This window comes from Crotalus tigris, unplaced genomic scaffold (genome assembly GCF_016545835.1).
Source record: "Crotalus tigris isolate CLP2741 ecotype Arizona unplaced genomic scaffold, ASM1654583v1 scf7180000017564.2150845, whole genome shotgun sequence".
In the NCBI taxonomy this organism is placed as follows: Eukaryota; Metazoa; Chordata; class Lepidosauria; order Squamata; family Viperidae; genus Crotalus; species Crotalus tigris.
This window is the reverse complement of record NW_024096475.1, coordinates 2,054,905-2,114,761: the sequence shown is the minus strand read 5'-3', so window position 1 is coordinate 2,114,761 and position 59,857 is coordinate 2,054,905. Positions and strand designations below refer to the sequence as shown.

The window sequence follows — 59,857 nt, the reverse complement described above, 5'->3', positions numbered from 1 at the left end:
ACTCCACACATATACCAGCAAGCACCTTTAGGCCACCTCCATGTGTCTCACCAGTGAAAGGGAGATCCACCTCTACCATACTAGAGGACACTCACACACACACAGTTCTGCTTTCTGCGTGGGGCATAAATCCACAGTCCAGGTTGAAATTAGTCTATCTACCAACTGGCTCCTGTGTGGTTCCTTGGGCCAGTTACTCAGTGGTCTTTCAGACTGGCCCCACTGCCAGTTGCTTTTCTGATGAGCTGGTAGCTCAGCTAGTTCACAGATCAATTGCAGCACCATTAGTCAACTAGAAATAATATTTTGCAGACATTCTCAGTATTAAAACATTTAAAAGACATGTTATTTAGGTGGGGAAAGTGGAGGTAGAAGAAATAAGGGGAAAAGAAGAGGAAGCAAGAAACATTCAGTCTTTTAAAAGTCTCCCCAAAGAAAAAACAAAATGAAATTCTTCATAGATACCACACTGCAGATCAGGAGTATTTGGCACACTGCAGCCCTGCAAGAAGTTTTTGAGCCAAAGCATAGCACAAAACCTCACATACCCCTGGAAACCCCAGCCACCCCAGCCTAGCCCAGCCCAGCAGCATGGTGCAAAGGCACACTATCGCTCTGGGGCTGCAATGTGAAGCCCTTTGCATCATGAAGCCTAGCCCCACCCTGGCCCAGTAGTATGGCACAAAAGGGTTTCTTGGCACACCACAGCCCTGGAGCTGCAAGAAGTCGCTAGGCTGCATTGTAGCATGAAGCCCTTTGCCACAGCTCTGCTCAACAGCATGGCACAAAGTCACAGGTGCCTCAGGAAGCTGACCTTTGCCATCTTCTTGCTCCTGTTGCTGCTGAGGCATATCTGGCCTGACCCTTCATGAGGTAGCTGCTAGCCACATGAGCCATTTTACCAAAGTCCAATGAAGAAACTGCTCTGTGTCCCCTGAAAAGAAAGCATTTATTTATTTATTCATTTATTCATTCATTCATTCATTCAGGATAAGTGAATTAAATCTGATCTATTCTCAATTTACTAGATTCAGTGAGCTCAGAAGTAACGCATTTTAAAACAACAAAGGGCAAAATGCACATTATAAACAGTAAGGGTGAAGGTTTGTAGGATATAACTGAAGGGTAAATATGACTGAGCTTTGAGAAAATGAAATCGTTTCCCTCCCACATTTCACAAAAGCAGAACACACAGTTCTATATACTGAAATTGGAAACATCTGACCAGGTTTTTCCCGGTTGCAACAGTACATTTACAATACAAGTCAAAATGTCATCCTGTGGATCAGGTTAAACAAATATCATTCATTTCTTCCATTCAATTTAAATCAGTGTTTCTCAACCTTGACAATTTTAAGGCATGTGGACTTCAACTCCCAGAATTCCACAGCCAGCAATGCTGGCTGTGGAATTCTGGGAGTTGAAGTCCACATGCCTTAAAATGGTCAAGGTTGAGAAACACTGGTTTAAATGTATACTGACTTTCCCTTAGTCCCTTAGTCTCCCTCCCTCCTTCCCTCCCTCCCTCTCCCCCCTCTTTCTCACACACACACACCTCTCATAGCAAGCCTGGATAATTACTTAGGAAAGTAAACTTACTTCTGAGTAATCATGCCACTATTCATATTACATTTTCCATAATGATAATACCTATATAAGCACACTTGGAATTATGTTCCATTATGATATATTATATGAGACTTCTTTCTAGGATAAGCAAATAGAGAAATTAGTACCAAAAACTAAATCGTAGGGAAATTACTACAGAAGGTGCATGATAATAGCCCCTTCAGCATCAGGAAAAATATGCTTTTATTCTCTGAGGCTTTTCAGTGTAGCTTTATGCTGATTTTTTTTATTTATATCCATGCCCGCACAATATATGCACAATACTGTATATTTATCTATAAGTCTGTCTATCTGTCCATTCATCTGCATACCCACACATAACACGAACAGAAGTTTGAAGTGTTTGAGGTACTCATATTATTCAAAACATGTTTTCCTTTGATTTTAATGTATTATAACCTTCCCTAGGAAAATTGAAGATTTAAAAAGAAAACAAAGGAAACAATATATAAAATATAGATGCCCAGGCATACGAGCCGAGGTGGCGCAGCAGTTAGAGTGCAGTACTGCAGGCCACTTTAGCTGACTGTGTTCAGCAGGTCAGTGGTTCAAATCTCACCGGCTCAAGGTTGACTCAGCCTTCCATCCTTCCGAGGTAGGTAAAATGAGGACCCAGATTGTTGGGGGCAATGTAAATATATATATACATTGCTTACTGGTGTACACCGCTTAGAGAGTGCTTGCACTTAAAGCGGTATATAAGTCTCATAAATAAATAAATAAATAAATAAATAAATAAATAAATAAATAAAATTAAGGAGAATTTTAAAAGGAAAGTTTTCTGGAAGTTAGGTTTGAATAAAAATATGTAAATAGAGAAGCATCAAAAATTTAAGATTTGAAGGGGAACCTACTTCCATTTAGCTAAAGCTATGTGGTGCCTTCTGTACTGGAGACTAGGTAAACAAGTGTAAGAACCAAGATTTTAAAGCTGTGAGTAAAAAGCATGATTTTCTAAAATACCTAAACATATTGCAATTTCATATCTAGCGTACATTTGCTTTGAAGATTAAATTGACTAGGAATAAGTCAACTAATTGAAGAAAGCTTGTTTTGTGCAGTGATTAAGACTAGAAACCAGGAGATTGTGAGTTCTACTCTTGTCTTGGGCACAAAGCTATCTGAATAATCTTGGGCTGGTGACTCTCTCTTGGTCCAAGAAGTGGGCAATGATAAACCACTTCCAAAATCCTGCCAAAAAAAACCAACAGTAATTTGTCAGGAGTCAATGCCAACTCAAAAGGACATACACAAAACCCTAACTAAATAGTTCTATCCCACATGGAATTAGAAATTTGTATAACAATCTCCCTGAAGGATCTTTTGAAGAATTTTTATTTGTACAAAGATGTTTATATATTATGTCAAGTCTGTTCTGAAGAAACTACTGTGTAAATTATTTGGTACAGTAGACTATCCCATCCCTGCCCATAAACATGGTAGCAACAATATGTTATTATTATGAAGGTGATGCTGGAAGCAGGATAAGAAGAAAAATAAATTTTATATATTTTGTTGTTGTTGTTTAAAAAAAGAGAGATTATTAAGCCAGAAGTTAGAAGTGATTAAATAATTCCATTCTGAAGCAAGTACTAAATATTTCTGCTTTTCCTAATTTAAATAGGAATACTGCAACATCAAAAAAGGGTTGTAAAGGATCAATTAAAAGAACCACAATAGTGGAACACTTTCTCTCCATGGGAAAATATGAAGTGTTTGAGGAACAAAATTGACCTAAAATGGGGTGGGGATTGTTAATACATTGTGGTAAAAATTATGAATGGCATGAAGGAAATGGATTCCTTTTTTCCCCCCTCTTTTTTATAAGCATACAATGAACTGAATTCAGGACAAAGAAAGAACGTTTATCCAGTTGCAATAACTCTTGGCAGTTTACATAGAACTTAAAACAAATTCAAAGTTTTGCAATCTGATTAAAACCCCAAACACAGCCATCAAAAGTTATACATAAGAGATAACAATCAATGACAAAAATAAAGAATACATAATGGTGCTATATATAAGCTCCAGAGAATATATAAATAATAGGTGGTTGTCATAGGGATAAGAGTTTTCTGTTGCTTCTATATTCTTTGCACAGTGTCCCTTGAATGTCATTTTCATCCAAATGTCATTAGAAATGCAAATATCAAAGGCAGAGTCATGCAAAATAACTCACCAGAAAGCTAGCAAGTATAGCTTAGATAAGGTTTAAACAAGCATTTTATTAATCTAAAACTAGCAGATTATCATGAATCACTGGTCTCTTGTATCCAGGAGCACCAAGAACTAATATTATAATGCACTGCAGATCTTATATAGAAAATTTATCAAAGTCAGTTTAAGGGTAGATAAATACCAGTGGAAATACCAGTACATTATAGCTGATGAGGATACAAAGTAATGATACTTTGAGAGATGTGGATATTCTTTATATATTAAGAACAGTAGAGTGATATAATAGCAACATTGTACCTTAGATACGCAAGTGGCGTGGCCCCTGATGGATGTTTTGCATTTTAAAAAAAGATATGCAAGGCTCTTATTGCTCTAGTCTAGCAAGCTGTAAAATGCTTATCAAGAGTTAAGATGTACAGCAATGCACATACTTAAATCTTCTGCTTCTGTAGTTTAGAACCAATTAGTCATTGCAGGCACAGTCAAAAGCCCCATTTATAAAAGGAGATTTTGCATAAAAATATAATAAAGAAATTTGTATGATGTCAGTAATGGGACATATAATTCAACCTGGTTTTTATTTCAACTCTCCACAGCAGTGACGTTAACCCAAATGCCTTCAAAATACAGCAGTTGGTTAGTTCAGAAAGATAAAAGTCCAAGAATTGGCCAAAAGCATCCTAGTATTGATGAGGTTGCTCTCCGTCCAATCATGTCAGGTTCTCGGTGATTCTATGGACCAGCTCTCTCCCACATTCTCCAGTCTCATATGGCTGCTTTCAGTTGTTTTAATGCTCTGTCTGGTATTAGCTTTGATGGCGTCTAGCTACTATGTTCTTTGGTGGTCTTGTTTCCTTTTACGGCTGACCGTTCCAAGTGTAACTGCCTCTTCCATTGAGCTGGATCACATGACATGGCTGAAATGAATAAGGGAGAATTTTGTGATTTTGCCTTCCAGCAATATACCTTGTTTTATATGCTCAAGGACTCACTTTCTGTCACTTTTACTGTCCAAGGAATGTGCAGGAGCCTTTTGGATAGTTCAAATGAGTCAATTTTTTTAAGGGCCTAGCTTTCACAACTCTAGGTAACTGTGGGAACCACAACAGTGTGGACTAATTTGCATTTAGTTGCCAGGTTGATGTCCTTGCTTATCCATGCTTGACTGATAGTCATCATTGCTGTATGACCCAATGTGATTTGGTCCTAGCATTATCACCAGCCTGTTCCTAATTGTGTAATAGTAAAATAGTTGCAGGTGCTTATTATGGACTGGGAATGGAAGGGATTTAACTTGCCATCAATCTAATTCACTTGTTGCCAGTCAAAAGGTCTAACACATCCCTGTTCCATCTTATTGTTAACGCTTTGAGATAATCCAGAGAAGAAGTACTAACCCTGACTACTAACGCTATCTTTATTGTAAAGTTATAGTAACAGAATCTTACAAGTCTGAAAGTACCTCTCCTCTCCTTTTATTCTCCCAAAGACTAGGGAGGGCTCCCCTCTAAGATCCTTTTCCACCACCAACTCTCCTTTGGGCTTGGATGTCTGTTTATCAGACTTGTCTAGCCTGCAAGCTCTTCTTTTTCGATCATTCTCACATACCATTATATCACATGAGTCGGGCCAAAGATTTAGCCTGGTACAATTTAAGGGTAGCAGGGAAGCAGTCCCCAATCCAATAGAATTGCAAGATGGCCACTGAATTATTTCATCATGCCCTTCAACATATTTAAATTTTATAATAGTTAATCTGCAACTGGTGTTCTTTGCAGCTTTGAATAAAGAGTACAACACTCTTTTAAGGCCAACAATATTATCAGTACACAGGAAGGTAGAAATACATTTTCCAGCCAATTTAAGAGGATAGTGGTCCAGATTAGTGAACTAGTCAGCCAAGCTATTAATATAGAAGTTAAACAACAGAAGGGTTAAAAAAAACAGCTTTATTTGACTGTCTTCTCCAAGGGAATTGAGTTGGTAATTTGTCCCTGGAAGTTACATCTGATCCACATAATGCTTTGGTGGATGAGATATAGGAGTCTCCTGTTTACAAATAGGTTTCTTCAGAGGATATCACACAAGGTGGAGACAAAAGTTGATTTTAAATCAATACAGAATAAAAATCAATAGAAATTTTATAGACTGGGAAGAGTACTTCTCTACCAGATGTTGAAAAACTCTAATACTGATTAATATCAGATTGGCCCTCTCTAAAACCAGGCTGCTAATATGCTAGGCATTTTTCCTGCTTTAATCAATCACAAAGCTTCCGTTGCAAATGCCTGTCATAAAGCTTATTGATGGTACTAAGCTAGCTAATTGAGCTATAGTTTGAGGGATTTTTCTATTGCCATTCTTACAGATAGATACTATAACTGCAACTCCCCAATCCTTAAGTCATTCTCCCAGTCTCATCAACAGCTGTAAACACAGCTATTAATATGTGAGTCTACCAGTCTATGCTCCTTTTTCAAATGAGGTGGAATCAAGTTGCCTTCTGAGGTTTCCCCCGATTTCAGTAGCGCAGTCAAATCAACTTCAGCAGTGACAACTGGTGACCATACGTAGATCTGTCAGATCACTGTTTAGTTCAGTGGTTCTCAATCTGTGGGTCGGGACCCCATTTGGGGTCGAACGACCATTTCACGGGGGTCACCAAACAACGCAGTCCGCCATTTTTTTCCCTTTTTCCTTAGCTGTGCTACTCCCTTTTATTCTATTGGCTTTTGAAAGCCAATAGAATAGACTCTCTTGAATAGAGTCTAATTCTATTGGCTTTCAAAAGCCAATAGGAATTGTCCAGGCTGTCTCTGCCCTGCTGAGCCCGCCAAAAGTTCCATTCTGCAAATGGTGCTGCACCAGTTGAGTAGTCCTCGACTTACGACCGGTTGGGGGTCACGACATTAAAAAGGTTGAGAACCACTGGTCTAGTTGATTGGCAATATAAGTCCTGCAGTATAATTCTTTTAAAACATCTTTCCTTGGTTCCTGGAGAATGACATCATCTAGCAATGGCCCATGATCAGGCAAGTGAATGCTATAAATGGAAAGAGTCCTTAGATTTCACAGCCTGAAAAAAAGATGGTGCCACAGTGCTTTTGTATATACCTTCTTCTTTCACTGCTGAAATTGTTTATATTGTGCTTTTTGTCTCATTTGTTCTTGGACAGAAAAAGATTCCACATTAGACCTGTGTCCCCAATAAGTATCTTTGCTATTCTGCAGTCTTTACTAAACCATGGCTGTGAAAGCAAGGTCTGCCTTTTATGGTGTACAGAATACTGTATAGTCAAAAAATATTGTTGTTCAAAGAGAAGTCTATCATACTCCTGCATGAGTGAAGTCACTGAATCTGCCGAGTACCAAATGATGGGTTTTCTGCAAGAACTCAGACCTAAGATGTGCTGTGAGGCATCATTTAAACGTGCAAACCATTTAACCTGGCAAATTCTGTCACTGGAATGTCAGACAGTCTTTCATTCACCCAAAAGCAGACAGAGATGTAAGGTAGCCTGTTAATAGCAGATGATCACTATCGAAGTATGTGGAAACCTGAAATAGATCTATGATCTGAAGAAGGTTTCCTCCCATAGTTACATATTCAATAAGACTGATTTTATTTCCTGCTCAGTAAGTGACTTCTGCTGGAGGATCATTTGATAAAGAGTTGTTTAAATTGAGCAAGTCCTCTGTGATAAACTTTTACAAAGGTAGACTCCTGATCATTGGAATAATGTACAAAGGAAAGCACTTGTCCTTTGGGGAGGGGTAGAAATGATACAAGATATATACAATGTGTTGTCATCTGGTGCTACACCAGCATTGAAATCATCTCCAACTGTGGCATAAGGTGAAGGAGAGAGCTTCAAGAATATAAAATACTGAAAACCATTCATTACTAACCTCTGCTGGGCCTGTGTTTCTCAAACGACAAATATATCACACTTGGATAGAAAACAAACGGTTGTGCAGGAATGCCACCCTGCAACATTTCAGGGCAATAAGGATATTTCATGCTGGTCTTCTGCCTGTCAGTTCTAGCCAAAGCTTTCGAGAGGCCAGCTTCTCATGATGTTTGGCACACGGCTTTGATGTTAACAGAAGTCTATTTGGTGAGATGTAATCAGTTGTCAGTTGGGTTTCCCACTTCGTCTGTAACAGCCATTGACCCAGTGCAGATTGCACAAGGATTGTGTACACTTCAAGTCAGTGTTGACTACGAACGACTGCTGGATTAATCCCTGCAGTTTTCTTGGCAAGATTTCAGAAGTGGCTGGCCGCTGCCTCCTCCCTATGGCTGAAGAACCAGTACTTGCACTTTTGTCTATTGCACTGTCTCCAGTTATGTGATTGTGATTTAGGTGCTTGGCAACCATTGCACATTTACAGTGGTTGCAGCAACCTACAATCACATGATTGCCGTTTACTGTCTTTCCAGCTAGTTTTCAGTAACCTGTCAATGGGGAAAGCCAGCAGGGAAGGTGACAAACCACAGTCAGGTAAATATCTTACTTAACAGTGATTCACTTAACAACCGCGGCAAAAAAAAGTTGTACATTAAAATTGGGTGTGGTCATGTGATGTCTCATTTAACAATCACACCATTTAATGAAGAATGTTCTGATCCCTGTTATGCTCATAAGTCAAGGCTACCTGTAGCTTAACTGAACCTGACAAATCCCAAGAAGGATAAAATTAGCTAACACAGTGCCTCCTATTGGTCAGTAACTATCATAGCATCCAACAAAATGATTATTTTTGTCTAAACATAAACGGTTAATAGAGATAATGGTATGTGGGGAAGTTCTTGGGAGATGGGCCAAAAAGATGCTGCCTAGGGAACAGTCAGGTAAGAGGCTGGATAGTAGGTGGGACAAAAGGGACTCTCAGAAGGGACTCTCCCTAGTTTCTTAGGCTGCAAAGGAGACCATGGGAGAATGATATTTTCAAACTTGCAAGATTATGTCAATGTATCTTTACAGTAAAGCAGAGCTATCTTACAGCAGGGGTGTCAAACTGCCGGCCCGCAGACCAGATGCGTCATGCCAAAACCGCGCCCACCCCAGCTCCGGCAATAGGGAAAAAGTCATGATAAGTCGTGACACGTCACGTGACGTTGCGAGTTTGACACCCCTGTCTTACAGTATCTGGTTGTGTTTCCTTTCTGGCCTACCTAATAAGGCTGACAATGTCAAGTTATAAATACCTGGGAATGACCTTTCAGACAACCGAGGATCAACTTACTTATGGGACCACCTCTCCCCAGTTGTTTTTACCTATCTTATAAAATCTGGCAGGAGGGGCATCCCCTAGGTCAGAGGTAGGCAACCTTGGCTCTTTTATGACTCGTGGACTTCAACTCCCAGAATTCCTGAGCCAGCCATGCTGAGGGGAAAGGGAGAGGTTTCCAAGCTGAGCCATGCTGGCTCAGGAATTCTGGAAGTTGAAGTCCATGAGTCATAAAAGAGCCAAGGTTGCCTACTCCTGCCCTAGGTACTATCAGCTAGGGAGTGGCAGCTGGCAGGGTCCAGATGGAGATCTTTTTCTGCCAGGCACCTGACTTTTGGAATGTCATTTCCCCTGATATTATATTAGCTCTTTTCCTGTTGGCCCTCCGTAAGCCTAGAAAACCTGGCTTTGTGCTTGAGCCTTGTTTTAGAGACCATCTCCTGATCAAATTGATGATGGGTTAGCTGGCTTGTGATTGAGTTTGGTGTGAAAGCCCATCTCCTGGTTATATGGATGATGAATTAGAAGAGCGATGGGCTCAACATGTCAAAATGTTAGGAAAATGCCTAACTTGACTCTGCTGGCATAAATACACACACAGATACATGTACACACACGTGAACAGTTCTCCATCTCTCCCCATCTAGGCCACCTGGAATAGCAGCACTTGTTGGCAGCACTGTGGCTGGGCCTGACTTCACTGCTGCTACTTAAAAAAGGCCTGGCACCATTCCAGATGCTGTGTGAGCTTTGAGGAATGGTGGGACTGCCCCATAGCCCAGTGCTCCCCAGGAATTGTTGTACACTGCTTACCTTCAGGCAGTGTTCTCTTTCTGTTAACAGGCCCCTGGGCCTACCCAAGGCTGTTCTGGATCGCATGAGCATTCTTGAATCAGCTTCAGAGATTGCTCTTCATGGCCTTCACAGTCTCCAAAAGTTGCACTAATACCTGTCCCATTGTCCCACGATTTTCAGAGGCTCTGGATGCCACATGAGAGCTTGACCCTCGTGCAGGACTTCTGGAGGATCTTGAGGCCATGCAAGATCACGCCCTTTGCATCTTCCAAAAATCGCACGAGAACAGGAGTGCTTTCGAAAATAGCTGTCAGGTGTTCGTGAAGGCTGGTATAAACCCCAGTGCATCACCCAAAATGTGGCATGTCAGCTTTTACGCACCTTATAGGTTTGACGCCACTGGATTAGATCATGCCCAGTTGTTGTGTGTTTTTACTTTTGTTTTATATTATGTGTTTTGTGTTTCTTTTTTATTGCAAGCCACCTGGAGTCACATAAAAGTGAGATCTGTGGCTATATATATATATCAAGCAGATAAATAAATAAATGGGTCCTTGGGGCCTAAGAAGAGCTTGCATATAATCTGTACTAACTATACTTGTACTTTTCAAACTCAGGAGTGGACAAGTTCCTCCAAGACGCCTGAAAGACTTTGAGATTAAAATTAGCTTAACTACTGTATAGTTCTAAGATCTGAAGTGATCTCAGTTTACCAAACTGAAGGAACCCCCCCCCCCATCATCTTTGGCGATGCTGAAAAGAAAGCTAGGAGCAGTTTGGAGGGAATGACTCTAGGTCAGTGGTGGCGAACCTATGGCACGGGTGCCAGAGGTGGCACGCAGAGCCCTCTCTGTGGGCATGCACATCGTCACCCCAGTCCTAGGCCTTCAGCTGGGTTTTATAAAACCTTTTCGCTTTAGGCCTCCGCAGCCATGTGCACAAAAAAAAAAAAAAAAGGTTCAGTCAATTTCAACTTCTCACGGGGAAAAAAAGATCTTGCAAAGTTGGAATTGATTGATTGAACTTTTTAGTCCCACCCAGTCTGCCGTTATCACCGCAGCCACGCCCACCCAATGGGCCATGCCCACCTAATTGGCCACACCCAGCCAATGGGCCACACCCACCTGGCACCCAACAATGCATAAGTCGGTTTTGGGTTACAGTTTGGGCACTCGGGCTCTAAAAGGTTCGCCATCACTGCTCTAGGCCATAGGTCAGCAACCTGTGGCTTCGGAGCCGCATGTGGCTCTTTGAGCCTTCCCCTGCGGCTCCCAGCCTCTTCTGCCATTTGCAGAGAAAGACAGAGACACGGACAGGCACTTGCGCTCCCCGTGTGTGTGTGTGTGTGTGTGTGTGTGTAAAAAAGAGAGTGGACTTGCGGTGCTCTCCGAGGAGCTAAAAAGCTTACTGGGCAGGGCTCCTCCCTTTGCTGCATCTTTGCAGGAAGCAGGAAAAGCAGGAGAGAGCTAGCTAGCCCAGCTATGCTGACTCAGGAATTCTGGAAGTCCATGAGTCATAAAAGAACCGAGGTTGCCTACCCCTGAGCTTGTTGGAGAACAGCTTGAAGCCAGCTTGCCAGGTAAGCAGATCTCAATCTTACAGGGGAAAAGACCCGAATATGCCAAGAACTGCATATATATATATATATATAGCATATAGTGTGCTAATAACAAGCTCGCTTTATTGATTTTAATGTCCACACCTGGTGTGTGTGTGTGTGTGTGTGTGTGTGTGTATAAAATAAAGGTAAAAAAGGATATATGCAGTGTTATCTTCGTTTTAGATATCAAAAGGGTTTTGCGGCTCCCAGTGTTTTGTTTTCGGTGGGAAACGGGTCCAAGTGGCTCTTTGAGTGTTTTGGGTTGCCTACCCCTGCTCTAGGCATTGCCAAGTGCAGCATGCATGCATAAGCAGTAAACTATGCAGTTGTATTCAAGGCTAGACTTTTACCAATTATATTGGCTTGAATGAAACGTATTAACCAGTGGCTTAACATCTCAGGAGACTTCTAGTCTAATTGGCACAGGCCAGGGCACAGAACCCAGCTGGCTTCACTCTGATTTTCTTTCAATGACTCACTATCTATGGGGTTTGGGAAAAAATGCAACAAAGAATATTAGATGATGGGCTGGCAGGTCCTAGCACCAGAAAGCACTGACCCTGGAGGAGTTTTAAACACTTCCAAGCAGCTCCTTACTTATCTTACATGATCCTACTCATCTAATCCTCTTGAAGCAGCATGGAATATTTCTGCTGAGTCACCTTACTGTTTTAACCTTGCGAGGTCTCAGAAGATACATTTCATAATATCCCTAAAGGGAGGTCAGATCTGCCTTGTGGTTTGAAATGTAGAGAACCTGGCTGATACGTATTTCCCCTTGCGCTCTACAGCAGAGGTCTCCAACCTTTTGGGCACCAGGGACCGGTCAGGGGTAAGTCAACCTTGGCTCTTTTATGACTCCCATTCTGGGAGTTGAAGTCCACGAGTCATAAAAGAGTCAAGGTTGACTACCCCTCGGTTACATGGAGAGAGGTTTTTCCACGGATCGGAGGGGGCGTGCTTTTGTCTGCCGCCTGCATCCCGCGAATGGGGCTTTGCTTGTTTGTGCAGCCCGGCTGCTGGAAGTCCACAAGTCTTAAAAAGTTGTCAAGGTTGAGGACCCCTGTAATCTAGCGCTCTGCCCACTACTGCAGGGCGATTCTACTGCCTTAAGTCTTTCCGATCAGCCAAGGTCGGTTAAGTGCTGCCACCTATGGAGGCTCAATTCATATCGCACACATATTGCCTGTGCGATTCTCATGCAAACCTTTTCGCCAGATTACCATTCAGAGGTAGTTGTAATGTAACCTGTCCTTTTCCAAACAAACAAGGTTGGGCTGGGGGGGAGGACGGCGGGGGGGGGGGTAGACTCCTAGCGGTAGCAAAGATCACATCTCGTTGCATTCCAAACCGAAAGCTCCGAGCTCAGCTCCGTTTGCCTTTTTATTCTACAATTTTTACTCGGGGTTGGGGAAGGGCAGGGGCGTTGCTGCTCGCCCTGTTCTGAGCATGCCTGGACGCGACTTACCGCGAGAGGAGCCTGTGGGCGGGCACCGGAACGTTGGATTCTTTCGTCCCGGGATTGTTCTTTGCACGCGCGACCTTTGCGGAAGGTTAGTCCGGACGGCCCCTCGCATCGCTTCTGAGTTGCTTTTTTACCCCTTCCCCCCTTCAAGTTGCCCTTTAGCGGGAGGGAGACTGGAACTCATGAGCTTCGTCTAGCTAACGCATTTGCAGTAGCCCAGTGTTTCCCAAACTTGACAATTTTAAGGCATGTGGACTTCAACTCCCAGAATTCCACAGCCAGCATTGCTGGCTGTGGAATTCTGGGAGTTGAAGTCCACATGCCTTAAAATTGTCAAGTTTGGGAAACACTGCAGTAGCCCCATCGACCCCCGATTTGTTTTTAGGAGAAGCGGGGGGAGAATTCCAGGAGGAAAATCGGAATCGTTTTTTTTTTTTTTTAGTTGCACAAGTAGCGCGGGACGTAGCGATCTTTCCGATTTGCACACTTTAAACCGGCAGGGGCAAGTGTACAATTGGTCCGACGCAGGCACAGAAAAGTGGTAGTTTCTCTCTCTCTCCAACTTGGAAAACGCCCCGTACCGTATCTGTGGCGATGAATAGGCCACCTGTGGAGGTGGCGACGAATAGGCGAAGCCGTGGAGTTACGCAAACCCCGTTCTTGCGCCTTGATGGTGCCTTTTCTGTGTCTGAAATTGGAGTTAAAACGTCGCGATGAAGTATAAACCGGTATCAAAGATGGGTTTTGTACGACCCATTCGGCTAAAATGTGTGTCCGCTGCTCCGCGACCCAAGCCCTTATTAATTTGCAAGGTAGTTCTCAAGATACGCAAACCAGATTGGCATATAGCTTGTCCAGATGACTAAAGCAACGGAGAAAGCATTCTTGAGTGCAACACACCTGGACCTGGGTCAGCTGCTTTTGAAGAACTGCGTGTCTTCCCCTGGCTGGCTAAATTTTGTAGGACTTTGTCCCGAGATTCGGTTTCTTTTTTTTCCAACGGAAAGCGAACACCCTTTTTCCAGCATAGGTAAACATTGTTTCGTCTTTTTTTTAAGTCGGTGGTATGAAATTTTTACAATCGGTTCACCCGAAAAGAAAATTTGAATACTTTTTTAAAAATCTGGATCTGGATTTGGTATTTATTTGTATTTATGTTACAGCATGAGTGTGGATTGGATTGGCTATGGTTATGCTGCATTGGTTGCCTCCGGTGGAATAGCTGGCTATGTAAAAGCAGGTATAGTATCCCCTTGTGTTTCCTCTTCTGTCAATTTGTTAGCTCAATAAAAATGTATTTTGGAAAGTCCTACTTCATTACAGCTTAAGATAACAAAACCAATTACTAGATTTTTCATTTTGCCAAAAGCTCCTGGTGGATTTTAAAAGTAGAAACAGCGCATACTCCATTTTACCACAACACAAGCCATCAAGTTCTGGAAGTTATCTTTTTTTTTGTTTCTAAGAACGATGCAGCCCATAATTCCAATTTAAAATACTTTAATTCCCAACCTTTAATATAAACTGCCAGAATGCTAGGAACCAGGACAAAATTCTTGGGCGTGAATGCAAACAGACAGGCAAGATTTACTATTCAAAGCTTTGTCATCATAAAGAGAATTACGCTTGTTGCAGATTTCTCCTTGCAACAAGTTTTGCAAGCCCTATGTAGCATTTTCCCTTATTCCTCCTGTGTCCCTCCCCCAAGGATGGCTAACTTGTAGCTTTGATAAGAAAATTACCTCCTGCCAGAGCTTATTGCAAGGCTTGCTATAATTTGTGGGGGACAAAACACAAAGCAGCTCTCTGCAGTTAAGCCCTTTGATGATCTCTCCCACTAGGGTAGATAGAGCTGGAAGAACTACAGCTGCAGTTCATTGGGTTGACACATTTCATCTTCTAACCCAAGTTTTCTGTTATCTGCTTAAACTAGGTAGTGTCCCTTCCTTAGCTGCTGGTCTCCTCTGCGGTGGGTTAGCAGGATTGGGTGCTTATCAGCAGTCAACGGATCCAAAGAATATTTGGCTTTCTCTGTGTAAGTATTTTTATTGGATCACTATTCCACACACTGAGACATATTTATATCTTATGTATGTCTACGCACCCACTTTGAGATTACTTTCAATACATGTATTCCTTTTCCTTTTAGAGCAGTGGTTCTCAACCTGTGGGTCGGGACCCCATTTGGGGTCGAACAACCATTTCACGGGGGTCACCAAACAAGGCTGTCCGCCATTTTTCCCCCTTTGGCCACGCCCCTGGCACCCGGTGATGTATAAGTGGTTGGGGGTCACCACAACATGGGGAACTGTATTATGGGGTCGCGGCATTAGAAAGGTTGAGAACCACTGTTTTAGAGTGTACTTAATCCAAGATTAAATTAATGGTAAAAACATAGAACTATGACGTATTTAACTATCTCACTAGATATTCAAGTTTTCACCTGTGACTTGTCATCTTTTTTGTTCACCTTGTAATTTATGTGCATTATAAGCTATCGCTTTATAAAGGCATGCACTATTTCTACATTTATGCATACAGGTAATCCCTGAGTTATGAGCGTTCACTTAATGCTCGACGTTACGTGACAAGCGTATTGCAGCACCATGGCAGGTGTTCACCCTTACAAACAACTGCAGAGGCTCTGCAACATTCACCCTATTCCCCCGACTCCCCACAACTGTTTTCCCCTCCCCTCCTGCCACGCCAGATACTCACCTTTCAAAACCTGTCTCCTCTCTGCCGCGGCTTCCCTTTGAGAGAGTCGAGTCACTTTGGAAATGCTTTTCACGCCGAGAATGAAAGCTCCTAGGTGCCGTAATATTGCACAATGTTCAAACACAAATCCTCTGCAAAAGACATCATGGCTCCCAGAAGCTTCCTTTCTCGGGGTAGGGGGTTGTTTGCTTTGGTTGCATGCCTATGGGACAAAGCGTGGAATCAACCAGGCGTAGGAACCAATGCCATCCGTTGCCCAGGTGTGCTGCTCACTTGTGTGCACCGGCCATAAGAGGGCAGAAACAAAGCCTTCAACTAAGTAGGGAGGCATCACGGTGCCAGGCCCCTTGCACCTGCATCCAAGCCATTGTGATGATGGCGGCAGCCACCTGAGTGGCCATGATCCCCCCTCCCCAGCCAGCCAGCTACCCTGCCCGACCTACTCATTGCCTAACCAGCTGGCTGGCACAAATGCTGACCGCTTTTCTCGTCGTCCTCCCCACTCAAGCAGCTCCATCTGAAATGAAGAAAGTGGAGACGCAGCAGCAGCAAGATTGCTCTCAAGACCTGGGTGCGCTGCTCACTCGCGTGCGCCAGCCTTATTAAAAGCAGTCCCACTGCTGCACCTCTGCTTTTTTTCACTTGTGTAATTTGCATTCCAAATTAATTTTATCGGAGCAGCACACTGGAGGCTAAGTCATTGCAGAACAAAGAGATAAAGTAAGAATTCCAGATTCATGTCTCTGAAAACAGTCGATGAAGGCAGGAAGTAGCAGTGTGATTCGTACCCACATAAAAGGAGGTTTCTTATAGCATCACCCCTTTCCTGACACCATGGTTGTATTTGGTTGCACATAGTCTCAAATGCCATAATTAATACACCTGATTTGGGTCACTATATTTTTTTTCTAGCTGCATCTGGAACCCTGACTGTCCTGATGGGAATGAGATACTATAACTCCAGGAAATTTATGCCTGCAGGGTTAATTGCTGGTGCCAGGTACAATTCCTATTTTCCCATTGTTGTGGAATTATTATTTGGAGACAACAGAAAACTAGAAAATGGGGGTTTTCTTTGGATAAACACAGACATTGCCAAGAACATATTTAACATGTAAGCCAGTGGTTCTCAACCTGTGGGTCGGGATCCCATTTGGGGTCGAACGACCATTTCGCCAAACAACACAGTCTGCCATTTTTTCCCCCTTTTCCTTAGCTGTGCTACTCCCTTTTATTCTATTGGCTTTTGAAAGCCAATAGAATAGACTCTCTTGAATAGAGTCTAATTCTATTGGCTTTCAAAAGCCAATAGGAATTGTCCAGGCTGTCTCTGCCCTGCTGAGCCCGCTAAAAGTCCCATTCTGCAAACGGTGCTGCACCAGTTGAGTACTCCTCGACTTACGACCGGTTGGGGGTCGCGGATTTAAAAAGGTTGAGAACCACTGATGTAAGCATTTACTAGCAAAATTTACTGACACGTTAATTTATTAAGTGGTATATTAATAGTGGATTTCTGTTTTTATTTAAACAGTCTATTAATGGTAGGCAAACTTGGACTACAGATGTTGGAAAAACCTCTTTAGCTATAATTGCAACAACAAGCAGAAAGAGGCCTACAGAGACTGCCCTCACAATGCCTATTCAGAACGCCCTCACAATGCCTATTCAGAACAAAACTGAAGAGAAAATGCTTTTTAAAATTGTACAATTTGCAAAGTTTTTAAACTTCAAAATCTGCTCAGTTTTGTAAAGAGTCAGTCATTACATGTATGCATTTCTTGTCACAACCCCAAACGTTTTATGATGATGAACATGAGAAACGCAGTAAACAGTGCTGCTAATACCTTGTAGGAAATACACTTAATTTTGTGTTATCATATTTTCAAGCTGAAGTTCATCTCTGTGTATATCTGTATGTAAGGTGTTCCACTCAAAACAAAAATTATTAAATGTCTAAAAGCCTTTTGAACTGTGAGTCTTATTTCCTAATTTTAAACAAATGTGAATTCCAATAATTTTAAGTTGTAATCTTTTAGGGCTGAAGGCTAATTAGGCTAATTTTATGTGTACATAGAAACAGAGACTGGTATTTTTATCAACATTTTTCAATGAGTCTTCAAATGTATTACTGAATTAATTCAGAACATACCAACGCATGTACAACAGTAGTATCTGTATCCACAGATCTCCTGATCATTCTTCACATTTTTATACAATTGAAATTAGATACAAACAACCTTCAAGTAGTCCCATTGAAATAAAAAGATTAAATTAATTATGTTTAGTGGTTTTACTTTAGATATAATTAAACCAAGAGTCCAAGCTATTGCTTTTACAAAGCTTGAGAACATTTCACATGATAGTCTTCATACGGCCAGATGAGTCTCTATGAGAAATGGGCATCCCATTTGAAATTACTGAATGCTATATATGTTTAAGGTAGGATTTGGCTTTCCACACCCAGCAGTTCACTCAAATGTCATCTGATTTGGTCATATTAATAATGTATATAAAAGATAAACAATTATCAACAGGTCACTTCTAAAGAAATGTCCTTTCCCCAATATTTAGAAAATAATGGTTTGAGTTTGAAAATGTAGACTTCTACTTTTCTCACGTACCCAGAAATAAAACCATTCTTGTACAAAAGAACTTTGTTAGTTTCAACAGTAAACACTGAGGTAATACAAGATTCATGTCTGATGACATGATAATGTCCTTCTGTGAGGTGTTTAAAAGCATTTTTAAATCAGAATTCAGTATTGCAGGTGGTCCTCAACTTACAACCACAATAGAGCCTGCTAATTAGTTGTAAGTTGTGATGGTGGTAAAGTGGGCCATTGTGTGACCAACCCAAATTTACCTTTTTTTGTTTTTGCAGCAATCGTTAAGCAACTACCATTATTAAGCAAACTCATTGTTAACTGCGGGGTATGTATTTGTCAAAAAATGGAAGTAAAAATCAGCTTTTGACAAAAATGCTGTAAATTGTAGTCAGGTAATTGTGGGAAGCTGCATATACAGCCATAAATGTGGGGCTGGTCGCCAAGCACCCAAAGCCTGCAGTCATGGGATTGAGGGAAGGCCGGCCTTCGGAACCAGGTTAGAAGTAGCTTTTGGGAGAGTCTGTTGTAACTAAGTGACCAATCACAAGTTGAGGACAACTTGTACTGTATTCTGATATACTGATAATACTTTATTGCAGGGGGTCTTCAAACTTGGCCCTTTTATGACTTGTGGACTTCAACTCCCAGAATTCCTCAGCCAGCGTGCCTGGCTGAGGAATTCTGGAAGTTGAAGTCCACAAGTCATAAAAGGGCCAAGTTTGAAGGCTCCTGCTTTATTGGATAAGAGTAAGGGCACAGATTAACTTAAGCACAGGCAAGGCCTTCTTTCTCGGTACAGAATTCCATCTCTTATTTTAAGGAAGAAAGCCTCAGTTCAGCAAAAGCAAATGCTGAGTATTTTTGTGGGAAAACACTTTTAAACACTCATATTTTAATAAAATTAAGCAAAAAAACCCAGTTCTTTGCCAGAGCCACTATCCAGTAGTAATTTTTTCACATCACCAATGTAAACTTTATTTTAGGTCACTATATGCAAAGGCATCAGGACTAATTTACATGTCTACAGTAAATCCTAGTTAGCGCTATCTTTCAAGAGTGTATAAAAAGACCAGTTAGTGCAAAAGGCAGAAAGTTAAGCTGCTAATCATGATACCACGATTACTCTTGGGTGTACTGAAAAAAATGCAAATGATTATTTTCCAGGTGCCACTCTAAGGGCATTTTTAACTTCTTAAACCTAATATGGTTTAGGCTTGATAATCTGAGAGATTAGCTCTCTCTGGGCCTTAAAGATCAGCAGAGAAGACCTCACAAAATGTCTGACTTCCAAAATCCATTTATCAGGCACATAGGAGGATGCTATTCCATCAGTTCCAGGCTATGGAACATTACTGCAGATTTTACACTTGACTTTTTTTCCTGCTTATAAGAAAAGAATCAAGTTTTTCCTCTTTGGTCAGCCTTTTAAGCTGGCTAGAAATTACTTTAGTTTTTATTTGTATAAACATATTTTATATGAATAAATTGTTGGTTGTATTTTTTATTTATTTAGTCTACCAACCAGCTTCAAAATACCAGGATAGAAAATCAGGCTGTACAAACAAATATTAAGGTATAAATAAATAAATACATCGCATTTTCTGATGGAAGACTTCTATAATATATATGTGGTGTTCCTGAGAAGTTCACTTTATAATAAAACAAATTATTTTCAATTGAAAACCAGCCCAGTTGCAAAGGCAACTTTGTGGATTTTTTTATATGAAACTTTTAGGTAGATTCCTTTAAGTCAGCATTTATAGCAGTGAATTATGTAAGTTTTGAGAGACTGAAATAAATCAGTTTAATATTCCTGCTATTCTGCATTGGGATAAAATATTGTACACATAACAGCAACTTTTAAAATTACTCAATAATATTAATTGGCCTTTATATTATTAATTCAAGGATTCATTGTGTAAATACACTTAGCAGTAAATCCTACTGAAATTGAGACAGCATATTTATGTGCATTCTACTTTAAGTCTTAATTCAAATCAAACATGTCCTCCACAACAAAAATAGTGTAACATTTTAAAAAATAAAACACATACAAAATACTTTTCAGTATGCAAATAATATTTTACAATTGAATAATAATATATAAGTGCTATTTAACAAGTATAAATTGTCAATTTCAATATAACAAATATATTTAGCAGTTTGAAAAGCATTGTTTTAAAGTGACTTCTTGTTAGATAAAGCAAGAGTTCTTATATATTAGAGAAATCACTAAAAATGTGAACTTGAAATACCACGACAATTTTAGGCCATTGTTACTTATATTCAAAATATTTCTTTAGGCCAGGTAATGCTATCAATGCTAGACTACAGAATTAGGTTTGAAGAATAAATTCTGGCAGATATTACCAGATTTTAAGCAATTCCTTTAGGAATTAAAAGAGATTTCTGGAGTTATTCAGCTCTAGTTACCAAGTGAAGGCACTACAGTTGACTAATTCTGTGATCAAATTCAACTAAAAATAATTTAGGGAAAAAGCAAAGTTACAAAGTTACTCAGACTTCCTGGAAATTATTTCAGAAATACCGCCAAAATGCCTTCTTAGAGAACCACAAGTAATAATTATTTAAATGCTTCTTTTCTGATTAAATAATGCTACCTAGCCTTCCCAGGAAAGGATCCTTCCTAAATATCATTCACTCATAATATTTCCCAATTGTAAGGCCAAATCTGCATATAATGCCCTAGAAAACTATAACCTCAAGTAAATGACTCCACAGATACATTAACTTTCTGTTTTCCAAACACTTCTGCAAAGAAAAATTTCCCTCCTTTCAGAATCAATAGTAACAGTTGATATATGTCTATAACTATGTCTATGCAATACATGATAGCCCTGTAAGCTCTTGGAATCAGGACCAATGCATAACATATGATATCATCCTTTCCCACCTATAAGTTCCGTAGTCATAACCAGAGACAGGTTGTTCACCGATCAAAGGAAAATGGTTTAACGCCTTCACATATACATTCATAGGAATCACATACAAGGATAACCCTATTCCTGCAAAATCTAAAATAGAACTGAATCTTAGGGGTGCACCACTTTTGCAAATACTAGTAATAGTTGGCTCAGTGACTAGGTCTTCATTCTCTGCAATCAAAAGAAATAAAGGTATAAGTCAACCAATTAAGGTGTTTAAGTTTCTCCGATTATTGTTGGGCAATACAGTGGGAAATTAATCTATTACTAATTTTTTTGCTTTTATTGCTTAACTCGGTGTTATAGAAGTATCATATCTTGAAAGTCATTCTTTATAATTTACTGCCCTATTCAAATTAGCCATGATTGTCCAATGGCTAAATATAAATACTTTACATGCCTTCATATTTTTGACATTTTTTCAGAAGAAATGATCAAAGGGATTGCAAGCCATTTTCTGTTCATTTAAGTAAGAATATACAAATTTTTAGCTTTGGCAAGGTAACTTTATAGAGAATACTTCATAATGTAAGCAAAACCAAAAAAAAAAAAAAAACCTGCCTTAGAGGCACTAATTTGAAGAATAATTTCTAAATAAATGTATTTATTTTCTATATTTTCCCCTTAGAGATAATAAACTACAGGCTCTCGTGTGTTTCCAGAATTGTTATTCTATTAATTGAAATATGATTTAAAGTGTCCCAGAGGCAAAGAAATAAAGGATATAAATAGTCATAGTATGCATACGTGATGCAGGAAAGTACTTCTACCGATGCCCTCCGTACTTGGCTATCCAGTCAGTTCTTCCATGCACAGGTTGCGCTGCTGGTGGGTGAGTTAAAATGTTCATGCCTTTTGTGGCGGGGCTGTAAGTAGGTCCTGGCAATTGGGCACGAGAGGCCTTGGTTTTCCAAGCATATTCTGAAAACAAAATTACAAAACCAATACAAGCAAATCCACTGATTGTAGATCCTGCTAATACTTCTTTCACTATTAAACAGAATCCGGCTAAAATTCATAGCATATTCTTCCAAGTAAGGTTCTTTATGCAATAGATAAAACTATATTCCAAAAAGATTAGATCATAGTAAGGGAAAGAAATACATTTATTGTTGAAGGATATTATTGTTTCTAGAGTCATAGTAAGCTTTCATTACTAAAGCTATAGTAGATTATGGAACTCAGAAAGTCAGCCAAACAGATACAGACTGACTAGGGATAAAGAAAGTGTCCAAAGCATCTGTGATTCTACATAATAAGCACTGGCAAAAACTTCAGAAACAGCAGCATGATCAGGAACTAAAGATAATGCTTTTGAATATAGATATGTGACAAAAAAAGTAATAAAACTGTCATCTATTAATCACCCAAATGAAAGAGTCCAGAGAACTACTATATGTTTGAAAAAGAGTTTGAACTGTGTTCTGATTTACAATTTCCACCAAAATAATCTTAGAAATGATTTTCAAACTACAGTCAGATATGGTCAGAGTGAACACAGCCCATTCTTACTGGTAGTTGTCATCTGTTCTTTTTAGATCGGGTCCCCAACCCCCAGGCTGCAGTCCATTCAGAACTGGGTGAGTGCATGCGAGTTGCTGTCTTTGTGCCCACTGCTCACACAAATGGTGCTGCACAAGCACTTGCCCGCTGCTCACACAGAACTATCTCCTTTCTCCCCACCAGTCCACAAAGCCATAAAGATTGAGAACCACTGTTTTAGAGGATTCCTAGACATGAATAACTCATTGTCTGTAAGGAGCTGTATCATGTTTCCTACATTGCACACAGATGCTGATCACAGAATGGCTATTTATCAAGACAGTGTTCTGCAGACATGGCTTCCCATTGTTGGTCAACATTTTAACGAGAGTTGTAATCAATTTCTACTTTAGCTTCATAACTGCACTGTTGTCTCACAAATGGCAGAAAGCTTTGACAAGTAAATAAAGAGAAGTTGAAAACAAAAATAAGGTAGCTTTGTGAAAAGCTAAAGAAATGACACAATGAACTAGAAGGAAGACCGATTTTCCAATGAAAAAGATGACCTTTCTAAAAAGGTTTTGAGACAATTGAACTGGGGGTGGGCACAAATCTGGTGGATGAAGCTCTTCTATACCACAGACATGCAATGGGCAAGCTGTCCCTGTTCACTGGGTAACTTATAAAGTAACTATTTTTTTTCTTTCCTTCAAAAACGTTAACCATCCCATCTACAAGGCAAAACATCCCACTGTTAACTGCATTTCTGAAGATCAGACTTAAGAATTCATTTTGTATTTCAAAATGATAATCGTTAGTACACCATGGAGACTATTGAAGTGCTGAGCCACTAATGTGTTTATTTATGAATTGAACAGTACAGAAATGGATATTCTTTGCGTATAACATCAGCTGACTAATTCACTTGGAATGGGAAAATTCAGTTCTATTAAATTTCCCTCAATATGCATAGTAAACTTAATGTGTTTTTCCCATTTACTGTTAAAAAAAAAAAAAAGACCAAGCAGAGTAAAATTGTCAGGTCTTGCCACTTCATATTGCTGTTCCGAGGTTCCCTACCTCAAGACTGCTCTGCCTACACCCTGGGTCCATGATCTCTTGCTAAAAATCCACTTCCACAGCCCTTATATCCAGGTGGAGATAACGAACCACCTGCAACAGCGAGTCAGTAAAAGACACATTTTCCAACAAAATTGTCACTTCCTCCTTCCATTATGTATTCAAGATGGACAGTGATTAATATTTATATGTTACATATATAAAAGGGTAGGTCTATACATATGTTGTATATAATATGTTTAAATGTGTGTTATGTGCAAATGAGGGCTGTTTCCAAAGAAGATAGAGGAGGAGAGGTCCCGGGGCTTATGGAGCGAAGGAACTGGACGAGGCTGTCGGCAGGCCCAGAGGATGGGAGAGAGGCTTTTGGAGGAGTTGGTGGCGGCGGCGGCAGCGTTCTCCAGGGGCGAAAAGGAGTGAGGCCTCTTTAAGGAAAAGGTAGAAGAGACAAGATCAGAAAAAGAAAAGGAGGCGAGGTTGTCGTGCAGGAATGCAAGCTAATTTGAGGGATCATCCACACGGAGCTCCATTTCCATCTGTCCTGTTTGCCATCGTTCGCTCCCTAGAGACTAAAATGGAAGATCTGTAACTTGAGCTGGCCACGAACAAGGAGTGTATATTTATTTATTTATTTATTTATTTATGAGACTTATATACCGCTTTAAGTGCAAGCACTCTCTAAGCGGTGTACACCAGTAAGCAATGTATATATATATTTACATTGCCCCCAACAATCTGGGTCCTCATTTTACCTACCCCGGAAGGATGGAAGGCTGAGTCAACCTTGAGCCGGTGAGATTTGAACCGCTGACCTGCTGAACACAGTCAGCTAAAGTGGCCTGCAGTACTGCACTCTAACTGCTGCGCCACCTCATATCGGAGGTGGTGACCCTTTGAGAGCTGTATGCAACGAAATTTCATTTTGATGTATGCTAATTGGTGTACTTTCAAAGTGACAATAAAATAATATTATTATGTGGATACTTTGAGAGCAAGCAACTAAATTTTATTTGAATGTGTGCCATTGTGCCCAGAGTAAAAAAAACAATAAAAGGTCTGTCTGTCTGTCTGTCTGTCTATCTATCTATCTATCTATCTATCTAAAACATGGGGTTTCAACGGGTTTTGCCATGAACCTTTTTCTCTTTGACATATACCGTATATGCCGGCGTACAAGGCGACCCGGCGTATAAGACGATCCCCGTCTTTGTCGCCAAGTCGCATTCCTAGAACGTCGTCTTATACGCTGGAAACTACCAGTATTTCCGGTGTATAAGACGATTCAGCGTATAAGACAACCCCTGTCTTTGGCGCTGATTTTAACGCTTGCGGAAGTCGCCTTATATGCCGGCATATACGGTAAACATCTTTCAGGATAAAAAAATCCAATTAAATTTATACTATCCTGAACAGAAGAACATAAAATAGTCTAGGAATGAAATGGTGCAAACAACTACAACAAATAGGCAAGACTATAGTGAGAATGCCAGTCTTGTTTGTGGACTCTGACTGCACTGCTATGTCTGCCCATCTAATAAGGGTCAATTAATTGTCCTGCAATTCTAAACCAAATATTGTATTATTCATGAATCATAGAATAACAACTTAATACAATGCAATGTGTATCTGCTATATTAACATTTGGGATATATTTAATAGGAAGCATTGGAAGTACTTTGGAATTTGCCAATAGCAAAAGAAATGAGTATATTTATCCAAAAGAAAAATGAGGTCTCCCAATGAAGAGCAGTCAGGAAAAAAATCTTACAATACAGACAAAAGTTGTACAATGTCCACTTTCCACATCTCGTTAATCCTAGCTAAAATCCATCCTTAATATTCTCCTTCCTGAATAAATGCATGCATGCAACACACTACTGTATGTGTGTATTGCTAAATGTGCGCATTTTTATTTCCTAAGGGGCTATATTAAAAAAGGAAAATAAAACTGAGCTCCAAACTTAACAAAATAGTTCCCAGCCAGCAGACATTTGTTTACAGATGTATTTTAAATGAATGCTAAAGATGGGTCAAAATGAAGTTTTTTTCTCTGGATTTGGAAAGAAACAAATTTTGTTCTGGAAAGGGAAGGTTAATTAACTTTTGGATGATGATGATAATGACAGATAGGAGTCTCCAATTAAATCTTGCTTAATATAAATTTAATTTAATACATTATATCCTGAGTACAACTCAGCAAATCTACCTAAGTACCAACCCAAATCATTTTTAAAAAGCACAACAGATGAAGAAATTAAAGCTATGTAACTTTATTTATTTCAGCACAATGTAAGTAAGATCGTTTTGTACCTGTAACTGAAGGACCAAGAGGTGCTAATTGTATCCTTTGACCTGCTGAACCAACCTCTTTTTTGTGAAATGAAGGGATATATCCTCCAGGAGCATTGTAAGCGGCACCAATAAAGCCAGCATTTCCTACAGCTAGATAAACAAAATTAAAATTCAGGAGAGGGGTAGACAGAAAAAAACATCCTCACAAATATCTTGAATAATGAGTAAATCAATCAGTCAATCAATATTATAATGAGAGCCATAAAGAGGAATCCCTAATTGTACTCATTACTCATATATAAATAATTTTATTGTGTAATATACGCACCATTTTATTAATTGTGTAGTATATAATTTTCTCAAGAAAGCTTCACAACAAGAAGGTATGTGCAGATTGTCACTTTTTGCATGGAGATAGTCTCCTGCTTTCTAGACTGGTGTTTTAACCGCTAGACCAAACTGGCCCTCAAAACCTTGGCTTATTGTACAAAAAAGACGGAATATCAATTAATCAATGAAACAAAGAAGAGTTCTTGTCATAAAACATAAGGTTTAAAATTCCTCACCCTGAATTAAATTTTCCTCCTACCAAAGGTGGAACATTGATAGGGTAGAACCAATTATAGCATAGTTTTAAAAAATCCTACCTCCATTCTTTTAGTGTTGGCTCTCATTACTACATCTTACCAAACATTGTTAGCCTATTAAGATAAGCTTTTGGCAGATTCCTGCAAACAGGATTTTTTTTTTTTTTTGGTGCTAATCCAGTCAAACTGATTTAATAATATACAGATAGTTCTCGACTTGCACCATTTGTTTAGTGACTATTCAAATTATGACAGAATTGGAAAAAAATCCAGTCTTCACATTTACGATGGTCTTCACACTTATGACCTTTGCACCACCCCTATGGTCACAATTCAGATGCTTGGCAACCAGCTTGTATTTACAACCAATTATAGTGCCTGCAGTCATGCAGTCACAATTTGCAACCTTCCCAGCTGGCTTCCAACAAGTCAAGTCAATGGGGAAAGCAACATTTGCTTAATGACTGTGTGATCCACTTAAAAACCATGGTGATTTTTTTTAATGTAACAAAACAAAAATGATCATAAAATTGGGCATGACTCATTTAATGACCACCTCACTTAGGTGTGGAATTTCTGACCCCAAATGTGGTCATAAGTCGAGCACTACGTGTATTCTCAGAATGCATTCCATACACAACAGTAATAGAATAAGATGATAGAATTTGGGTTAGCAATCAGTGACAACAGAAATAGATATAAAGTGAAAATAAGCAGTTTTTGTATTTTAGAGCAGGGGTCCCCAACCCCCGGTCTGTGGACCGGTACTGGGCCCCAGCATGCCAGCAACCGGTCTGCACAAACAAGCAAAGCCCCATCCGTGGGATGCAGGCAGCACACAAAACCACGTACTCTTCGGTCCACAGAAAAAACCTTTCTCCACAGAACCAGTCCCTGATGCCCAAAATGTTGGGGACCTCTGTTTTAGAGGCATTCCTCTAGGGTACAAGACAGCTACTTTTTCATAAATTATACAGAACAATGGTGAAATAGATAAAGTAAAAAAAAAATAACTTTATTGCTATATATATAATACACAAATCAACAAAGCAGTTCTTTTGTTTTTTGTTTGTTTCAGTACTGAAGTGGCAAATTTTTCTGCATAAGGAAACTAAAGATCAAACAGTTCAAAATGAATGTTAAGAGATGTAGATTAAAACAAATACGTTATTTATATACTGATGGGATTTAAGCAGAAGCTGTACAAATAGAAGAAAGATAATAAAGCTGAGAGGTGACTGCTCAGACAAAAAAAAAATGTCATGGATCATCTAAAAAGAACTGAATGTTCTTACAGCCAGTACTGTAATTATTTTATACAAGAACAATGTATGACATAGGCATTTGGAAAACTGGACGCTTCTTTGGTCATCCAACTGCAAAAAATTGCCACATAGCTGAATAGGTAAGCATAAAACAGTAGATAAAATGATCTTGGAAGAACCTTTAGAGATGATTCCTAAACTATGGGGAAAGATAGAAGAGTATGGAGAAATGGCAGGACTAAAAATAAATAAAGAAAAAACTAAAGAAATAGTAAAGAACCTCATAGATAAACAAAAAAGGCAAATATTAGAGAAAACAGAGGTACAAATAGTGAAAAAAGTTAAATATTTAGGTATTCATCTTTCGGCTAAGTGTTCGTCAATAAAAGAAGACAATTATACAAAACTATTGAAGCAAATAAAGCTAGACTTGGAAAGATGGAAAAATCTGCAGCTGTCAATATTAGGAAGAATTGCTACAGTAAAAATGAATGTGTTGCCGAAGATTTTATTTCTATTTCAAATGATTCCGATAAAACTTGAGAGAAAATTTTTTCAAAATTTAAATTCATTGGTTTTGAACTTTATTTGGCAGGGGGAAAAAGCTAGAATTAAGATGAAAACATTACAAGATGCTAAGAAAAGTGGAGGTTTTGGGTTGCCGGAATGGACGTTGTATTACCAAGCATCTATGTTAACATGGGTGAAAGAGTGGATAACACTTAGAAATAAAAGGTTATTGTATCTAGAGAGACATGATTTACAATTAGGGTGGCACGCGTTCTTATGGTATGGGAAAAACAGAGTCCATAAGTACTTTCAAAATCATTTTATAAGAAATGCCTTGTCAACAGTATGGGAAAAAATTAAAGCTAAAATATATTTAAAAATTCCAGGGTGGTTATCAACAATGGAGGCATTTATACATCCGAACTTGGTAGACTTTGAAAAGATATGGACATATAAAGATATTCTAGATATTGGTGGGAAATTAAAATCTAAACAAAAACTGGAAAATCAGGGAATTAACTTGTCCTGGTGGGCACGTTTACAGATACAAAGTAGATATGAAAAACATGTAAAAATGTATGGATTTTATAAGGATCAAACTGTGTTTGATAAGATTTTGTTAACCTCAGATGAGAAATTAATCAAGAAAATGTATAACTTTTTGTTAATTTTGGATATGGAAAGTGAACAAGTGAAAGAAACAATGACAAGATGGGCAAAAATTTTTGGCTATAATATAGAATTAGAAAAATGGCAAATGTTATGGGAGAGAAACTACAAATTAACAATGTCAACTTCATACAAAGAAAATCTGTATAAAATGTTTTATAGATGGCACCTGCCGCCAGCAAGATTAGCAAAAATGTTTAAAAATATGTCAGATAGATGTTGGAAATGTAAACATAACATAGGCACGTATTATCACATTTGGTGGACATGTGGTAAGGTAAAGGCCTATTGGAGAAAGATACATATGTGGTTAGAAAAAATATTGGATGAACAAATGGATTTTAAACCTGAACTTTTTTTTACTAGGTATTATGCCTGAAAAGAGTAATAAGCAGAAATTATATTTAATCTTACACATTACTACAGCAGCGAGAATAATTTTTGCACAATACTGGAAGAATGAAGGACTGCCATCAGAAGAAGAAACAACCAGGAAAATATTGGAATGTGCAGAGATGGACAGATTAACTATGAGGTTGAAAGATAAAGAAGATACAGACTACTATCAAATTTGGAACCTATTTTATTCTTGGCTAGAGGAAAGAATGAAGGATTAGGAATTGAACATGTATTAGCATAGCAAACTCCAGACAACTTGTTGATTGGAAAAATTAACATATGTTGATAAAAAAAATCAATAAAATAGTTATAAAAAAATAAAAAAAATAAAACAGTAGATAAAATGATAGGAGATTGGCGAACTTGCCACAGAAGGATACTCGAAAGCCAAAAGAATTTGAAGTGATAGCATTTACAAATTAATACTGGACAAAAATGGATAGATCAAAGATTTCCTATCGTATACTAGAATCTGGGGCATCCCAATGTAATTGATAGCAGTAAATCCAGGACAAACAAAAGGAAACATTTCCTTCACACAACTGATATATGACAGTTCACTATTAAGTATAACTGTTGACAGAAACATGCTGAACAAAATATATCTTTGATTTGATGCAGCTGGGTGAAATCGTTCACCAATATATTAAATGAATCCGAGACAGATAAAAAAAAAAACAGATAGTGGAACTTTGCTTATTATGGTTTACAAAAATGGAATGGAAACAGCAGAAATATATTTTGCAGGAGTCAGCTTCAGGAACCTTACTTTAGAGACAGTGACCTTAATGTTTCATACAAATCGTCCACAAGTGTAAAGTGTAACCAGATAATTATAGAATAGCATATCTGTAAAGGTATATATTTAATAAAGCATCCATTCACTACATATCTCTAACTGGTTATGCATTTATTTATATGCCGCTTCAATCATGAAGTAATTCTAGGCAGTAAGTAGGCAACTTTACTTACTAGGGTTAAGAACACATAAAAGCAACATATACTGTATTCTATATTCATTAGAATAGATAATCAGGGAATAAATTATTATGCACTACCCAGTGGCCTGCTGCAAGAGCTACGTTTTTACAGCTAGTGTATACAACAGTGCCAGGGCCATTCAAGGAGGAAGGGGAAATGCTTCACAGGTTAGATGAACCTACAGAGAATGTACGCCACCAGGTGACACTATTTTACAGCCTAGGACTTGAATTCTTTCTTCCAATCCCTAGACTCTAATTTCAAAACCAAACCTTCCTGAATTATTGTTGTCTATATCAGTGTTTCCCAAACTTGACAATTTTAAGGCATGTGGACTTCAACTCCCAGAATTCCACAGCCAGCAACGCTGGCTGTGGAATTCTGGGAGTTGAAGTCCTCATGCCTTAAAATTGTCAAGTTTGGGAAACACTGGTCTATATCATTATCACCACGGCAGAATACCTTTTCTCCCATACCAAACACAGTACATTCTCATATATTTATGTCACTTTTTTCAAGTGTGTTGGGGTAAATAGGAATAAACAGTTGGATAACATCTCCCTCAGATCTCAGTGAAAAAGGGAGGCAGGCAAGCAAACAAACAATTTACTGGAACCAAGCCTTAAGCTAGCTCTTTTAAGGAATATTTTAAAAGAGCAGTATCAAATTAATTGGACCCTACACAATATTCATCTCAGATCCTAATGACCTCACCCGAATTCTTACTGTAAAAGGCAAATCGTGGAGATCCAAGGAAAACAACCGAATCTCTACAAGAAATGTACAGTAGTGGCCAAAATTGTGGAAACCTTTTGGGAAAAGTGTAATTTTGAGGTTTGATGGCTAATAAACACCACTTTTTTTGGAGTAGTACCATAAAATTATATATCAATGGAAAGATAATTTAATCAAAAATGTAATGCAACAAAGTTTGTTCAATTAGTTGTACTGTATTCTATGAAAAGTTATAGCCAAATAACCAGAAAAAGGAAGCACAACTTGCTTAGATTGATATCAGGTAGCTTTCCTTCATCTGATTGTAGCCAATGAGCATGAGTGTTTAGAGAGCCAATCATGTGTCATCTTGTTTTGGTAATGAGCCAATCAGATCACAGTAGGGTTCAGTTATTGATGTCATGTATTGAAGCTGAGAGGAGGACATTTGTCAGTGTGTTATGTGATTGCTATCAAGTTGGTTGGGTTTTTTTTCTTTCATTTAGTGAGCTTGTAAAACGTAATAAAATTAAAATAATGGTGCAAAGAGTTGATTGGTTGCCCAGAAAGCGATGTAAGATAGTATTATTAAATGAACAAGGCTACAGTTATAAAGAAATGAGAAGAAAAATTGGTGGAAACTTAATCAAAGGTGGCATTTCTACTGTACACGTTTCCCAAAAGATTTCCACAATTTTGGCCACTACTGTAGAAGATTATTCCATTGAGAAGCAAGGATTGTTTCTGCTTCTGAATTCCAAACAAGCACAGTAAAGTAACAATGTGTCAATCCAGGTAGATTGGGGGCGGGAGCTAAAGAAATTATAATCTATGTATGACTTCTACTCCAATTCAAATTTAATTATTTAATGACTACACAGTGTCATCCAAGGAGACCCTTTTTTAAAATACTGATATGATGTCCAGGCAGAAAAACTGCTTATTCTTTGCAAGGATGTCAGTAAAAATTAAAAATGCTGCCTTTATCAAGAAAATAAAATTGGGACTTAAAAGGATGAAATGGAACAGCTAACAATCAGTGACCACACACAGTATTGCTGGTACGGGTTTCTTTACAAGTAACAGCATGATAGCAAGTACTCTTATGGACACAATGCATAAAAATACGCAAGCGTTATGTGTGTAATGTTCGACAGCAATGTTTTTGGCAAACAGAATGGTGAATATATTATTTTACATTTAGTAAGTGGTATGGGGAAATTTGCATAAACGTACAAATCTCTTCCGTCTTTGTGTGTTTTCTATTTTGTAGATTTAGAGAAGGAAGATCCTAAGAATATGGATGCGTTCTAACCATAATCTCGAAAGTATCAGGCATTATAAAGAAATAAATGATTACTATATCAAATGAGGTGAAATCATACATCCATAGTTTTTGGGTAGCACAAACCTGTTTGGTGGCACGTTACCATTTGTGACATTGGAAGAATCCCAAGATTACTTCATTTAAATGTGGTGGCAAAATTTCAACAAAAGGTCAATGATGTGAGTTAGGCTTAAGAAGAGTAAAATAAATGTGAGAGGAATGCAAATCTACTGGAAAATGCAAATCCCTTTTCCTCACATTCTGAAAACTGCAATAAAACAAGTAACCTGAAGGCTTTTTATGACTTGCCAACCAATTAAGTCTATCAACAACATCCCTTTGGTCAAAAAATATTTCAAATACAGGTAGTCCTTGACTTATAACCCCAATTGAGCCCAAAATTTCTGTTGTTAAGGGAGGTATTTGTTAAGTGAGTTTTGCCCCATTTTACGACCATTCTTGCCACAGCTGTCAAGTGAATTACTGCAGTTGATTAAGTTAGTAACCCAGTCGTTAAGTGAATCTGGCTTCCCCACTGACTTTGCTTGTCAGGAGGTCGCAAAAGGTGATCACATGACCCTGGGAGACACAGCAGTGGTCATAAATATGAACCAGTTGACAAGTATCTGAATTTTAATTACATGATCATGGGGATGCTGCCAAGGTCATTTTAACTGTGAAAAACAGTCATAAGTCACATTTTTTCAGTGCCGTTGTAACTTTGAATGGTCATTAAATGAACTGTTGTAAGTTGAGGTCTACCTGTATCTTGTTCTCTACATAGCACATGAAAGCAAACCAGCCAGAAACAAATGTCTTCATTAAAAGCTTACATATTTAAGAAGGCTTTCTTTACAATTAAATCCAAATGTCCTGTACATTACTCATAATAGGCAACCTCGGCTCTTTTATGACTCATGGACTTCAACTCCCAGAATTCCTGAGTCAGCTATGCTCATGGACTTCAATTCCCAGAATTCCTGAGTCAGCTAATTCTGGAAGTTGAAGTCCATGAGTCATAAAAGAGCCAAGGTTGCCTACCCCAAGTTCAATGCAATTCATCTTTCAAAGTCGCAAATGTTACTGGAATGTAGCAGCCCAAATGGAAACAGAAATGATATTCCATTCTAAGAAGTAAAATTCTCCATAATTAAAACAAGTTGCAGATATGCAGGAAATGGACATCTGAGTTTTTATCAAATCACTGCAATAACAACTCTACCTGATACATTGTAATTGATGCAAAACAGTACAATTTAAATATCATAATGCTTATGTAAAAGAAACCTTTTTCACAAGGAAGATTTTCCAGATACATAAAACTGCTAAACTAAAGTATTGTAGATTTTATAGTCTACCGAAAAGTTAATTATAGTTATGTTTAGTTAAAAGCAGAACAAATCTAAAAGGGAATAAATCATGTTATATGTAATTGCCATTCATTACCTTTGGGATCCTCTAATTTTTCATTCACTCTTTCTTTGCATGAGAGTTTTTCAATTGGTTTAATTAAGTTTTCTTCTTCAGAGAAGGCAATAAAACAGATGAAAGAAAGGATGAAAATAAATGCTTTAGAAAAACAGAAAAACTGGATGAAATGAATGGAAGAAACAATAAGAACGAGAAATAATAAAAAGGAACAAATCTGAAAATAAAGTGTAAGCAAGCTTTGCCAATTAGTTTCCTACCTACAGACAAGATCAATTTTAAAAACAGCAACCCTAAGCCCATGTTTTATTACAGTGATGGCGAACCTTTGAGTGCCCCAAAACTGGCCCCGCCCCTGCTCTACCCCCTGCCCCACCCCGCCCCCACCCCGCCTTCCCACAGGGCCACTCATCGCCTCCAGGGCCCACTGCAGATCGCCCAGGCAGCCCAGTAGCACCATGGTGGCCACGCCCTCTTCCTGCGCCCTGCAGCATCAACTGTGGACGATGGGGTGTGAGCGCAGAGTCTTGTCTATGCTGCCTGGTTGCCATGTCCTTGGCTGCACTGCTCTGCGTGGGCCACGCTTTGGGGCGACTCTCCTCCAGGGGAATTGCTGGTGAGGAGGGGGTTGCAGGGAAGACAAGGCTGGGGAAACAGCACGTGTGCCCACAGAGAGGGCTCCGAGTGCCATCTCTGGCACGCGTGCCATAGGTTTGCCACCACTGTTTTATTATAATTCCAAATAAGATAAATGCATTTTAGATGAGTAAAAATGGAAATATATTATGAGCAGGTATTACTTTCAATGATCCACAAAAAGGCTATTTTAGAATTTAGAAATAGGTTGATGATTTGAAAAGAGTGCTTCAGATTTTGGAAGAATGTGAACACAGAACCCATCCATGCCTGTGTAATCCAAGAAGCATTAGCAAAGCCTAGAATCATGCAATGGCTGCAGAGAAGCTTCTGCTATTATTGTGTGACCCTGGAAATGACTTGCTTAAATGATTAACAGGCAGGTGCTCTGTTCACATTATTTGCTCCTCTGAAGCACCTTTCCTAACTCAGATCCAAAACTGAGATGGAAAATTATATAAATAGCCCTGTCAGAATATATAATTTACCCCAAAAGTGACAATTTCTGACTCCCAAATTCTTGAAATAACCAGATTTGAATTTTATGCAAAGGCTATGAATTCAGTTTTTGTACTGAACAGTACAATTTTTGAATGCAGGATTCTTCCAGCCTTAAGTCTTTCATTTTAAGTCATCCAGATATGGATGGGCATCATTCTTAGCCTCTATGACAGTGGTGGCGAACCTATGGCACAGGTGCCAGAGGCGGCACTCAGAGCCCTCTCTGTAGGCACGCGCGCCATTGCTCCAGTCCTAGGCTTTCAGCTGGGTTTTATAAAACCTTTTCGCTTTAGGCTTCCACCGCCATGTGCAAAAAAAAAAGGTTCAATCAGTCAATTTCAACTTCTTGCGGGGAAAAAAAAGATCTTGCAAAGTTGGAATTGATTGAATGAACTTTTTAGTCCCACCCAGTCTGCCGTTACCACCGCAGCCATGCCCAGCCAATGAGCCACACCCCAGCCAATGGGCCACATCCACCCGGCACTTGACGATGCATAAGTGGGTTTGGGGTTGCAATTTGGGCACTCGGTCTCTAAAAGGTTCGCCATCACTGCTCTATGAGCAGTCATAAAAAATACAAATATTAGGTAGTATTATCCAATACTTCATTTTGAAGCATTCCCAGGTTTTGGGGAATGAAGAAAAAGAAAAAAAAAACTCCAGGCAAACTAGGAGATGAGATGGCGTATCAAGAAGACAGCGAGGAATGTAAGGAAACTTGGGTGGGAATGTTGTCTGAGCTCTTTACACGTTGTTGTTCTGTGTGTGTGATGATGATATGTAGATTTGTTTTAATGAGATATTGATAGTCTCTGGTCAATTTTAGGCAGCGACTAGAGGGGTCTAATCAAGTAATTAAGGTCACAAAGCCGAGCTTCTTAACTTGCCCTTAGTATCTTTTAGGTAAGTACTCTGCTAGGGAGAAGAACAGTTCAGGAAGAGATGGCTTCTTTCAGCCATCTCTCTGCCTTACCAGGGGGACAAACAGGAGCCAGGCACAAGAACCAACCCCACAGGACTTTATCTGAATGCAACAGCAGCAACCAGTGAACTTCACAGCATCTCCCTCTTTCTGTCACGTGGCTTGCTTAAAGACTATGTCACCTAGTGAGCATTTCACCAGAACCAACTGCAGTTAGTCACGAGGACTACCTGTAATATATGAGGCGTATTTTAATTTGGAAATTTCTACTTTTTTTCTCCGACCTGGTTTCAAGCCATTGAAAGAATGATGGAAGTGAATTTGTTACATGAACACGGTATATCGGTAATTTTTATTGGCTACAAAAGAAAAGCCCTTCCAGACTATGATCAACATTACATTTAATATATACTCCTCTTGCATACAATAAAATGAAATCGGTAATGTAGGGGGGGGGGTTAATAGTGTCACAACTATGACTTAAATTCAATTAATCTATTTATGCCATCTAGCAAGAACGTTACACATCCTAATTATCTAAACATATAAGCACATACACACTCTCTCTTACTTTATCCATTTGGACACATCACTTATACCCATTCAAGCAAGAGGAATCATCTCTTGTGAACCTCAGCATGTATTTTTCACGTCTGAAAAACTGAAATGTCATCAAGTGTAGAAACAACTTCTGGTTGCATGTATGTTGTGATCATCTCTACGTGAATCCAAACCACTATTCAAAACTATGCATATTAAACCGGGAAAGGGCATTAAGCTTGAAAATAATTGTGGAAAAAAGAATAAATTTTATAAAATACATTAAAAACAAGATAGGATGTGTAGTACAGTATTACATTAGTTACCTGCATTGACTTGATTGAAAGACAGACCTCCAATTGGTGCTATTGATTTTGAAAACAAAGGATTGTTGCAAGTACCGTGGATTCTTTCTTTAGTGACCGCTCCTGAGGAAACATTCTTAGGATTTACACCTTTAAGAAATTATCACATTAAGGGTTAATGTCTATCAATAGCTCAGGCGGTCACAGCATATTCTTTGCTAGGTGGCCACTTCATGAATACAGGAAGTATAAAAAAGAGTCATTACTTCCTATTGAAACTAATTTTAGATCCATATTTGGAAAAAAAAATAATCCTTAAAGAAACTCATAAATAATTTATGTTATAGGCGGTCCTTGCTTAATGACCCTAAGTCATTAGGAAAAACACATGACCACACTGTTTAGCAACTTAGCACTTCTGGTAGTTTCAGTTGTGATCACTAGACAAGGACTATACCCATTGTTAGATGAGGTCCTCACGCTTCTCTTATATTAGGGGTGGGCAACCCTGGCTCTTTTATGACTTGTGGACTTCAGCTCCCAGAATTCCTGAGCCAGCATGGCTCAACATGGAAACCTCTCCCTTTCCCCTCAGCATGGCTGGCTCAGGAATTCTGGGAGTTGAAGTCCACGAGTCATAAAAGAGCCAAGGTTGCCTACCCCTGTTTTATACTGTGTGAACTGCCAGCTTCATCTCCCTGCCTTCTCCCCAGTCAGGTCTGGTGAGTTCCCTTCAGCAGATGAGGTTCCACTACCCTGCCATGCTCACCTCTGCTTCAAATCTCCCCATCCACCTATCTTTACCGTTTTTGGTCACCCTGAATTCCACCAAGGCCACTTACCCCTGCCGCCCCCTCTAACCTTTGCTATTTTCTTCTTCCCACTGCTGACAAGACACACCCAGCCAAGATCAGGCCACAGGTCTCAGGCCTGAAATTTTGATCAGGAGCACTGAATCAATCATAACTTTGAGGACCAGTCATAACTGTCATTTGTTTAGTGATGTCATAATGGTTGCTGAATGTATGGCTGTTAGGCAAGGACTACTTGTAGTGCTTCACAGGTGTGGGAAGTTTATGAGTCTTCTAATATTTATTTAACAAATCATAGTTTGCTTATTTAACAAACCACAGTGGACTATATCACTTAGATTAGTCTAAGGTGTGAATCTCACCTAAAGATAGCTCACTAGTACACCTAGGTTAAATAGCACGTCTCTCCATGTTTTCTTTCAGTTTGCTGTCCATGTTCAATTACAAATAAGATGCAATTAGAGATAACAAAAACCAAACTCACATGAAATGCTGTGCAACTGAATGATGGTCAAGAAGAACAGCAAGAATACTAGTCTTCCACCTTGGATTATCCAATTATTGTATCAAATCACAAATTCTTTGTCACACTTCTAACTGAACCAATGGAATAGAATGGGATCACCATTAGCAGAGACTGTAATACAGCACTCAGAAACTATAGTACTCCCATGCATAAAACCAAAAATATGGATCAGGTATGTAACTGACAACTTTGCCATCATAATAAAGGAGCAACTAGAGAAAACATATGAAACAATCAGCATTTTCAAAGGGATAAAATTCACAAAGGAGGGGGGAAAAAAACAATACATTATCCTTCATGGATATCCTCATCAGCAGAGAAAATGACAGCAAATTAGAAACATAAGTCTATCAAAAATCCACTCACACTAACAATCCAAAGTATAAAGTAACAACCCAACCTCCGACAAGAGGACCTCTATAAGAATATTATTCAGATGAATACAAATGCACTGCAGCAACCCAGAACACCAGAAAAAGGAAACAGGCCAACCATACAACATCTTCCAACAAAATGGATATCCACACAATTTTATCAAAAAGGGCCTGACCATTCAACCGATTACAGCACAATCAGTCCCAAACTATGAAACTCTACCATACCTCAGAAACATTTCAGAAACAACGAACAAACTATTACAACCACATAGCATCACCTTAGCACACAAACCAACTAACTTCCAAAATATCTTAAGGTAAACCAAAAGACCCAGTAGCCCAACAAGGAAAAACAGGAGTCATCTATAATATTCATGGTAAAAGACTGTAACAACCATTATGTTGAATAGACAGGCAGAAGACTAATAGAGTGCGTCTATGAATTCCGACCAGCAGTCAGAAGAAACATGAAAACTTACTTTTACAACACACTGACAGACTCATAGTTCCAACTGGGAAACTATAAGCATCTTAGATCAAGCTAAATTCAAGAAACGTTAGGGAAACCTGGCATTCAGCCATCAATAAACACATAGAGATAAACCACATTTAAAGGAGACAATAAAAAAGCTGAGAAGGAAACAAAAAGACCAAAACACATTCTCTCCAGCAGCCCAGATAAGCAGGGATTAACATCAGACAAACAACCAAGCAGAAAATTCCATAATCAGGGAACCACCAAGGAGAAAATCACATCCTCACTCACACTGGCAAGGCAAGCTACTATCTGAGGGTGCTCTCTACACTTGATTTCTTGCAGACCTTTCATTACTCAAACTAGGTAACATTGCCAGTACTGATCCAAGAAAACAAGCAAGCTCAGAAAGCACCAAGGACCCCCCCCATTTCAACCCTAAGCTACAAATATTCCCCTTTATTGGAAGCTACTGTATATAAACAGAGAGCAAACACCACCAACAAACATCTGCAAGCAAACCACCAAGCTCACAGACCACCCAGCACTCCACTTCGAACTGTAAAGGAATGCACATGTATGGGGTATGGAGGCTTGGACCTCTGCTGATTCTTATGAAAAGTCTTCAAACTTGTCGATGAAAGTTAAAAAGAAAATGGAGAACAAACCGCCTCCTGAAGAGACTGATCTCAGTTACTACCAGTTCAGGGACTAGCTGCTTCCTCGGGCCCCAGATCTCCCACGAATACAAACATACCAGGACAAGTTCACACAGCTCAGACCTCAGTCCAAAAAATAAACAAGAAGATAGCTTCACAGACCCTAAACTGCTGAAATTACAAGACTCTAGGCCAGGGCTGGCAAACTTGGCTCTTTTATAACTCTTGGACTTCAACTCCCAGAATTCCTGACCCAGCATGGCTCAGCTTGCAAACTCTCCCTTTCCCCTCAGCATGGCTGGCTCAGGAATTTTGGGAGTTGAAGTCCCCGAGTCATAAAAGAGCCGAGGTTGCCTACCCCTGGCTCTAGGCCAGTTACTACTGGCTTAGGGCTTTGTTCTTACCCTGCTTCACCCAGCTCTGAAAGAGAAAATACAAAGAAGCAAAGGCAAAATGGCAGCTATTAAAGCCTACCTGGGGAGAAAACTACTCTCCCAATGGCCTCCAGGACACTTGGTTTTCTTGGGCTTTGTTATTTTTAACCATTCCTTCTCTGGTCAGATCAGCTAACTGTTCTCTTATTATTTCAGTGTCCAGACATCTTAAAGTGGATTTTTTTTTTTCATATTTGCTACAGCAGTGTATATTATATGGAATGAGATTACTGAATGAAAAACACTTAAGTTGAAAAAGGCAGCAAAAATAAAATAAACACATATGCATATCCACGCACACACACATTTTGTTAACTGAGTCTGACAACGAGTTAAATAATTGCCTCTTACCAGGAATATACCTTGATTGCTTCAAATAGTACTGTTTTGCCGAACTAGTTGACATTCCAGAGTCGTTTCTCTTCAGAACTTTGTTTTCTCCTGACCTGCCAGAGGTAGGAGACGTAGACTCAGGAACGCTGAAAATAAAGATTATGCAACATCACAAATGAATTCTTAGTCTAGAACAGGGGTAGGCAACCTTGGCTCTTTTATGACTCGTAGACTTCAACTCCCAGAATTCCTGAGCCAGCATAGCAGGCTATGTGATTATTATTACAATTACTGTGATGTGAATATCACTACAGGTAAGTCCTCCACTTATATCCATGACTGGGCCTGGAATCTCAAGTCGCTGAGCAAAGGGATGGTTAAGAAAGATGCCAAATGACTGCTTCATTCAACAACCATAATTCAAGTTCTCCCTGTTGCAGTCATTAAGCAGAGCACCGGGGAGAGGGCTTGGGCCTCTCAATCATAGTGGAACAAGAAAAGGATATGGGCTTCCCAATATATCGGGGAGTCCAGGCTCTTTCTTTACCCCACCAGGGAGAAGGATCATGAGAACAATGGTATTTGCTAGTGTTTTTGCCAAATTTGAGGTCTGTTCCTCCAGTGCAGGAGTCATCAAACTTGGCCCTTTTATGACTTGTAGACTTCAACTCCCAGAATTCCTCAGCCAGCCATGCTGGCTGAGGAATTCTGCAAGTTGAAGTCCACAAGTCATAAAAGGGCCAAGTTTGAAGACCCCTGCTCCAGTGCATGGAGGGATTTCCTCTCATTTTAAGTCTAACTTTAAACAATTGTCAAACAACCGGTATAAGTCGAGGACTCTCTATATTTATATGTCCTTGGACTTACCTGCTTTTTGTTTAAGGTACTGTCTTATTAAAAAGGCTAATCATGTCACTGATCCAGTGCCAATTCCCTATTCCAGGGGTTAGCAGGGATTTCCGTCCACAACCATGCAGTTATGCCTTTTACAGTGTTTATTTGTACTAAAAAATACAGGCCATTACACTGATTCACACAATGTGGTTACATGAAAATACATTATGCATGCGTTAGTTTGCAGCTGCGCTGCCCTGGGGAAAAAGCTGTTGGATATGCTTGTAATTGAACTATAGTTGACAATAGTTTTCTTAAAGTCACCACTATAAATATTTAGTCTTTAAGATGTCATAACAGCTTTTTCCGTTTCCCCTGGAAACTCAAAGCATTAATTACTGAAGATCTATTTACAAATTTGTCCAATTATCTTTGGCTATGCCTAAACAATCCCGTCACTTCAGTGCAATGTACTTTTCCAGATACAGTTATATATAATTTAAGCATTAAGTATAATGATAAATAATGTAAAACCATCTCCAAATACAAGCATGGAGAATTTTACTTTATTTTATTTGCATCTAGAGCAGGGCCTTTCAACCAATGGTACGGGTACCACCTGTGCTACATTGGCACCTGGCAGGTGGTACGCAACCTGGCAGGTGGTAGCAGGGGAGGGGAATGAGCTGAACCGGTGGCAGCACCGCAGAAGCCGGAGCGAGAGATGGCTGGACCTGCAGGGCTGTCAGGGCTCAGCAGAAGCACCAAGATCAGTGCCGCTTTCCAGCTGATCGGCGCTTCTTCGGGGCTGTCAGGGCTCAGTGGAAGCACCAGGATCAGTGCCAGGCTCCAGCTGGAGCTCGGCACTGATCCTGGTGCTTCTGCTGAGCCCAGAAGAAGCGCCGATCAACTGGAATGTTGCAGCATCTCCAGGGTCTTGTGATTTACATTCAGATGCTTGGCAACTGACTCATATTTATGATGGTCACAGTGTCCCCCACCCTACCTCTGCTGCCAATCCTCAACAGAAATGCTCACAACAATGAAAACCTCAGACAGGAGGAAGAGTGCCGTTGGGTAGGCAGGCAGGTGTCTTGCTCGGCTATGGCTTGGGGGTACTTTTTTCAGTGCCATTGTAACTTTGAACAGTCACTAAGCGAACTGTTGTAAGTCGAGGACTACCTGTACTTTATCACTTTTTTCCTTTTTTTTTTTTTTTGGTCATCAAGTTTTTGACACCTTGCTAGGCGCCTGGTGGTACTCGGATGTTGCCATATCCTAAAAGTGGTACAATGGGTGAAAAGGTTGAAAAGCCCTGATCTAGAGGAGTAACATTAAATGCCTTTCTTATTTTTGTTTGCTTTGCTTATGAAATAAGGCAAGGATATTAAGACTTTCCTCTAAGAGAATCCACTAATGCCATACCTTAATATAAAATACTGCAATATTTAAAGCAACTACTGACATTATAACTGTATAAAATTCACTTGTTATTGTGTTCAATAGTTCCAGTCCTCTCAGTAATGCACGGATAAATTAAAACACTATTTTAAAGATGTAAAACCATATAGAAGACAATACAGAATCAGTGCTACAATCAAGAAGCATCAAAAACAATGACAATAAATACCTCATAAAATAATCGTAATAAAAGCAGTAAAATAGCAAAGTTCTTAAAGCATTCACCAAAAATATTGTCCAGGGGAAAAACAAAAGATCTTCACCTGGAAATAACCATAATGTAGGTCCTGAACAAGGCTCTCTAGAGCAGGGGTCCCCAACCTTGGCAATTTTAAGACTTGTGGACTTTAACTGGGGAATTCTGGGAATTGAAGTCCACAAGTCTTAAAATTGCCAGGGTTGGGGACCCCTGCTCTCGACAGTAAAATCCAAAAAGTGCTACCACAAAAAGCCATTTCTCTTGTAACCTCTCACCTTACCTTGAGTCTTAACATGGAGTCCTTAATATCTGGATAGGCTAATAAAGAAGGAGATGCCCTTTCAAGTATCCTGGCTGAAGCTATTTAGAACTGCGTATTAAAACCAGTACTTTGAATCAATCCCAAGAACAAACAAGCACATCATTGCGTAAAGTGACTGGATTAGCCACTTGTACTTAGCACTGTTGCTATCATGTTTTGAATTAAATGAAGATTCCATACTATTTGGGGAAAATACATTCATATATAAAATATGGTATTAGTCCAAAAGAAAAAAAAGGAGTTACCAAAGTATAAATGATTGTTGCAAGTCAGTTGCAAATCAGATAATCAATTCAATTACAGTTACCTTTGAGCTGGTAATTAACTATTTGACCAGGTACCTTTGTCAAAAAAAAAAAAAAAAAAAGGATGCTAGCAAGTGGTCTGTAGCTATTTTCATATTTCAGATGAAGTCTGTTTCTTTAGAAGTAGCCTAACCACACCCTCTTTAAGAGACTGGCATCACATTCACATTCCAAAAGGAGTTCACAGTTAATCCTACACGCTGGGAAAATATAAGCTACATATAAGATAGCATACAATACATACGTTTTAACTTTTATCAGGGCCAGATGGAGAGACTATAATATATTAATTGCAAATAACAAAAAAAAATGTAATACCTTACCTAAAAAGTGATTCTTTTGTTTTCTTTTCATTTAACACCATAATGCTAGGCTTCTTAAAATAAGACATTCCAAATTCTGCATCATCAAAATCATCCCAACTATCCATTGTCTTTAACATAGTTTGACCCCACCGGCGTCGATTGTTTTTCATACCCATTGTACCGTTTGAGGGTCCTATGGCTATGTGTTTCTGTTTTGATTACAAAAAAATTAGAAGTTACTTCCAATATATTTTAGAATGTTACATTCAGGGCTTTTTTTGTCATAGAATGCTCAGAACGGCGTTCCGGCACCTTTTTTGGATGGAACCTTGTAGGGTAGGCAAGGCCAGTTGTATGACGTGTGTGAGTTCCGGCACCTTTTTTTTTTTTTAAGAAAAAAAGCACTAGTTACATTACTATGTTGAACTGGAAAAACTGCAATATGGGGAGGGAGGGGGGTTGAAGGAGCTCTTAATACAGAAATGAAGTAAATCTTGCCTTCTCACAGTAAAAAAGTATAAAATACAATATTCTACAAACATTGTAAGGGAGAGTTATAATGATCCACTATAATCATACATTCCTCTGAAAGAAAAGAAATGCCAGGAGCATTGCTGCTGCCAAATTAACCGAGGATTGGATATGGAAATGGAATGGATAGAAAAAAAAGAACAAAGCCACAAAAAGAGGATTAACAATAGAAAAAAAAAGTATGTAACGGAGATAAAGAAATATAGTTAGAGGGGGAAAAAAATAGGAGGAAAACCTGTGGTATGCAGAAACAGCACAAACTACAGATGGAGAAGAATTTTTTTTTTAAAAAAATGAGAAAAACTAAGGAAATTTTGTAACAGTTCACGGAGGGGAATGTTAAGAGTGTATGAAGACGTATGATGTATGAAGACAGGGTTAAAAAAAATGATAGGAAACAGTAACCCAAAATGTACTTGTACATTAACATGTGATGAAATGCTTTTGAATTCACAAGAATATATTGTAAAACTACCTCTCAGAGTGGTTTGAACTGAGCACTTCTGCAGCAATTATAGACTTGTTCATAAGTCGTTTCTGAGTGCAACTTACTGATGTTGAGTTTTTACTGATGGCTGGAAGGAACGACTGAGGCTGTTGCTGAACTGATGGTTGCTGACTCACTGCATTCTGAGGCAGCTGGATTGACTGGAGGGGATGTTGGTTATTCTTGGATAGACACTGTAGCTTATCAGTTAAATTTAGTGAAGTCTGAGATTCTGGCACAGATACAACTTCTAATTTTGATATATGTTCAAGTTTGGGCAGAGATGGTTTCCGTTCTGTTATCTTGGAATATGGCTGTTTCTGATTCATGCATTGCGGAGGTGGTCCTAAAACCTGACCCACTTGAAAGTAAGGAAACTTCAGTGCCTAAAGAAAAAGACAACACTAATAAGTATAAGGTAGCTTAAAGGTCTGCAACTAAAGGTCTTGCCAAATAAAGTGTAGGAAAAAAAGTATATGGAAGGTCATACAAAATGAAACAAACCAGAGTTTGTTTCATGGAAAACAAGACGACTGCAGTTTAGTGACTAAGAATGCAAGCTTGGATGTTCAAATCTCCCATTAACAACAAACTATAAGCCACTTAAGCCATGCCTAAGTCACTACAGTAGTAATTTTCCAAAAACATTCTAATAATTTCTGTGAACCATTACTTTACCTGCGGTTTTCCCCTTCTACTTCCATATACCTTGTCAAATATAATTATTTTTAGTTCATCATTCCTGCCCCAATCTGGCATAAGTATAAGTTTGCCTGCTGATCATCAGTATCATCATCATCATCATCATCATCATCATCATCATCATGAGTGAGCCTTTAAAGTTCAGTGTGTGGAAATGCATTTATGCATCTAAAGCACGGGTGTTAAACTCTCCACGTGACATGACGTGTTGCGATGTATCGTGACTTTTTTTGCATTGCCGGAGCTGGCATGGGCGCGGCCTCCATATGATGCAACCGGCCCACGGGCTGGTATTTTGACACCCCTGATCTAAAGGGTATGTAATTAATAATATCATTTTAAATCTATTTTTTGTTCACCTTTCTCAAAAGCTCAGTCTACAATAGCCAGTAACTATGCAGTAGGCAATTTTTTCTCTTTATCTAAAGCTCTGAGAAACAAATTGAAGTTGTTGTTGAAGATCAACAAGGAAAGACATACACATAACTTTTGAGAAGTTATCAATTCATAAAGTCATTTCAAGCACGTTTCCCGATTTCCCTAAAGCAGGGTCGAAAACATGTAGCCTTCTAGATTTTGTTGGATTTCAGCCACAGACGTAAACTCTTGTTTCTCAATGGAGTACATCTTCCATGTTGTTATATTTAATAAAACTTCAAATACGTAGCAATACATTTTATAGTTAATCTCATGAAATGATAGGTTTTCCTTCCTTTTGATACTTGGTTAAAGAAAATTACAAAATTATTCTGTATATTGTGCAAGTGTTTCTAACAAAACCATTTCCAATTTCGATGAAGTGCTTGTAAATGAGTTTGTGAAATTTTTTTTTTGCAACAGCTTATACTCACTGGATAAGCAAAATCGCCATATTGCTAATACCACAGGCCTACATACCTGACTTGCTGTAGGTCGTTTCTTTGGGTCCCAATTCAACATTGTATTCATGAGAAACAATGCCTCGCTGCTGGCATTTGGAATGAGCGTCTTTAGATTTATGGAAACACACTGAGGGAAGCGAAAATTCATTCCAGCAGCAAGCTGGTATCCTTCTGGCCAATCACTCTGTAAAGTAGAATAACAAGAGTAGTCTTTAAAACATTTTTATTATTTATTGTTGAGTGCCTACAATTATTAGTTTTGGTTAATTCGTTTAACCAAAAACCAAACTTGTTCACAGGTAATCCTCAAGTACTAACCTCAATTGTGACTGGGAACTCCATCTCTTAAGTGACATAATAACAAAATGTCATGGTATGTGAGAATGACTTTGAGGGACAAGGAGAAAATATGTTGCCTTGGAAACTATCAGGCAAAACATGGGGAAGCCCCAGTGGTTTACAAGTTAGAGGAAGAAACGTAGGAAGGATCCGCCCTAATGGATCTGGTGATTAAAAGTGATGGCAGAAGATCTGTACCTTCAGACTTAAAAAAAAATCTATTAATGTAGCCTAACAATAAAGTAGAATTAGTTCACCTAGTTGTGTTTCCTTTCTGGTTTACTTGAAAGGGATGACATCAATCCTACAAGTCTCCAGGTACACATTTCCCATGACTTGTGACTTCCTGCTGGCTTCCCCATTGACTTTGCTTGTTGGAAATTGGCTGTGAAGGTCACAAATGGTAATCACAAGATTGCAGAATACTGTAACCATCATACATGCCAAGAGCAACCACTCAACTGCAGAAACACTATAATACCCTCAACTTCAAGGACCAGGTTGTAAATCTTTTCCAGTGATGTCATTAACACTGAATAGTCTCTGAACATACAATCGGTAAGGATTACCTGTGTTATGTACTGGAAAGTTAATTATAAAGAGTGATGATGTCAATCCCCACAATGGAAGAATGAGTGGACAAGTAACTAAGTTAGCAGAGATGACCAAATTGATTTAGAGAAAAGAATATATCCAGTTTTGTTTTTCTCTGAAATTTGCTTCTGAACCTGACTTGGAGTGGCTTGCTGGATTCAGGGTGCTCAAGGGTGTGCGATTGGCAGAAGGGCATGGCATGAGCTCAGAGGGGGTGGTTGCTGTGAGAGAGGGTATGCGAGAGGCGGGGAAGGTATGGCATGAGCAAAGTGGGGCTCCGGGTGTGCATGGAGGTGGAAGACTTACCTGAGCAACTTACAACTTTCCCTGTTGGTTTCCCCATTGACTTTGCTTGTGGGAACCCAGCAGGGAATGTTGCAAATTGCAAACGCGAGATCACGGGGTGCTGCAACTACTATAAGTAAAAGCCAGGCACCAAGTATTCAGATCATGATCTCATGACCAGGGGGTGCTGGGACAGCCAAAACTTTGATGATCAATCTTAGCCACCACTCATTCAGCACCATCATAACTTCAAATGGTTCATGAATGAGCGGTCATTAACCAAGAGCTACCTGTCGTTTTAATTTTATTCCCACCAGTTGTAGTAATATACATTTTCAAAATACTTTACCTTCTTTGGTGTTCCTAACACCTGGCAAATTTTGAAAATTTCATCAACTTCACTTGTTCCAGGAAAAAGTGGTCTTAGTGTATATAGTTCAGCCATTATGCTACCAACAGCCCAAATGTCAATCGGAGAACTATAAACAGAAGATCTCAATAAAACTTCAGGTGCCCGATACCTGAAAAGAGTGAAGAAAGATTGATAACTTGTCAAGAGGCTTATAAAATAAGTGAAATCCACCATTAAAACTCACACTTACCATCTGGTGGAAACATAATCCGTGTATGGAGGTTGAGATCGTAGTTCTCTAGCCAATCCAAAATCAGCAATTTTAACAAGTTCTGGACCCATACAAAGAAGGTTTTCAGGTTTCATATCTCGATGAAAAAATCCTGTAAACATGAATGTAGAATAAACACATAACAATGGTGTAGATTTCAAATTCTACTAATAATAGGATTCTTTATTTTGAACTACTTGGATTGCCATAAAAATCTGCTTTTAAATTTTGTTTTCAAACATAATACAGGCTTAAATATAGGCTTCAAAAATTTATCGATCAGGTATAACTGGGAGCTAATCTATTTCAGAGATCTGTTACTAACTGAATCAAACTATGTTTAAGTCACTGGGTCAACTACATTTGATTCAGTGATCAAAACTTTAAAAGAGATGTTTTTTTGAGAAATAGAATGAAATTAAGAATAGTGTATATTTAATGAACAAAAACAAATAAGTAGGTCAGATTTTTTCATGATTAAAATAAATTTAGCCTAAGCATCATTCACCCTACATTTAACGTAAACATCTTCATACCCTTTTGAATTAATTCAGCCAAAACTGTTTCTTTTAAAAGAATATCATTCACAGCAATAATAATCTTTGAAATTTGTTCTCCCCCTCCCCTTACAGAATCAGTTAAAACTTGCAATAATATCACAACTGATATTAGAAATCAGGAATCTGATTCTCTGAAATAGATAACAGCAAGACCAAGGTGGGATTAGGGGTAGATTTGATGACAAAAAGATCATAAAATATTACAATATAAAGAATAAAACTGAGAGAGAGAGAGAAAATGTCAGGTAACTAACATTTTAAGATGTAACAAATTAAATGTTTCTGTTTCTCATAATAACTATAGACTATTCCAAATTCATACACTCCACTACTAAAGGAGTGTCTTCTATAGATTTCTATAATACTGCACCTGGCCCTACAATTTCTGTTGGTGCAGAACACTATAAAATGTACTGCCTGCATTCTAATAACAAATGGATAGGAAAATTTGTACCCTCCAATAAAAATTAGGCAGCCAAACATGATATATACAAAGGCACAGAACTACTTTATTAAAATTAATACCATCTCTTAGAGACTACACACTATGAAATATGACAGCCCATTACAGTAATCACAAATGTGAACAAAGTGAATTAGAATTTAGTGTGGTTTTGGAATAAGTGCTGGTCATCAAAAACCTGATGAACTTACAAAAAAGTGTCCCCTACAAGATATCAAAGGATTAAACCTAATCCATACTTCCCTTTGGAGTAGTTTTTTGTGCCCAAATATAGCATTGCTCTGGATGGAACCCTATGCCAAGAAACTGTAACAATGACTACCAACAATTAACTAATGTAGTTACTGGGATTTTGCTTCTGAAACATTTGATTCTCAAAATAATCTGATTTTTCTCTAAAATAATTTATTTAGCAATTATTTTAAACACTTTATCACTGAAATATTGGTACCATACATCACATGTCTATTATGTCTTCTTATGTTTGATAAGGTGTATATTAGCATATTCTAATACTACACAATAACAGCAATACACTGTACTCACCATGTTTATGGATAAAAGCTAACCCTTGTAATATTTGATACAAAATGTTCCTGATGACAGACTCCGGAAACAGTTTATTTCTGTAATGCAACAAATTAACAAGGTGAAGAAAAACAGGATTTTTTTCAGATAAAAACAAATATGCTTTACTATTTATTTATCCAATGCCTTAACCACTTTTTAAAAATAAAAATCATTGTAACAGATAAGTGACCTTAAAGAATTCAATTTTCAACAAAAACAGGTCTTCTGTTAATAAAAAATACTAAGAAGCAGGAAAAGTTCTTAGTTGGAAAAAGGAGAAAAGTGCATTATTTCCTCTTTCAAAATCCTACATAGCCTGTCATAACTTTGGTACACTAGAAAAATGTTTCAGTCTTTGGATCTTATTATTATGGTTTATGATGAAGTAGCAATCAAGTGTGTGGCTTATTTGGGGAGAAATAATAAAGAGGTTTAGGGGTAAAAATTCTAAAATTTATTTTAGGAAAAAAAGATACCATTTGAAATGCAATATTTTGCTACCAAATACTAATATTATAATCTGAGAGTAGCATAAGTGCCAGGGGTTTTCCATTTCTGGCTTACTGTATAATATGAATTCATTATGGTTTTTTACCATTATATCTAACATGGAGAGCCAGTTTGATGTAATAGTTAAGGTGCTGGTCTAGAAACCAGGAAAGTAATCCTGCCTTAAGAATGAAAAACTGGTTGGATAACTTTGAGCCAGTCACTATTTCTCAGGACAATTCACTCATCGGGTTGTTGTTGTGATTCAAATAGGAAAGAAAGGAATATTTCTTTCCATGTTTGCTATCTTATTAATAAAAAAAATGCAGGTGGGATTTTTAAACAATCTAATAAACATCAAAAGTTATATTTTACTAAACTATCAGTGTGGTTTGTGATGCACAGAGAATTATTAAAGAATGTGAAAACAGCAAATTGGTTCTAAACATACCTGTCTTTCATTAGCTGATACAGATTTTCCTTCATATATTCAAACACAAAATACAGATGGTCATTTTCTCGAATGACTTCTTTCAGCTTTATTACATTGGCATGATTAAGTTTTTTCAGAGACTACAAGAAAACAAATAGTTTTAATGGGAGAGGTTAGTTCAAACTTGAATAGAAGTATTTACCAATTATAAAGGCATATAGATTTCATTTCCATTATGACTTAGGATGCAAACTAAACCTAATGTGTAGATCTTTAAAATTTATCAAGTATATTGCCATAAAATCTATATGTGAGTTAAATTTGTCTGGGTGCCTTTTCTTCCTTGTTTATCTAGCCCAAGAATGTCAAACTCAATTTCACTGAGAGCTGCCTCAACATTATGGGTGCCTTCAAAGGACCAGTTGCTGTCCCCTTCTCTCCCTCAGGCGTGCCCCAGAGAAGCCTCTCCTATCCTATCCCCTTCTTTTCCTCAGGCTTGCCCCACCAACATCTCTCCTCTCCTTCCTATCGCCTTCTCTCACCCCCACTGCTCCTCGTTCCCACCAAACCCCCTCCTTTTATATCCTCTCCTCTCTCATGCGTTCATTCACTGTCTGGCCGGCCCTTTCACGCAGCATTCATCAGCTGCAGTTGCGTGCGCTGATTTTAGGGTCCCCGCAAGCCTCGGCAGTTTGACAGTTCCAGCTGACTCTTCCCCCAAAGACTACGGGCCAGTAGCCCCAATCAGCTGGAGCCGCATGCGCAGAGGCCCAGCAACACTGCAGCTCCAGCTAACTCTCCCTCAGACCTCTCTGACCCTGGCGCCGCTTCAGCTCACACCCCCTCACTACATAGTCAATAACCTCCTCCTACTAGTCTGCTTGCAGGCCAGATCTAAATACATCACAGGCCCATGAGCCTTGAGTTTAACATGTCTGATCTAGTCTATACAATCCAGATGAAATTATTGCTCACAAAAAGCTCCACTAGAGAAGGCTGAAAAGGGGAGAGGAGATTGCATTTTAGCATAGACAAATCCAATTGCATAAACTATTCTCGTATAAAGCAAACCAAATAGAACAGAAACACAAATTATTAGCCTTTAGTCAGCAAATAGCTTTCTTCAAGGGTACTTTAAGAAGCCTTCAATCTGGGATATGACCTTCAACTAGGCTGGCATGCCTTTTTATGGTACGAGAAAGCTAAAATACATAAGTACTTTCAAAATCATGCTATAAGAAATGTTTTACTCTCTGAATGGGAGAAAGCTAGACACAAAATGTATATGAAAATTCTTGAGTGGCTTTCAACGATGGAAGCATTTGCTTATCTGAATTTGATTAATTATGATAAACTTGTGAGTTATAAAAACATTTTGGACAAGGACGGAAAACTCAAAGACAGGCAAGCCCTTCAACAACAAAGTATTGACTTAACATGGTGGTCCTATTTGCAAATTCAAATAAGATATGAAAAAGACATAAAAATAATGGGATTTTACAAAGAGCTGAGTCCACTTGATAAAATACTTTTAAAACAGATGAACATTTGATTAAGAAGCTTTATAAATACTTATTAAATTGAAAGATGGAAGAACAAGTAAAAGAGACAATGATAGTATGGGCGAAGAACTTTGGATATTCTATAGAATTAGAAGACTGGAAAAAACTGTGGGATAAAAATATCAAACTTACTAAAGCAGTAACATACAAAGAAAACTTACATAAAATGTTTTATAGATGGCATATGACACCAGTTCGCTTAGCAAAAATGTTTAAAAATTTATTGGATACATGTTGGAAATGTAAACAAAAACCAGGTACTTATTATCATGCCTGATGGATATGTTCTATTGCAAAAAAATATTGGTCTAAGATTCATAGACGGTTAGAAAAGATGATGAAAATCCAGATAGAATTTAAACCGGAATTGTTCCTGTTAGGTATATTAAGACCTAACTATAGCAAAGAAAATGATTATTTAATATTACATGTATTAACAGCTGCAAGAATAGTATCTGCCCAATTTTGGAAAAATGAAAACCTACCATCAGACGAGATTATAATTTTGAAAATCCTAGATTGTGCAGAAATGGACAGATTAACGTTAGAGATGAAGGAGAAAGAAGATTTAATTTTTTATAAAACCTGGGGAAAATTTTATCAGTGGGTTGAAACACATTAGAATAAGAGATTTTAGAGCTTTATTATATTAAGTATTAAGGTTGATGATTGGAAATAGTTGTTATGCTATCAACTATGTTAATTGTTTAAAGGAATATTAGTGTTTTGCCAAATGTCAGTTGTAACTATACCGATTTATTCTTATAAATGTCTAGTATTATATAAACAATAATATTCAATATGAAGACCCGGAAAACAGCTTGTTCGCTGAATTACGTATTTACTGTAGTTATCCACACCCTGTCCCCTTTATCCTGATTTTCCTGTACCCACATCGACCCCACCTTTTCCCTACCCACATAAAATCTAATAAAATATATTTTTTAAAAAAAGAAGCCTTCAATCTATAAATGACTTTTACCAATACCAGTTAGACAAGATCTTAACAATTCATTTTTTTTCTTTCTAGATATTGATTATAGAAAAGAATTAGAATAGCAAATCTGGAATATTTACACTGAACGTAATTTATCAGGTCTAACCATATTATTAAAATTATCATACTGCTCTAATTACCTTAACTTCCCTCAGATTCATACATTCTTCCCAAGTATAGAACTTTCTTTTCATTCTGAAATAAAAGTTAAAAGAAATCTTTAAAACAAGAGAATTGTACCCCCCCCCCAATTTTGTAAAACCGTTAAAATATACTGAGTTTCAAAATATTATTACACAGGCTTTTATTTTAAGGAAAGTCTAACAGGAGAAATACCCCTGTTTTGAGAAGTTATTTCTTTTAAAAATCCAGAATTGAATTAAAAGATTTACTTGGGACCATTTTGACAGTTACTGTTTATAATATTCAAAATTCCTCCTAATTCACCAACATGGTCCCAAATTTGTATAGCATCTAAATAAATTCAAAAGCTAGTGCAGATTTATTATCTTCTATCAGTTTCACAAGGAGGGAATTCAATTTTTTCAAATGGGGGAAGGACAGAATAACCAAAACTACTTCTCTCTTATTTTCATCCTGCTAGCCAAAACCAAATAGAACAATAACCTGAAATTTTCAATGTCAAAATGCTTTAAGATAATAGGTTGAAGGTAAAGTGTCCTTTGAGTTAAGTTCAACTTTTGCTGACCTTATGAAGAAATGCTACCGTAAAGTAACAACATTAGTCTGCCTAAGCAGCATGTGTAAGAAAGTGTAATACAGCAAAGAAAGGCATATGCAGCAAAGTGAAAAAAAAGTTATGACAGCACAATCATATAATTTGATCTCACAGAGATCTCAGAAGCTGACATGTATAGGACTCCGTTGTTAAGTATTAAACGAACATGAGGATATGATGGCACATACCTTTTGATGGCCACAAGCTCCCCTGATTCAATGCTCTTCCCCAGCAGAACACTGCCATAGGTTCCATCCCCAAGTTGCTTCAGAGTTGTATAACGGTTCATTTTGTAAAGTAAGGTAGCCAAATGTTCAAAAATCTTGAGTGATTCTTTTTCAGAATGGTGCTGTTATATGAGTAGGTAACCTGTCATAGTAGTTGCTTAAGTCATCAGTCTTCTTTCAATATTATAACCACTCTATCCAGAAATAATATAGTAGCAAATGGAGAAAAACTGCCATCCTTACATGGATCCTTGATAACAAAACATATTATATAGGAAATGTTAAACACAAGGGATTGCACTGGTATAACATACAATACTAAATTAATATTCTTAATATAAAATTATGCATTCAATGACGATTGGACCTAAAACAAAACTTTCTGGCAAGTTATAGCAGTTCGACTTACAACAGCTCATTTAGTGACCGTTCAAAGTTACAGCACTGAAAAAAGTGACTTATGACCATTTTTTATAGTTACAACCTTTGGAGCATCTCCATGATTATGTGATCAAAATTCGGATGTTGGGCACTAGTTCTTTCTTATGACCATTGCTGTATCCCAGGGTCATGTGGCCACCTTTTGCAACTTTTTGACTAGCAAAGTCAATGGGGAAGTCAGATTCACTTAACAACCAGGATACTAAGTTATTAACTGTGGTGATTCACTTAAGAACTGTAGCAAGAAAAGACATACAATGGGGCATCTCATTTAACAACCAAAATTTTTGGCTCAGTTGTGACTGTAAGTCGAGGACTACCAGAATCCTTTTTTACCTCTATAGTTGCACAGGACTCCATCTGTATTCAGAATCTATTAATATTGATTAAGGCACCAGGCTAGAAATTGTAGGACTGTGAGTTCTAGTCCTGCCTTAGCCATGAAGATCAGCTGGCTGACCTTGGACCAGTCACTTTCTCTCAGCCCGATCTACCTCACAGGGTTGTTGTTGTGGGCAAAATAGGAGGGAGGTGTGTTGGATATGCCTGCCGCTTTGACTTATTTGTAATAATAATAAAGACAGGATATAAATAGATAAGTAAATAAATATATTAAAAAAGCAAGCAAGGAAGCACACTATACTTCGTGTATGGAATATATCCAATGTAATTATTATACACGTTAGAATTATACATTTACCCATGTCTGGGAGAAGAGGCTAGGCAACATACGCTTTTTATCATTTGATTTGTTTTAAAGAGGGAAAAATGCAATGAAGAGGTTTAGTCATATTTCTTTGACTTATTTTATTCATACTCATATTTTTACGTAAAGTTTTTTTTTAAACATATCACACTTCTTGTGTAGTATTATTATCTTGCAGATTCAGATTTCCAGGCTGGTTATATTTAAAAATATGGGAACAAATACTTCTACTTCCTTTATTTTTATTCTTGAATTTAATAAAGAAAATAAAGAAAACAAAGAAATCCATCAATGGGCTGAATTATGAAACATATATTTCTGGAATACTCTTACATGTTTTATATATTATAGTGATAAAATGAAATACTGACACTGCCATTAATCTATACCTGAAATCCACAAAGGAAACTTATATGCTGTAAGAATTAACTGGGTACATAAGGTGCAAGAGGAAGTGAAACAAATATTGGAATATATAGAGGGTTCTCTTTTAGAGGTTAGAACCGGAAATTTAATTTAAATTTGTTTTAAAAAATTAATGCATTTCACTGCAGGTAATGCTATTGGTTTTGTTTAATGATGTAACAGAGGAAGTATAGAAGAGGGTATAAAGCCTGAAAAAGGAAGCAAGGAGCAAAACGTAACTGTCCATTTATTATTTAATTCTATACCTGATTCTCAATACTTTCATACTCTTAAATACTCTATAAGTATTATTATTCCATCAGATAACTTCCATACAGGCCTACAGAGTATTCCATACAAGCCCACAGAGTATTTTATACAATCTCATCTGACTCAGATGCAGAACTGGCATATTCCCAAGGCAACATCTTGGAGAAAGAGGAAAGATCCTATTGTAAACAACAGATTGTTCCTTATTGATGAGAACATGCTACTAATAATCTACTCAAGCAGCATTAAGAAAGGATTACAGGAGAGGACAGGCAGAGGACATATTAACACAACTCAGCAATTCTTAGCAGTATGAGAAAAAATCGGGAAAAAATTGCACAACGTATTATTGTCAAAGATAGAGAAAGATAAACTATACTTCCCAATCTGGATTTTACCACTATTGAGAAATTATGTGTTTACTGAGCACAGGTTCCACTAAAACAGATTATTTATAGATTCTGGTTTTCTGTTGATACAATGCAAACACTAATTAATATCATTCTACCGTTATGTCAATACGTAATGGCATGTTTTTTAAAATTGGGCGGAGTGACTGTTTCTATGCAGAAAATATGTTTCCATATTTCTGACTTTGGTGTGGCTTTTTAATATTAAAATAATAATAAAAAACAACATGTTAAGAAGTACAGTTATCATAGTCTATGGAGATCATGCTTATAAAGATGCTTTAAGATATATAAAGCATTTCACATAAATCTCATGCTGGATTCCTAATACTAAATCCTATAAATAACTGGACCAACAAATCACTGGATTGTGCTATTAACTCTTAATTATTCTAGGTTAATATTTGATGGACCTTACTCATAGAAACTTTATTTTTAAAGGCTATACTCTATGGATGCTCAATTTTACTTTTCATTTTTATGTTTTCTCATTGAAACAGTAAAACAAAATAACTTTTAATTAACAAAATAAGTTTTAATTCTCACAAAAGAAATCAAAGGCAGAATTCATATATATTATGCAAGTAAAAGCCCAGTTATTCTCATATTGCAAAAACATTGACTTCAAGAACATTCATAACAACAGCTACACAATATTCATTACTGTTATATTTAGTTTTTAATCTGGAAATAACTTTAAATCTTTTTTCAAATAGTAGGACTGATGGAAGGTGGCCACAAATGTAAATTCATAAAATGTACTTTTTTTAAAATAAAAGAGACCAGAAAATCTATTTCTTCATATACAAGTATACAATAAAATGCCTTGAAAAGGCAAAGTTAGATGCTACCCCCTCAAAACTCTGTTATTAACAATTGTAAATTGAAGGTATTTTGATTATGAAAAAAAAAGAAATGTATCTGAAATCAGCAGGATTTCCTTCAGTCTTCTTCCTTGTTTACTTTTACAGGATAAATTGTTGTTGTTGCTAAACACTGACAAGGTGTTACCAAGGTAGTAAAACAGATATTGCACATTCATGCAGTCCTACGAAAACTAAAGCCTTCTTTAGACTTGACATGAATTAAACTTTATTTTCTTTGTGTCTGTACATCTGTCATCATTTCTATATTTTCTGAAATTTTGTTCAAGTCACTGCAAAATTAAGTTTTTAAGAGCATTCCACCATTTATTACACAATATTTTCTTCATTTCCTTAAAAATATTTTACTAATTTAATAGAAGATACTTCTAACACTTCAATCCTCTGAAGAATTGAGTATACCCATCGAATACTATGTAGAGTAGTTATGTCTGCTTGTGCAAAATGAAGTCAAAATACTGGATGTAATCCTTTTCAGTAATAAAAATACACTTTCTGTAAACCCAACAGCTTTGTGCTACTGAACAAAATTCGGTAACTGAATCACCAGATTACTTCATTAAACTTCTCACCAAATTAGAGGAAGAAATATTTAACTTCACAGTAATAAATCTGAACCGTAGAATGTTTAAATATATTATTTTGTTACATACAAAAGATTAGCGCCATGTAACTAACTGTGCTTCATTCTGATCAAATTATATAAATGTACAAAGGAAAGAAATATCTCTCCTACTGTAGAATCATTGCTTCATCTATGCACACTAATGCTAAGATCAAAATTCTCCAACTCCACACTTCATAGTATGATTACAAATAATTATTTTGCAACAATGTTGCAAATGTACTAATTAGACTCACATAGTTCATCTATGAAAATGTTTTCATTGTAAAAAGCAAAGGCAAAATGTAGGCTATTTCATACACAGTCATCACACCTATTTTATACTTACAAAATAAAAACTACAAGTGCAGATGATTCTAAAGGACTAGAAACCTCTCTTACAAGAGAACAATCACGTTGTCAGCAGAAGTGTGTCATTAGCTTATCAACTAAACCCCCATATTCCAATTGTCATTCCAAGCCTGGACAGTTGTTGGGTAACTTTGTATTATCATATTTTCCTAGTTCAAGAGATTGTTGAGAAAATAAAATATGTAAAAAACTAAAATATTGAGTTTTTGAAGTATAATCAGTAATGAATAAATAAAATTGGAACGTTACTGCACATATTTAACTGTTGCCCACTGAAATTTAAGTTTTAGAAGATTTAACTTTGGCCACTCAGCCCAAACAATTCCATATCCACCTTATGCCTAGGATTCATAGGGCTTATTCTCAACTTAATAATGGGCTGAGTGGCAAAATTGAAAATAAATGTCCGAGTCTTTCTTTTGAGCAGAAGTGCACAAAATCAAATTGTAATGCAACAATACTTGTACACCTAAGGGGAAAAAAGTCCGGGGGAAAAAATCGACCTATAAGTTTGTTCTTGTATTTAGTTTCTACAGATGCTTTGGAACTTCAGTTCCCATCAGCCTCAGCCCTGAAGTCCAAAACAGCTGAAGGGACCCACGAGTCCGGTTCTGCTCCGGACGAGTTCCGCAGGAAAACCTATCCCTGTTTCTACACGCCGTGACCGCCCAAGCCTTTCTCTTCCTCCTCCTCCTCCCACCATCACCCCATCTTCTCTTCGCTAGTAGTCACTACTACTCCGTCCTCCCTCGCCGCACACTCACTGCTGAACTCTTGGCCGCCCAGGGAGGGTCCAGGGCCTCCTCCGGAGCCGCCTTTCCTTAGCTGCCTCATCCCACCTCCGAACCGTCGGCAGCGCCCTCAACACTGCCGAGGCCGGACTCTGCACCGGCTTGTCACCTTGGCAACAGCCTTCTCAGCGAATCCTCAAGCTAACTTGCCGACGCGAGCGAGCTACGAACGGAGTGGGCGGGACTTAAGAGAAGAAGAAGGCAACACAGGCGTGGAGCGGAGGAAAAGACGTATGGAATCAGAGGGGGCGCTCGCGCTCGCCATTGCTTCGAATTTCTGATTGGCTGAGCTCGGAGACGATTCCTGAGCGGCCGCCGCCGGGATGACGCGCTGCGCAGAACGTGATTTATTCCTCATTTCACGCAGAGGGACCATTTGGAACAGCGTGGGAAAGAAAATTGGAAGCCCATAGGAATCGTTGGCTGATGGTTATCACCAACTCTTTTAATTTGCTCAAATACCCTTTAGCTACAACTTTCTCGAGCATTGTTTCTCAACTTGGCAACTTCCCCAGCATGCTGGCTGGAGTCCACACAACTCAAAAGTTGCCAAGGTTAAGCCACACTGTTCCTAGATCATAAAGCATATTAAAGACAGTAATTGAGATCTCCCAACACACTGAGCTAGGAACTACAGTAAT

General features: G+C 38.3%; 2 protein-coding genes across 9 annotated transcripts; one reads left to right on the top strand and one right to left on the bottom strand.

Annotated features, from left to right (window-relative positions):
* The first annotated feature begins 12,843 nt into the window (after positions 1 to 12,843).
* On the top strand, positions 12,844 to 17,586 carry LOC120310835 (transmembrane protein 14C-like). Its single transcript, XM_039349683.1, has 5 exons — positions 12,844 to 12,990; positions 14,066 to 14,142; positions 14,836 to 14,937; positions 16,533 to 16,620; positions 17,152 to 17,586. The coding sequence occupies exons 1-5, from the start codon at positions 12,887 to 12,889 to the stop codon at positions 17,201 to 17,203; spliced, it is 423 nt and encodes a 140-aa protein (XP_039205617.1). The 5' UTR covers positions 12,844 to 12,886; the 3' UTR covers positions 17,204 to 17,586.
* On the bottom strand, positions 17,437 to 59,344 carry MAK (male germ cell associated kinase). Of its 8 annotated transcripts, none has more exons than XM_039349618.1 (16): positions 59,190 to 59,344; positions 54,295 to 54,583; positions 53,508 to 53,562; positions 50,827 to 50,948; positions 49,863 to 49,942; positions 48,273 to 48,405; positions 48,020 to 48,191; positions 46,469 to 46,636; positions 44,935 to 45,255; positions 43,870 to 44,060; positions 40,444 to 40,571; positions 36,831 to 36,959; positions 33,924 to 33,998; positions 26,044 to 26,175; positions 21,919 to 22,092; positions 17,437 to 21,342 (listed from the first exon to the last, which is right to left on the bottom strand). In XM_039349618.1, the coding sequence occupies exons 2-15, from the start codon at positions 54,393 to 54,395 to the stop codon at positions 21,938 to 21,940; spliced, it is 1,962 nt and encodes a 653-aa protein (XP_039205552.1). In that variant the 5' UTR covers positions 54,396 to 54,583; positions 59,190 to 59,344; the 3' UTR covers positions 17,437 to 21,342; positions 21,919 to 21,937. The 8 variants fall into 8 exon arrangements, with proteins under 8 accessions (XP_039205552.1, XP_039205560.1, XP_039205542.1 ...); XM_039349626.1 differs by adding an exon at positions 58,403 to 58,574 and having other exon boundaries at positions 19,644 to 22,092; positions 59,190 to 59,335; XM_039349671.1 differs by lacking the exon at positions 17,437 to 21,342 and adding an exon at positions 23,734 to 23,826 and having other exon boundaries at positions 21,988 to 22,092.
* Between the last annotated feature and the right edge of the window lie 513 nt (positions 59,345 to 59,857).

Excerpts from the sequence above, each read along its gene's own strand:
- LOC120310835 (XM_039349683.1), top strand. The coding sequence starts at position 12,887 with ATGCCTGGACGCGACTTACCGCGAGAGGAGCCTGTGGGCGGGCACCGG. Across the intron at positions 12,991-14,065 it reads ACGCGCGACCTTTGCGGAAG|CATGAGTGTGGATTGGATTG; the intron begins GTTAGTCCGGAC and ends TTTATGTTACAG. Across the intron at positions 14,938-16,532 it reads GAATATTTGGCTTTCTCTGT|CTGCATCTGGAACCCTGACT; the intron begins GTAAGTATTTTT and ends TTTTTTTTCTAG.
- MAK (XM_039349618.1), bottom strand. The coding sequence starts at position 54,395 with ATGAACCGTTATACAACTCTGAAGCAACTTGGGGATGGAACCTATGGC. Across the intron at positions 48,406-49,862 it reads AGCTTTTATCCATAAACATG|GATTTTTTCATCGAGATATG; the intron begins GTGAGTACAGTG and ends TCATGTTTACAG. Across the intron at positions 45,256-46,468 it reads AACGACCTACAGCAAGTCAG|GCACTGAAGTTTCCTTACTT; the intron begins GTATGTAGGCCT and ends CTTTTTCTTTAG.